The sequence below is a fragment of the Arctopsyche grandis genome, chromosome 9 (assembly GCF_051622035.1).
Source record: "Arctopsyche grandis isolate Sample6627 chromosome 9, ASM5162203v2, whole genome shotgun sequence".
NCBI classification, from domain to species: domain Eukaryota; kingdom Metazoa; phylum Arthropoda; class Insecta; order Trichoptera; family Hydropsychidae; genus Arctopsyche; species Arctopsyche grandis.
In genome coordinates, this window is record NC_135363.1 from 31150115 (window position 1) to 31222203 (window position 72089).

General features: G+C 32.1%; 3 protein-coding genes across 6 annotated transcripts in view; 1 reads left to right on the plus strand and 2 right to left on the minus strand.

The window, feature by feature from the left end:
- The window catches only part of LOC143916469 (phospholipase B1, membrane-associated-like), a 14503-nt gene extending 9042 nt beyond the window's left edge, over positions 1-5461 (minus strand). Inside the window, exons 1-2 of one of the 3 annotated variants that reach the window (XM_077437593.1) lie at positions 5327-5461; positions 4672-4861 (exon numbers count right to left, since the gene is read on the minus strand). In XM_077437593.1, the coding sequence (XP_077293719.1) occupies positions 4672-4677 (6 nt within the window). In that variant the 5' untranslated portion in view covers positions 4678-4861; positions 5327-5461. Of the gene's footprint in view, positions 1-4671; positions 4862-5174 lie in introns of all 3 variants that reach the window. The other 2 variants (XM_077437594.1, XM_077437592.1) reach the window with 2 other exon arrangements.
- An 11307-nt stretch (positions 5462-16768) lies between these two features.
- LOC143916470 (calcitonin gene-related peptide type 1 receptor-like) lies at positions 16769-41210 on the minus strand. Its single transcript, XM_077437595.1, has 11 exons — positions 41037-41210; positions 39135-39390; positions 37222-37353; positions 32067-32276; positions 31792-31963; positions 27644-27760; positions 24866-25134; positions 22117-22324; positions 19669-19876; positions 19414-19594; positions 16769-18004 (listed from the first exon to the last, which is right to left on the minus strand). Exons 2-11 carry the CDS (start codon positions 39186-39188, stop codon positions 17522-17524), a joined length of 2034 nt encoding a protein of 677 aa, XP_077293721.1. The 5' UTR covers positions 39189-39390; positions 41037-41210; the 3' UTR covers positions 16769-17521.
- A 15805-nt stretch (positions 41211-57015) lies between these two features.
- Sam-S (S-adenosylmethionine Synthetase) overlaps positions 57016-72089 on the plus strand; it is a 19151-nt gene continuing 4077 nt past the window's right edge. Inside the window, exons 1-6 of one of the 2 annotated variants that reach the window (XM_077438903.1) lie at positions 57016-57310; positions 64731-65048; positions 68198-68275; positions 68357-68479; positions 68585-68697; positions 70713-70856. In XM_077438903.1, the coding sequence (XP_077295029.1) occupies positions 64937-65048; positions 68198-68275; positions 68357-68479; positions 68585-68697; positions 70713-70856 (570 nt within the window). In that variant the 5' untranslated portion in view covers positions 57016-57310; positions 64731-64936. Of the gene's footprint in view, positions 57311-64730; positions 65049-68197; positions 68276-68356; positions 68480-68584; positions 68698-70431; positions 70545-70712; positions 70857-72089 lie in introns of both variants that reach the window. The other variant, XM_077438904.1, reaches the window with a different exon arrangement.

Consider the following 72089-nt stretch of genomic DNA (forward strand, 5'->3'; position numbering starts at 1 on the left):
TTTATTTCAAACGTGGTTGTAACAAAGTAGTGAGATTAGTTAATGAAAGGCTGGGATTTCAGCAGGGGTGGGTTTCAGATTCAGCAGCAGATGGTTGTGACGAGGAAGAAGAAGATTAAGGGCGAAAACACCAGCGATGAACGGCACATCGTGTGCTTGGCTCCCCGCTGTGGGGGATCTCCTACATTTCTACAAATATGGGATAAACCGTTATCGATCACTGTCAAGCAAGGATACAATTTTACTGAAAACAGTGCAGGGGGTCATTTTGGAGCGGGAAGTGCTGGCCGTTCCATGAATATGTGCAAGGCACGGCCCACGTGCCACGTGCATCGCTGTGTGTTTTCGCCCAAACTCTGTCAAAATTCTATTTTTGTAATAAAGAACAATTTGTTTTTTAAAAGAGTCTGGGAACTAATAAAGGAAAATATGTTATTACTACTCAAAATATTCGAAATACTACCCTTTTGATTAAAAAATGAATGTTTTTGAAAGTGGGGGGGACCTTCTACCGAGGAATTCAAAATATTTAGAGGTGATGCGATTTCAATACATATGTGTATGTATGTATGTATGTACATACATGCATATATAATCATAGCATCTCAGTGTCTACCTTTCATACTTAGTTAGTACTTATACATATGTCCTTCCCACTTTCATTTCAACTTGCATATATTTACTAACTGCATAATTAAGTCATACATTCGATACAAATGATTTTGTTCAAATCATCTCGTTAGATGTACATACATATGTGACATATCGTGTTCTTAGAGCACAAGGCATAATTGTTCAAGGCAGCATTTTAAATCAAGGGAACTGAATTAAAAAATGATGGTTTTTTCAATCAATTGTGAGTGCATTTGACTTTCATTTTTTACTAGTGTACAATCACGTTTGCGCTCAGATATTACATATATAATATCATATATGTCACAGTGAAATTATATTTCAAGTGAAAATATATAAAATCATAACCAGTGACATTTTCAGGGTTGGTTTTATTCATTTAAGATTAGATTGTTAGGGTTGGTATTATTTGTTTCCCGGAAAGGTGCACTAAATTGCAATGGATAGTAGCGCAGTTTCGAGAAGTCTTAATTTTAAAATGCGCTCAAAAAGAACTTACGCAATAGAATTTCACAAAAAAAGGTTAGCACCCTTGGATAACATACAACTACCCCTTGACGCTTTTTTGTGGAATTCTATTGCGTTAGTTCTCCTTTAGCATCTTTTAAAGTTTGGATGTCTCGAGAGTGATATCTATCTCGAGTGTATTTTTCCGGTCACCGTATTATTTAAGGGTTAGGATAGGTTAGGTTAAATAAGGGTTGGCCCTATTCACGATTGGGTTGTTAGGGTTAAATGTTGTAATTTCATTGTTTGATACATTTTCACTGTAACATATACACAACTATCTAAAACAGTGGTTCTCAGGCGAAATTTTACCGTGGCCGCACGGGTGATAATAGTGGTCCCATGGAAATGTCTGGTGGCCGCACCATATTTAATCAAATAAATTAAAGTTACAAAAAAAGTGGATCGATTTATTCATAAAATAAAATAAATTTTAACATTTTCGTATCTATTTATTTAATAATAATGCAAATGGAAATTGCTCAATACTCCTTTCTTCCAATGCAAGCCGCATTGCTGCTTCTAAGTTTGCGTCTATCAGCTGGTTTCTAAATTTGTTTTTAATACAGTGCATTACACTGAATGATCTTTCGCAATATACGGTAGTGGGAAAAATAGACAATATTAATAAACCAATTGTTGCCAAATCTTTGTATTGGTTTGTTTCATTGTCAACGTATATTTCCGACCAAAATTTTTGAACCGAAATATTATTAAAATGGTTATTAAGTACTTGATCATGACTAATTTCTAATAATAAATATTTTACGTTAGCCCAGTTAATTAATCTCAATACTGAAAATGATTTTAATCTATTTTGTAGTACTATGAAATTTTCATTTGTCATCATAGTAACGTTTGATAAAAGAATGAGATGGGCACCTCACATTGAGGCAGCGAAATGCAAGGCGATGCGGGGTATATCCTCAATATATCCAATATTTAATCGCCATAGTTCCTTATCAACGCTAAATAAAATAAAATTATATCGCGCGCTCATATTACCATTATTAACCTATGCTTCACCTGTATGGAATAACGCCTCGAATACTAACCTTTCCAAGCTCCAAGTAATACAAAATAAATCCCTAAAAATAATTTATAATACACCCATATATACTAACCTGAAAAAACTGCATGCCATATATAATATTCCGTTTGTTACAGACATTACTAACAAACTAACCAGTAGATTCTATGACAGAATCACTAATAACTAGAGGTCGGAATCTGAAGGGGCCGGAAACGTGCCGCCTATTGTTCCATTGTTGTAAATCCTTTGTAAAAAAGGTTCGGCAAACCTTTAACAATGCATTTACAATCTTTGAACAATAAACAGCCCCTTCAGATTCCGGTCTCTACTAATAACCATACTAACACATTTGTGAAGAGTCTCGGTGATTACAACAAAATGTCTATACCCTTCAGGTATAAACACAGATTACCTAAACACAATATGCTTTAGGTCATCGACTTTAGAGAGTCTTTAATTAATATTATGTATTAGATGTATTATGAACATTTATAAGGATTGTAAATAGGTTTTTGAGCTCTTTTTCCTATTATGCTTTAGATTAACATTAGAATAATATAATACTGTGATTAATAACCAAATTAAATTAAATTGTAAAATAGAAAATGATCAGTAGATTAGTAGCTATTAAAATAGATATAAGATGTATTGTGAACATAATTTCGTAATAATAAAAAGCATTTAAAAATCAAAATTTGTCATCATAATAAAAGGGGAAGATACAAAAGAAACAGTTTCAAAAAAATTCAATTCTTCGAACCCTTTATCAAGTTCCAGATTCAGAGATTTTAAACACTCTATTATTTTAAGTTTTAATTTTAATTTTGAAGTTGTGTCTGTCATCTTATCTATCAAATCACTAACAGAAGACAAAATTGAAAAATTGTCATTTTCAACTTCTGTCACAAGGCTTTTCGCTATATTTTTTAGTTTATTAATGATGAGCATGGTTTCTATTATTGTTAAGTTACTTTTTTGTAGTTTTAAAAATATATATATTTTTTTAAATATTAGTATTATTTACTATTAAGTCGCGGGTGGCCGCAGTAAAATCCACTAGTGTCCGCACTTGAGAACCACGGATCTAAAAGCTTCTGCATGCACTTTTATAGCGTTTTTTTTTTATAAATTTATAGTTCATGTTTCACTTCCAATCGTCAATATTAAAAAAAAACAACACATAATCTAATTCAAGAGTTGTATTAGGTATATTAATCGTATTGGCATATTAATCAAATAAAATTTGTCCTACGATGTCGCTTGGTATTTGCGGTTTTTTGATTTACTTTTTTCTTAGTATTATATGAAGTAAAAATTGATTTTCCGATGTAATTTTCATTTGTATTTTTTTTTAATAAATTCTTTTAACCGTTTAAGTACTAAACCAGTCTGTAGGAATCTGAGTGAGCCTTCACTTGACAATGTCAACGGTTAGTTATGACCAAATAGGTTACATACATATATCTCGAACCACCGTTTGAACGGCGCTGGCGTCCCAGTTTTTCAAGTTGACCAGTTGTTGCTCAAGGCGAACGTACATACGCACCACCGTTTGTTTATATTCAGGGACAATACCAAGGTTTCTCAAGGGCCGCTAATGATTTGTAATCGTATTCAAGTGACCGCATACTTGACGAACGAAAAAATGCACACTGCAAGTTGCAACTTCTGCATAAATGCATCGGTAGGCAAATGATGAATGTATGTACATATGTAGGTAAGTTGTTTTCGAACTGCTTGTGGTCTTAAATACTTGAATCCAATGATACCGTATTTTTCATGAAAATTTCCTTTAATTTTTATCTCAATATGATGTCGTTTTTAATTTAGGAGATACTTATTGAGTGAAGGCTTAAAAAAAAAGTAAAAAAGAAAAATTTTCCGTCAATTTCAGTCTCCAGTCCAAATTAAAGTACCCTGAGAAATGTGGTGTACGAAATTGAATGGCTCTCAACTGAAAACTGTAGATTTACAAACAAATAATGATATTTAAGTTCTTAAAAAAAGTAGGTATGTCTTGAAATAAAAAAACTTCAAAGAAGAAATTTTGCCGCCAATTCAACTACAATAGTATAATATAATTAAATATATTGATGAAAATTATGATAACAAATAATGACACTTATTTGTTATAATTTAATATAATATGTTCTATATATATATATATATATATATATATATATATATATATATATATATATATATATATATATATATATATATATATATATATATATATATATATATGTTAATTTTTACAATATATAGTAATGGATTTATGTACTGCATTTTAAGTTATAGCTTGACTTTGATCTCGTTTCAAAAGTTGATTATCCTTTTCAGTTAATTAGTTTAAATGTAAATTACAGCTTCAATACACCATTTGCATTTCAAATAAGTTTTCATTATGTATCGATGCCAAAGAAAGGCAAAAGGAAGTTTGCGATTACTAAATATAAAAATTATTACAGCTAATTAAACGCTAAACGGTGACTTACCTTCATACTTGAGCCAATCACTTAACAACTTGAAAACAACACACTATCACTCGAAATTAAACTATTCAGATAAGACTTATCACAGCTTCGATTTAAAAACGAGTCATATTTTATCTCGTTAATTTGGAAACCATCGTTAAAATTCACTTAAATGGGTGATACAATTTTTGTATGTAAACACACTTATTATCTGAAAAAATCACATATTTCTACCATTAATATAAAGACAAACAAACAGATCATTTTTGTTCCAGTATAGATCTATTATGCAAAACTACTACATTTTATAGTTAATTTATAGGAAGTAAAAGGATATTTAAAAAAAATAATAATTAAACAATTGAAAATGTATGAAATAGTTTGAATTTCCACCGATAGATCGCGCTAGTTCATTTATTAAATTCAAATAATAATTTTCACCTCACTTTAATTGTGCTTTATTTTTACTGTGTTTACATTTAAATTCAATTATATAATTGAATAAAAATAAATTGAAAACAAACAATTGATAAAATGAAGATTCGGTTGGCAACTTGACTCGACCGTTTTCCTTAGAATTTTCCAGCCAAATTAGTTTGAATCCTACTGCTATCGTTTAATATACACACAAGGGAACGTGTGCATTCGAAGTGCACCTCCTACTACTGATCTTGACCTATGCAATCGAGGTACTGATGTTGTCGCTCGGCTCGATCATATTATATTATGTATATGCGGAGAGAGATGGTCACCCTACTGTACACGACTCTTCTCTGGAGGTTCTATTCGTGTCGGATGACTGGTGATAACTGAAAAAATATCCATCGAAATAGCCATAAGGCTAGGTGGGGTAGACTGTGTGTGTGTACATTGGGTATACACACGTGTGTGCACCAACATCACGCACACACGTGTATGTATACCAAATACCGAATTTGAGATGAGACTGTAACTCAAATCAAGGATGTTGCGATTCTGCCAGCTTCTGAGGTCGAAGGAAGGAAGATTTTATTGACGTTGATTGACGTTTATGTAAAAAAAATAATCAAATTGGAAGTTAGCTGAGCTAGCTTTAGAAGCACTTAGCTTTATTGTTTTTTTTTAATAGACGTGTCTTTTGTTAGAATATACCATAATAATTTTTTTATGATTAAGGTAGTATAGTTAATACTAAATAATGAAAAATTAGCATTTTATTAAATTTAAAATTTATATTAAACTATCTGAACCTGGCATGCGTTACAATGCAACAATAACGCATGCAATTCCCGTTCCCGTTCCCATTTGTCGGAAAAACGCAGACATTTGAAATTATTGCGTTGCAATGACACTCATTCCCGTTTTTCCGGTTTCCGTTCCAGTTTTTGGGTGATTTTTTTTCACAGTAATCTTCCCGGATATGCATACAACAAATCCCGAAAGTTCCATTGTAATCGGTTCAGTGGTTTAGGAGCCTATACACACACACACACACACACACACACACACACACACACACACACACAGACATTCACTTCTTATTCATATATACGATTTTATTTATTTATTTTTTACATATATACCAGGAAAGCCTTTACAGGTAACCCTAATGTACCTTCCTGGCCAATTACAAACATTGCAGCATTTTTTTATTGTACAAGTCGTTGAATTACGAGACACTGAAAAACTCGCAAATCAACGAGACATCTATGAATCGTACATACATTTTATTGTACATTAATCAATCTCAAATAGTGGTGACATAGTAGGTAGGAAGGATATTTAGCCAATTTTACCGGGAACCGTTTCAACAATGAAATAAGAGAAAATTAGCAAACTCTGATCTGAGGAAACGATCGACCTGGAGTCACAAATATCCAGGTCTGACCAGCAGCACTACAGATATACTCAGAAAAATTCTTTTCAATCGAGGTCAGCTCATGGGATCGAACCCGGCGCCTCTTGAGGCTAATCAGAAGCTTAACGACCGAGCTATGCTGCTGGCTATCACTAGTTGAACCTGGCATGCGTTGCAATGTGTGAATAAGGCATGCAATTCCCGTTCCAGTTTCAAGTAATGGTTGGAGATCAAATAACGTCTCTTCAAAGCCGTATCATCATAAACCAACTTGTTAACGTGGTTACCAACAAACACATTTCCTTAACTACACAATGGCGTTTCAAACTTTCGCGTCGGTAAAATCGTAATTATGAATATAATTATTAAGAGGTTTTTTTTTCACAGAAATCTTCCCGGACATGCATACAACAAATCCTGAAAGTTCCATCGTAATCGGTTCAGTGGTTTAGGAGCCTAAACGAGAGACAGACATTCAATTTTATATAGATATATAGATATCTGAATTTACTTCGCCAAATTAACAGATAAATCGCCCAACTTTTTTTAAACAATCTTCTGTGGGTACATTAGAATATTTTAATCGAAAAACTAGACTACAATTAAGAAAAGGTTTAAGATAATTGTCGTCAGAAGATTTTAGCATAGCTAGTAGAGTGGCTCCCAACCTTTTTTGCTCTATTTCCCTTTTCACCATTGTTTAGAATTTAATTCCCTCTTCTTATATTTCTCTAATCCATTTCCCAACGAAATTTTCACCACTTAGAGAGCACAGGATTTGATAAAATTTTCTCAAATTGTATGTGTTTTTTTCTGATTTTCTATCGCTAGTGCTACGTAAAAAGCTTCAATAATTCTCACGACGTTTAAAAAATGTTTTTTTCTTGTCCTTGTGTTGTAGATGAACATTCAGCAAATGTTGCTTCAACTTTGCTGGTTTCATAGAATCGTTTAATTTATTTATTTATACAGGTTTACACTCATTTATTTTATTTTACACAACATCTATGTATGGTCAAACATTGTACATAAGTATTATTCAAGGCTAATTACGAACATCGATTAACAATCATAGAGACATCTATGGATAAATTTGCAGAATTTTTATAAATCCACGAATTAGAGATGCTGTGAATTGGAATTTTGTGAGAAATAGGACAGGGTTGCCAAGTTGTTGGAACCGTTTCAATGAAATCAGATAAATCGGCAACGATTGACCTTGGAGTCACATATCCAAGGTATGGTTAGTAGCACAGCCAGGGATTGATCTTGTGACCACACAATTGAAAGAATTACACGCTAACCATTGATCTATGCTGCTGGTTGACCAAAATTTGATGCAATTAGCACACTGAGGCCTTACTTCTCTATTAATAAAAGGTCATAGGCCAAAAGCCATAATATGTTGTGATTTTTGGCCTAAAACACATCAATAGTCGCGCCGTACGTTTCATCGATATTTTGCTTTATTTAATTTATCATTGAAGTAAAAATGTATATGAGAAAGTATGAAAGCTTGTAATATAAAGCTTTATGAGAAAAAAATAAGAATTAGAATCCCAACAATTCAGAAATTCACCACATCGGTTGAGTACCCCTGTGCTAGTAAATCAATCGAATTGACTTACAAAGTTTATGAGTGATAATCATTTCGATTAGTTATACAACAATTTAGAAGATAAATCGCATCGTTGGTGGGCTCTATCATTAATCAACGTAATTGGTATGGATCTAGTAGCATAATATTACTAGTATGCAACACATGCGTGATCGATTGAAGAAGGTTACTTAATATTTTTTCAACTTTGCTTTGCAAACATACTAAGCCCGCTTTAAATGTCAAGGAATTTGACCACTTAAGCCCTTAACATGAGGCCACCCCCCCCCCCAAGTAATACAGTCTAAGGGCCGGGCCGCACCGTGGGACTTGCATGCGACTTGGTTGAGGGCGAACAGACCAATGCATGCAGGCAGATGGGATATGCAACACCCGTCAACTTGTTTGTCGCACACATTTCCATACATTTTTTCGTGTCGCGCAACTAGTCGGCCGCCAAAGTTGCACGGTGTGGCCCGACCCTAAGAGACCCTTTCGTCGGAGAACGAGACGGTTGTTCATGAATATCGCACATGAACAACCGCACATCACTGTTCTAATAAAAAAGCCACACTGTACATAACCAAGTACAAAATAAACAACAACACATGAACACATAAAGCGCGCATGCGTTAGGAAAACATAAAGCAATAGTCAAAAAGTATCCTAAGGATTCTAAAGAACTATGCTTAACCCCTTGAATGCTGACCAACGCCGATCGTTTTGCCAAAAGCGTTTTGCCAACAAGTCCATCAGCCTGAAATACGCCGATGGATGCTGTATATTGAGCATGTAAAAAATAAACAAGAATACTACCCGCTAAGCCTTTCCAGGTATCATTGAAAATAAATTATTATTTTGAATAAAAATACCAATAATTTTATTTTACTACCGCCATCTATGTATAAAACTAAAGACTACATAGACGTCACCCAGATTTCAAATTTCCAAACTTCAAACGCGTCTTATGGTGCGTACGCACCAAGCCAACGAACGGCCCACAGGCCAACTTTTAAAACCAGTAGCGTACAAAATATCGAAATAAAAATTAAATTTAAAAATTGAAATTAAATATCAAAATTAAAACTATTATTATTATATTAAAATTAAATTCAAGTATCAAAATAAAATTATAATCATTATATTAAAATTAAAATTAAATATTGAAAGTTAAAACACAACATGCACAATTTAAATAAATTTTCGAGATTGACCTAAAATTAGATCATCAACAATCACATACAGGTAATCCTCGACTTTTGTTTGTCGAAGATGTTTTGACTTACGAAGATACGCACTAAGATCGAAAAAAAATCAAAGAATTATTATTTTTACTTCCCCGTAATGCGCAGTTACTGAGAATATATCATGTATTAGTATGGGTGATCCAACGATTTTTGCTAACCCGGGGTGTTATCGGTCACATCAAACGGATTTTTTTATTCTTCAATTGTTTCTCTCGTCGAAATAAATCAAGTAATTAAATCATTTCAGAGGTAAAATTTATCGGATAATGTGTGATTATTAATTTTATTTCGACGAAAGAAAAAAAACCCTTTGACAAATCACCGACATCCGACACCGCGTTTTTTTATGAATTGTTTTTTTTTATCGATCATCCACGTGGAAATACAGTAACATCTCGTGACGACTTTAACAATATTTTTTTTCGCTCTTAATCAGAGAAATTATAATATTTCTCTGGTTTTATATGCGGTATCGTCGTAATTCAAAACATTGTTGTAATTCAAAACATCAACGATGATCTAATTTTAGCTCAATCTCGCTCTTTAGCTTGATTTTGATATTTAATTTCCATTTTAAAATTTAATTTTTATTTCGATATTTTGTACGCTACTGCTGGTTAAAAAGTTGGCCCAAAATCGTCGTTGGTTTAGTCCGTAAGCACCATTAAACGATATTTTATCTCTATCGTAATGGCGGAGGATCCATTTACTTATATTGATGACCAAAATGAGCAATATGGCAAAGTATGAAAACGATCGGATAAGAGGCAAATTTTTTCCTGAATTGTTTGTAAAAAATGCATTGAACATGGGTTGTGTAATCCGTGTCGATGTTTATAAAGACTGATTTACACCGGAATTTCTGAATTTATAACCATACCAGAATTTCTCGATGGAAACCCCTAACTGCTGAGTAATTTAGATTGTGGCGTGGCATTTAGATTGTGAGCATTACATTTTAACAACAATGAAGAAGATGGAACTAGTTTTGGAAAAATACATTCATTAAAGGACTTCTTTTGTTTATTTTATATTGTTGCAAGATATATTATAGAGTCTAAACACACCTTTAAAAAACTCGAAATCCTCGGTGGTAGTTATCTAGGGCTCGTTTGAATTAGCTACAATTTTTATACTTGCTTTCTATTGAAATTCTAAATAATTCTAGTTGATATATTTATTATATATATTATATATATATATATATATATATATATATATATATATATATATATATATATATATATATATATATATATATATTTATTATATACATACAATCCAACATGATATATTTCCAATATCACTCATATCAATCAGTTCAAACACTAACTACATACACGTGTGTACACATACTGAGTATACCATACAAATTGTATTTACTCATATATAATATCACATTACAACGTTAATAGAACCGATCGAGTGCGTACTAATATTAAACCACAACGGCAAGTTAAATCGGAGAGGCCTTGATCTTGACTGATGATGAGGCCAACTGGTATATAATCGATTTTTAAAACAGAATCATTTGCGGCCAGCCAACGATTGGTGAACCTTTGTGAAATGAACGATAAAAGCGAGAAAGCGACTTTTCAGCCACTTATGTATGTACATATTTGAATATCAAAGAAGCTTTTTTTTCTTCAGCGAAATGAAGGTCTTTCCACTGCACTCGTGTGCAAGTTTGGTCAACGACTCTGGTTGCACTCCATGATTTATGATACCTCTACCAATTTACACACAGAATGTACATATGTATTATATACAATAGGCGAAGTGTAAATTTAAAAATTTGAGGTGGAATACGTCCGCTAATCAATACAGTAAAGATGCATCTAATGAAATTCTATGAATGGTGTTTGAATTTTTAATGTCAAGGATGAGAATAGACGAAAAAGAACGAGGAAGATCGAGTTTTAAAATAATATTTCGAGCGGCCTTATGAATGATATTGAAATTTTAAGCCCACCTGTGTATTTTGACTGTTTATGATAATTATTTTAGTGTATAAGCGGTTCCGGATATTTAGCACTGTGTGTAATGCCTTTTAAAAATCTATATATCGATGGCTTGATGCACAGATATTGTATGTCCATTTTTGAATTTGTATCGTATTTTAAGTTTGTAGATGATGGAATACTTCAGGTTTCTTCCTTTTAATGTACATAATTTATGTGGTATACATAAATCGATACAAATTCAAAAATCGGCATACAATATCTGTGCACCAAGTAATCGATGTATGTGTCAATTATTATATAGTACTAATATATGTATGTGTCAATTATTGCACAATATTGTAAAACAATTCAAATCTTTCTTTATACACAATATTTTAATTAAAATTCAATTCTTTCCTTAAAATTTATACGGGTTTGGTGCAAACGATCGAAAAGCGCCAGACAGATTGAACCACAGATTAACTGGATGGCTGCTTTAAATGCAATTCTCGACTTCACGAATGAAAAATTGCACATCAGATGACGAGTAACCTTTCGATGTGCACAGATGCAATTATTAAAATGGTAATTATTAAAATTGAGTTGGATCTTTCTGGCGAGTTTAATAAGGCAAAACTCGGAACTAAAGTATCAGAAGCACAGAACGAATACAGGGTAGGTATGTCGGGACTTCGGGTAGATTTCGCTTCGTGTAAGTGCGAGCAGTGCGCACGCATAAGGTACACGTGTCGTTAATCTGTGGTTCAGTCTGTCTGGCGCTTTTAGATCGTTTGCACCGCATCGAATTTATACATATGTCAATATGTGTATATGTATAAGTGAAGACATATGATTTTTTTTATAATATTTATTATAGTAAATTATATGCATACATATCAGAGCCGATACTAGACATTTTGTCAATTAAAAACTATCATGCGAATTTTTTTTTCGAGTGTTTGAGGAAGGCTGGTGTAGAATATAAGCTTAATGGGCCACTGTTCGAAGAAGAGTATCTTCAAAAGTTTTCACATACACATATGTACATATATTATATGTATTATATGTATTCATAATATATTGACATCTTTGTATGTGATCAGTCAGGGTTTCTCAAATGAATTATTAATAATTTATTTAATTTTATTTGATACCACTACCTCATGTAGGGTCGATTTCAGTTTTTAAACATCGCTAATTCAAGTGAGCAGTATCAATATGGTCAACGATTTGAATTTATATAATTTTTGATATTTTTAGTACAGGGATTTTAGGGGACTAGTCTAGTCCCTGTAGTCCGATGTGCGCACGCCACTGGTATATATAATATGTATGTTGTATCTGCTTAGGGACTGCACTGAATAAGTGTGTGTATATTATGTATATGTACATACATATATAATATGTAATATTGTACGATCGCGATCGAATTTTTTTTTTATTCGAACTCTACTTATAAAAATCGAACTGCAATAAATCCATCAACACTCAAAAAGGGTAGGAATGGCCCTGTTTTAAATTGGATATTTGACATACTTGAAATCCATTTTCTCACGTTTAAACGACATTTCGTAATTGTAAATACATTTTTATCGATGGAACGTGTTCTGTCGGCCAAATATACTCGAGCATTGTAGCTTTGCTTTATTTTTGCAGAATCTGTCTTTTGAATTTTAATGTTTCCACTTTTTCCGTGTTAACGTACATATATGTACATTTGCTGTTCGCCTTTGTTCATAATTTATGTGAATTTTGGATCGTTTTTGACATTCAGTAACGAAAATAACGCCCCCACACAACCAATCGTGTAGGGGTCACAATCAATCAGAAACTACATACAAATATATACCTAGAATAATTTGTTTATCAAATTCTATATTTATTGTGCATTGAAATCATAATGACTTGTTGATAATTTACATATTACAATGTATATATGTATATGTATGAAAATATTTCCATTATACAATTGTATGTAATAAAAACAACTAACCTGTTATTTAAAATAAGACTATTTGCACTAACAAATGTACATAAATGTTCCATAGTAACAGAGCTTTTAAACAGTGCTAATTTTTGCATAGTTGCCGACCAATTTAAAACAATTTTAATCGCAGCTATTTACAGTTATTATTCTAAGTTTAAAATTATTTAATGATTATAATACTAGTCGTAATAATTTAATTAGTTAACTTCAATTAAATATGATGAATAGCGATTTCAATATGAATTTTAAAATGCAGTTAGTGTGATTTTATATAGAGCCATATAAAATCATTTTAGCAAATTCAAAGATTTAAAAAGTTAAATCTATTGGGAAAATACATCATATTTAAACTTTTATAAAGCGAGGATTAAATGTTGATTAATTGATATGGGAACCAAGTAAATATATGCCATTTATCCAGTTGTCATTCGAATTTCGTAACAACGGGGTTTTTTTTATTAAATTTAAATACATACACATCATAGTTACAAAAACATGTATTGTATTTTTAAAATTAATTATATAAGGGATGGGAGTCAACAAAAATTTGGATTAAATATCGAAATTTCAACAGGAATACGTATGTATATGCAAAATTTCAAGAAAATCTGTTCCATATTTCAATAATTAAAAACCTAAAAGATTTGTCACAAATAAAATGAATTGTTTTGATTACATATTGCTGAGTGAAGTTCCACGAGTTACTTTACATTACGAATTCATTACATATTGTGAAGTAATTGTTTATGTGTCTATTTGTAGAATTTTAATCGTCTTTGAATCTGAAATGTTGAACACGTCCAATATCGGTTTTTTTGGTATTTGCATAATTCCAATATTGTAAACAATAGAAACTTAAACTTTTTCGTTTTGTTTCGTATTAATATGCCAAAACAGACATGGATCATACATATGTGAAAATCATGACACGTAGGCTAATTTTTTTGTAAATTTTTTTTGAAGGTTAAGGAGATGTGGAATATATAATTGCACGTTCAATATGCGTATTAGCACTTCGTCTCGAACGCAGAGCATTAGTTCAACTTCATTTTTATGTTATAAAATACATAAATACTTATTCCAAGTTAACGAATTGTTTGAATTTCAATCGACGAATTATTTAAATCGATACGTACATATGTGTAATTTATATCATTAATCGACTCCTTGTACTAATTATATAATGTGATAAAATGACATCCGACAAGGAACAGCAGTACGTATTTATTCGAGATTAAACAATTATTAAGATGATTTTCAATGTCTCCTTCAACATTATTAACATGAATAATTATCATGTGTGATAAATGCGCAATTAAATTTCCTTACGCATTATAAAAATTCTGAAAAATTATGCGACCTTTTGCGAAGCACAATAAAAATATCAAATATAATCTTATTAAAACACCAATTGCTATTACAAGCAATATACATAGATGATATTTAATATCTTTTCTAATGCATTGTTTTGTAGGCAGGGAAGATATGTTGACCGTGTAATAGAAGAGGATCTTTATTGTTGACACCAAGTGTAAATGTATGTACGGCGAAGTTGCTCGTTAGTTGCTCGGCTTTGGAGGAGTGAGCAGGCTGAACTCCTGAAGCTCACTGGCAACTGGGGATGATGCGCTGATTTATATTTTGGTTGATTGTGCAACGCGTAGCTTGGCTGGTGAGATAATGTCCTGGAAGATTCCTACAGGGTCGAGGTTATCCTTTGTGTAACTGTGTCTCAAAGCTTGGTTGGTTTGTAGCTATATGATGAGATCATCGTCTCGGGGGCTTCCGTGTACTCATGATTGCATATCTGGAGTGAATTGATGGTGTCTTTGCCCTAGTTTGAACAGTATTTCGGCCAAGGTTGATATTATGTATTCGTACGGGACGCGATGATGCAATTTTACAGCTTGAGTTTAATGGGGAAATGTGTGAGATCATCGACCTCGATTCGGGATAGTACAAGTTGTGCTATATTCCTACAGTTTTTATTACAAGCTTTTTATTAGCTTCATTCTGTTAGTTCAATGAAATTCCTGCCTGTCAAAAATTTGTGATCTGATTTTATACCACTTCAATTCTTCAGGAGACTTTGATATTTTACTGACATGCGGGGCTTAGCTAACATTGATGTAAGCTATTGCTTCCAACATGAAGTTAGATAAGTTTAATCATTAACTTTCTTTAAGGCTTTCTACCGCCCCGTTGCAACTCTATTAAACAATGCTAAAAGCTACTTTTTCACTCTCATTTTTTATATATGTTTTTAAATCAATTTTATTACAAACTTCAATTTAATACATATGCTATTTAGATAAGTAATGCTTTGAATAAATGAATAATAAAATATGAACGTTAAAAAAACGCGTTTCAAATATACCGAACCGGATGCATAATCTGATCAATGAGAGATTGTTTTGATTATTTTACTATGAATAATTGATGATTTTACTATTATTTAAAACTACATATAATATTTTCATTTACAAAAATTAAATTCATCTCATTTTTACAAGGTTTTTATTAGTTTTTATTGATTAAAGAGAATTCAAAGTTAGCACTTTGTCACAATATACTATAGGTATGTAGGTGCGTGTAAATCGTTAAAGTTCTACCCAAGAAATTTATCAATGAATCCAAGATCAAGATACTTTTTAAATTTCTAACTTTAAAACTTTTTAAAGTTAGAATTTAATTGAAATAAAATTTTCGAAGTAAAGTGCCAATATTTTATTTGTATATTATATTTAAAATAAATAAGTTTAATCGATTAAATACTCGTACAGTGTACATACATACCTCAAGTAGTTGAAATTCTTATCACTTCCTGCTTCGGTCGTTGAACTGTGCTAATAAATATTACGTAAAATATATATAACCACTCATCGACGTTTCCTTGACAATGCAAATTTTATGGAAGAGTGAAAGGATTACTCCTTACGTATAAAAATGTCATAAATACATATGCATGTGCTTTAAATTTTTATTTTATTTTATTTTACGACGTTGACCTTCACACAGAGTTGACTGACTGAAATGAGAATCCAGTTTATAATGTGAATCGTTAACCCGTTGCGGCCAAGTGGGCAGAAGTCATTCGGAAGCCCACAGCAAGTTATTTCGATTTTCAATTATTTATTTATTTTTGTCTCCCATCGGCCTCGCCTGTGAAGACGTTTCAATATAATTACTGATTAACATTTTTTTATTTTATTTTTGCAATAAAATTAGTCGTACATCAAAGTATTATACCGTAGTAATGAATTAATGTTTGTTTAACAATATGCAAAATTAAAAAAAATATATTTTAACGATTCGATGACTATGGGTTAACTCATTAAATGGCATTGAAATTGCAAGGCGAAGCCTTGATTTATAGTTAAATATTTGTTTTAATTTTACTCGATGTTTAAATTTATATACGCAAACTTGAAATTCCTTTGAAAATATTATTGTATAATTTCTATTGATTTTGCATAATTTTAACTGTGCATATAAAATTCTAGAACTGTCTACTTATTAATATAATTTATTTTCAATCTTTGTATACATTAAATAAATAATTAAATATATAAAACATATACATATGTACATATAATAGGTACTAATAAATACATGGATATGTAATATTTTTCTATACAATAAAGTATGTATTGCTTTCATTAAAAATATAATACAAAAACAATATTTTTATCAAGAATTAAAAACGAAAACGAAATAAAAATATTAACCGATTATTTTTGGAAGATTAAAATATTTTTCGTTCTAGGATTAAAAAGGAAATAAATAATATTTGTTAAAAACTGTAATTATGTATATTTACTGATTTTATTTAGAATATTAATACTTAAATCCTCAATAATTTGACATTTTTAAATATTAAAAATATATTATGTTTATTTTTCAAAAGGATTTTATCATTTTTTAAAACCAGTTAATATATATTATTTATTTCGCTTTACGATAGTGAAAACGAAAACGATATATAACGTTTTCGTTTTCGTTTCCGATCAGAATCAAACGAACTATTTTTCATTTGAAGTACCTAATTTAAATTATACACGATCAACTGTCAAATAAAGTTGCAATATTTACAGTAAATATGTTAAATTTAGAGGTTAGGTTAGGTTTTATATCACTCAATGTTAAATTACTGCTTTGGACGGATTTACTATTAAAAATATTGTAAAATATGAATAAATATTACTTAGGGTCAATCACAGAGAAACTAATGGATAAGCAACTGCTAAATCAGCTGAGTGATCATAGGTGAGTTTGTATAATGTTATTATTAGTATCTTGAGAGTCATGATCGAACGATGCATTTGTTTCCGATTTATCTTTTATCCACAGATCCACGTGATGTCCATAGCCAGACATCTCCTCAATCTCATGCTCGAATGTCCTGGAGTTGTAGGAATAGTCTTGTTGAGGAGGATACGAATCGTGCTCGAAGTGCATCTCGATGAGTCCGTCATTGGAAGCAGAGTAGAAGGAGCTACCGAAGATTTGAGCTGCTGGTTCCTCGTCGGCAGGTAGATTTGATGGAGTTGCTTGATGATCCCTGTTGGAAGTATCGGTGATGTAGATCGATGGTCGACTATCGGTGTCCACCATGGTTGAGTATGTGTCTCGTCTGTTGGACATGTTGGCTTGGGTTGCTCTCCTTCGTTGAGCCCCCTTGGTGAAGTGTGTTGAGACTACGTTTTCTGTCTTTTTGTAGGTGACCTTAATCAGGTTGTGGACCTGAAATTATAAGGATGTGTTTATGTTGTTGCAGGACTTGTTTGCGACTTTTCTTCAAGGACCTGATGCAAATCTAAGAGCGTGGTTATGAGAGGAGATGCATTGGAATCTTGACCTTTGAACAATGTGATTCACAAAAGATTTTTGTTTTATTTTCAAGGAAGGAAGTTCTTTAGACGCCTTTTCGAACTTTTGAATATATAAATAAATTGTATCAAATGTTTTTTTTTTTTTGTATCAAATGTTCTGTGATAGAAAAAAGTAAATGTAATTAATTATAAGTATTTTTAAGTAATAAAAATCACAATCAATAGAAAAAACATGGGATTATTGATTTCAAAAATCATTTTTGGCACAGCAATACTAAATTTTGAGTTAAATACTTAAACGCTTATATCTCATAAACGAGAAGAAGCCAACAAAAATCATTGTTATATTCGAATTAATTGGGTCAAACTTAGTAAAGATTGATTAGTTTTTGCTCCTGTAATTTTTTTTGTTGCTCAGTGTTATTTTTCTGGATCTTTTAATATCCATTTTGTCTTGGGATGATATACAGTGTGCTACGAAGCTAAGTGCAAAGCCTTAAAGGGTTCCAATTTATCTTATTACATCTGGGGAAGAGCCAAGGAACTTCTTGAGCTCTTTTACGCAAAAAAAATAATTACAAAACAACACCTAATCAGAAAAGTATAAAAATCTTTTCAAACCATGAAGAAGAGATAAAACTGAAATTCTAATAATTGGCAAGACATCTGCATGAGTGATATATTAAAAGAAAGGGCAATAATCAGGCATTTTTTTAAAAAGGTTTAACCTCTTAAAGAAAATTAAGCTATTTTTTTTAATACAAAAAGTATATCAGATTTTTCCTACTTTTGAAAACATTTTGAAAACTTATTGTGCCTCTCATATTTTTTTATGTTGACGCTGATGGTTGTATTTATTTTTATTTGATTGAATAAATATAATATTAGAAAATTAAAAAAATAATAATTGACTAACATACCACTTTTAACTTGGGCAGTATTAGCAATTAACTGTGAGATTTACTAAAAATCATTAAAAATTAAATTAAAAAAAAACCGTATGACTTTGGACTGAGGTAGGTATGTGTGGCTAAAATGTTATAAATAACATGAGCTATCAACCATTTAAGTCTTTGCACTTAGCTTCATAACAACCTGTATATTTGAACTGAGATATTAAAATTCATCAATTGATTTGCAAGACTTCTTGTTTGAAATTTAGATAACAGTTTCATTCATATGCATGCCTGCACAATGTAATTGTGTACATATTTTGTCTTTGATGCGTTTATCATCAAACCATATTTTGAGTGATTTTTGATGCTCAGTGTAATAGACGAAGAACATAATCGGAAGGATTTTACGATTAAATGGACCAACCTCTGTGTTCCAGTAGCAATATAGCACAGAAACCATAATTCCTTGTAAACTGTCCATAACGTATGTGAATACATAATAAGTCTGCTCCCAAGGACACGAACCAGTTTGAGGTCTCCAAGCTGTCAACAAGAACTGAACTCCAAACAAAGGCATCAGGAACAAAGTAGCCCTTGCCGTACTCCTACAAACACAAGCTCAACTTTAGTATGATACTGTAAGTCAAAACTTTCAACTACCAACACTCTGCACACTTACAGTTGATTCGCATTCTCCTGTTTGTTCAACTTGGTCATTATCACCCTCAGGATGTCGACGAGGAGGACCGTGTTGGCGAGGAGTATGCAGATTCTGGGCACGTCTAAGATCCACTGGATTCCTTGTGTGTCGTAGACTATCCAACAATTTGAGTCGTTGTAGACGGCCATCAGTGCGATCCAAATGACCACGGGAATGATCGTAATGGCTGAAAATTAGCATTTGGAATGTGACATGTGAAATGGAACCAACAGACATGGTAATTAAACTTTGATCGAGCACGAGTTGGGTCACCCAGGCACGCCACCACATTCGATTTGAATCTTAATTAGAAGTTGTTAAACACACAACTTCACTCAACAATGTGGAAATGTGGAAATAGTTGTCAAGCTGTCGTTTTTTTTATCGTATCTAGGAAATTGGTCGGAAGCAATTGTTCGATTGCTATTTTTCAGAATGTTTCAGTTTTAAGTTACCATAACTATGTATGTATAATATATGTTACAGTCGAGGTGTAATTTCAGTTGTAATATATTTCAACCAGCGTTTTTGGTCATTCATATTCGAATACAATTCAACTAGTAAATTATATCTCTACATACAAGCGTAAATACACTTTCAACAATGTGCGCCAGTTGTAATATAGCAATTGAGTTTAGACAGCTCAGATGTTTTTGCGAATGCTTTAGAATTCAATAATGCGTCAATTTGTAAATTTCAATTTCTTCTTATATTCTATTTTATAACCTTTTCCAAATATTTTAATACTATAGTTTAATTGTGCAATGTTCTACATATTTTGTCATGCCTTTATTCTTTACTTTTTAATTTGTTTTCCTTATATTTATCTTTTTCATTTTTGTAAAAATCTATTATTGGACTCGGATGTTACATATATTATTTATTTACTATTTGTTTTTTTATACATATCTATGTACATCCTGTCTGTTGATTTTTCAATTAATAAAATAAAAAATAAATACAAAATAAATAAATAAAAATACTAGCTAAGTATTAAAAATAAAAGTAATGAGTACCGTATTACGATAACTCTAAGAATGTGTTCAAAACAAAAATGTGACTTTTCAACTCAATTAGTCGAGTGTCGTTTTCAAGAAAACCTAACCTCTCCATAGAACTTGGTACCAACTTATAGTTGAACTGTATTTTCAGTTGATATATACATATGTTGACCAGTTTGAATGTAATTCGCCATATGAATCAACTTACGTGGGTTAGACGGAATATATTTCAAGTATTCAAAATATGTATCCTACAACTGAAAATAAACTTCAACTATGTGTAACGGTAGTTAGTACTAGTTTAGATGGAGTACATATATTCCAACTAGTTAAAATATTGTAACGTGGGAACAAGGAAGAAGAGGATTCGCCGGCTAAGTGCATTTATTGAATGATTCAGGACGTCCACACACAGCCAGCGCTCGATCCAGAATAATCCTGATATGGCGTGTGAACCCCCTTATAAAGGACAAGTTGCTCACCACAGCTTCCCCGATCTATTTATTTATCCGTTGTCTAGGCACGTACAGTTTTAAGTGTCTCATGCTCTTGTCCGGGTTCTGAGAATTTTATCAGGTACTTACCGAGTACCGTTCGGCCTAATCCGGGGGTCTCTATTGTCCACCCCTGTATGCACTTAGCTGGCGGATCCTCTTATCTCGTGTTCCCACGTTATTATTATATATATTTCAACTGGAAGATACACTTCGACTATAACATATTGTTACGTACGCTGCGGATTGAGCGAATTGCACTTAGACCAACGGATATCTGTTATCGGATTTACTAAGTGCATGCACTTACTTCCAAGGATTATAGCTGGACTCTAAGTGCATTTAGGCTAAACAATGACCGTTATTAGTTATTTCTCAGAATCGGTACGGGGAGACCCAATGTCGTGGAAATACATATCCGAATACGTGACTATACAACAGGTAAACAGATTAGGCGTCCTGAGAGATCTACCCTTTATAAGGCGGTACGTAGGCGATATCAGGTCATTCTGTACTGAGCAGTGACAGTGCGTGTATCTCCTTAATCATCAATAAATGCTGTGATACGACTGTTGGCCTTTTACTTGGATCCTCCACCCACCCCTACGCAACAATATGTATATGCCTATCTGGTTAGTTAATTTATCAGTTTGATCTGTAAGTACTTTGAATAGATACATCAAAATGTCGATCCTGTAAAATTAGAAAATCATTCACGTGTTTCAAATAAGTACAAATTTCATTATGAAGATTTGTATATTATCAATTGTATATCGTTCCCCAAAATCATTCATATTTTATAATCATTTTTTGTCGATATTTCGACCTGCTCTTATATGCTTTTCATATATTAAATAAATAATAAAATATATATTCGAATAACCGTTTTCGATCAATTCCTCTATGGCTGCTTATCTTTCAATCATTTTTACCTGCAGCTGTCGAGTACACGATGATCAGGTTGAAAGACTTCTTAAATACGTTCACAATTCTTCGATGTAGGAAGATTCCATCAACCAGCATGCACATAAAGGTACTGCTGGCTGCCAACTTCTCCATAATGGTCAGAAATTTGCACCAGAAGCCATTTTGGGTCATGATAGTCATTCCCTCGGCTGTTGTCAGCTCGTCTTCGATTATCTGCGTCGAAAAAATTATAAGTGAGATAGAGTTTTATGTACACGTGGGAAGAGTGCCATTTAATTATTATATACAAATTGAATGCATTTATCTTTTACTGATCACTTGAATCGAGTTTTAATTGCATCGATGTGTTGTTTATGAGTTTATGAGGTATTGCATATACCAATCAATGGATTTATATTTTTTATTTATTATTTTTTTAGAATAGGTTTTATAGAACCGTTAATGCTAAAGCGATTATTTTGGATCTTCAAAACGGGTTTCAATTATGAGTATGATATGTAAATTCCTTCAAATTGATAGAGACGTCAATAAAGTTACTTCAAAATATTAATTGGATAAGAAACTGAGAAAATTTAGTACCCAATATTGTATGTACGTATATAAAATACAGGGTCTACAACTAATAAAGAAATCTTGGGCTGAAACAAAAAACATCGAAACTGTCTGGACTTTTATCCTGAACAGGGCCGTGCCGTGCATCAGGCGGCACCTTAAGGGGGGCGGCATAAGCAGCGAAATCAAAATATAATTTGAACCAATTCAATGATTAAAAATCAATTTGATCAATTTGAATATGAAGAAGCTGTCGATGAACTCTTAACAGGGGAGAACAAATTAAAAAAATATTTTTCAATTATATTCTGGACATTAAACTTTATTCTCTGAATGAACGATTCACGCTTGTGGCATATTTTCTCCCATAGCAACATTTTTTAGTTTTTAGATGACATTTTAGAACTCAAAGATATACATATGTAGATGATAAAACGCTAGAAAATTATTTTAGCAGTCTCCAATCAATACTTTCAGTCGAAAATGCATCAGATATAAATGTAAATGATCTTCAAGAAGATTTACGTGACGTATCCCAATTGCTAACATATTCTATGAAACCTTTGGATGTTTTGAATTATTTGTGCCAAAATAATTTAATTTCTTTGTATCTGTATACTGTTCTAGCTCTGAGAATTTTATTGACACTCTCTGTCTCAGTATCTCTGTAGTGGGGAAATAAGTTTTTCAAAATTAAAATTTAGAAATTCAATAAGCAATCTGACATTAATGACGACACATCCCTAATTAACGAATTTGCTAAGGTTAAAGTTAGAAGCTTAAAACTGTAGTAAATTGTCATACTTGATATCATTATTTTAACGTAGTTTATATTTTAAAAATAATAGATTTGGTACATTTTGTGCAGTTTTTTAAAATCACAATCGAAGGTAAGAAAAAACATTATGGGGGCGGCAATTCGAAGACTTGCATCATACTGAGACAATCTAACGCACGGCCCTGATCTTAAAGTATATAAATCTATGTATGTCTAAATGAAGACATTCGGAAACACAAGGCGTTCACGAAGACATAATAATATGTACGCTTTGTGTCCCGACTATCGAGCAGAGACAAGACGCCCACGAAAACACAATGTGCGCATGAATATACAACACGCGCAGGGAGACACAAAGCGCAATCCTGTGTTTAAGAGGGCTGTACACCTGAAACCTTAATTTTGTTACCGTTCCTTTCTTCGATATATATATTGAGTGTACGTATATATTGAGTGAATGCGACAATATATATCAATATATATATATTGAGTGAATGCGACAGTTGCGCTTCGACCAGATAAAACGTATTTCAAATTGACAAAATCGAGGTTTCGTATTTTACTATTTTCTCCTCCAAAACTGGACCAATTTTTAAAAAAAATTCATCATCGCTATAAGAAAGATACTTTCTGTGCATCTATCGGCGTATTTTTTTTTAAATCGACCGTTAAATAAGCACGCTGGACTCGTTTCGTGGGTGTAAAAAAGAGGCGATTATATGGATGTTTGGCGGCTCCTAGCTCATATAAAAAATAATTAATCAAAAAAAAAAAAAACGATAGATGCACCTCAATGGTGGATATCCACAGCATATTAAAAAATAATTTCTCTAGTGCCATAATTGAGGAAGGGAGAAGTATAGTACGTTTGTATGGACAAGGCGCTGCTGTCCAGCCCTCTTAAGGGTGATGAAGAGAAATAGAAGAAATAATTAAGTTAATAATGACTTTATTTAAAAGTACTGTCCAGTCACATCGCAGATTAACCACAAGTTTATTGGGTCAGCAACCGCAACACCACTGTGGCGGTCATATATGTATATATTTCATAAACATTGATAGAAAATATATATATATATATATATATATATATATATATATATATATATATATATATATATATATATATATATATATATATTTCGTGATAATAATATAGCGGTTTCAATCCGATTATGTTTCCAGAGCGGTCTGGTATCAAAAACATTTAAGCAAATCCCGTCTGAAGTGTTTTATGTATGTATGTAGCAGCTATGCAAATAGTTCAAGGCATGTGTAATTGCATCATTAGCCAGGTCATCGGTTGTATTCTGGTGGAATGAGTCCAACTTAACATATGCTTTTCATTTACAATTGATCAAAATATGCGTTACCATCATTGCGACGGCCTTATTAATTACATACATATATAGTAATGTACTCACTACTGTTTTGATTATGATGATCAGAACGTTCCTGATGATGATGAAGATGAGGAGGTTTCGATGCATGGCTAATCTCTCAGTACGAAGGCGCTTATAGGCCAACATTATGATGACAGCTGGGGTGCAAATTCCAACAGAAATGGCCAAAAGGGTAACGTGGATTTCGTTCCTCAGGAGAAGTCTGGGTGTGACCGTGCACGTGGAATAATCTGTTTTATCAATCCAAGCTGTTCCGGTTGGTGTTATATTGCAGAACTTGTAGCTGTAATCTGAAAAACATCGTATATACATATGTATAATCTTCCCTAAATAATTCCAATATATAATTTCGAAAGAGACTTTGTATGTAAGTATTGTAAGGGCGCTACTTTAGTATGCGATCTACCTTCACGTTTTTACTTTAATATGCGGTCTCACTGTCTCAGTTCTCGCGTGGGACACTGAGACTGAATAATACCGACCCGAACAACCTAATCTTGAATGAATAGGTTGACTTATTCATTCAAGCCAACCTTAACTTAATCTAACCTATCCTGACCCTTAAATAAATGGATGTTGGCTGTTAAGATATCTTTTTTTTTAAGTTTTATTTCATCAATATTTTCACAAAAAAAAAACATATCTTAGCAGCCAAAACCTATTTATTTAAGGGTTAGGATAGGTTAGGTTAAGTTAAGGTTGGCCATATTCATTTGGTGATTTGGTTAACCGCTTAGACGCCCAGCCGACGCGCTGAGCGTATAATAGATACGGCTGTTTGCGTCTTAAGGCGCTTTGGGCAGCTAAGCGGTTAAGAGATATGTATCTGCTGACGATATTTTGATAGAAATGCTTCGACAACGTTATGGGGTGGCAGGAGAAAACAATAATTGTAATAAACATTTAGTTGCTACTGCAGCGTAGGCTAAAAGGAGCCGCCGTTATAATTGGTTTCGAGGATTATCTCCAGGCTTAAGTGCAAGTCGGCTAACCCGACCCCCGAATGCACTTAGCGGTCGCATTCCCGTGGAGTTCTTAGAACTGACAACGCCAAAGTGTGGGACTGCATATCCGAGTACGTGACTAAACAATGGGGAAGTAACCGGACGTCGAAGATGCCCTGAGCGACCTGTCCCTTTATAAGGAGGTACTAAGACCCTATCAAGACATTCTGGACGGAGCACTTCCAGTGTTTGTATCTCCTTAATCGCCAATAAATGCTGTGAAAGGACTTTGGCCTTTCACTTGGATCCTCCACCCACCCCTATGCAACACTACTATACAATTTATTTACATGATATTGATACTTAGATTACATATATAGAGCAATAAACTAAAAGATTTCTGAGAAAAACATAAAAAACCTCGATTCTCTGGAATAAAAGTACTACTTCCGGTTGAGGAAAAAATATTTTAAAAATACTTATGTAGTTTTTTATACCTATTACATGCAAAAAGTTTTGATCATATTTGTCGAGTGGTTTATAATTGAATCCAAAATCTTAAAACAGGGGACAGCTATAAGGGTACCACTTCCAATCAACGACAAAATTTACATTGTGTCGATAAGCATTTCAGTAACTGATATTAAGTTTCAGTTTGTTAAGATTATTGTTGTTTATAATGTGTGTTCCTAAATCAGGCAAAATCTGGAAGTCAAATTGTCGCATGGTCACAAAACTTCATATAGTTATTACCCCTAAAAATAATTTATAATACACCCATATATACTAACTTGAAAAAACTGCATGCCATATATAATATTCCGTTTGTTACAGACATTACTAACAAACTAACCAGTAGATTCTATGACAGAATCACTAATAACCATACTAACACACTTGTGAAGAGTCTCGGTGATAACAACAAAATGTCTATACCCTTCAAGTATAAACACAGATGACCTAAACACAATCTGCTTTAGATCATCGACTTTAATTTTAAGAGAGGTTTTAATTAATATTATGTATTAGATGTATTATGAGCATTTATTAGAATTGTAAATAGGTTTTTGAGCTCTTTTTCCTATAATGCTGTACATTAACATTAGAATAATATAATACTATGATTACTAACCAAATTAAATTAAATTGTAAAATAGAAAATGATCAGTAGATCAGTAGCTATTAAAATAGACATAAGATGTATTGTGAACATAATTTCGTAATAATAAAAAGCATTTAAAAATCAAAAATATAGTTATTACGAACATATAGATAAAGTAAAACAATACAAAAGTTTATTTAAAAAAAAAAAGCTTTATAACGATTGCCCGTTTATATGGCCCGCTAATCGTTTTCCGTACAATTAAGTAAACAGCCATTATTCGAAGGTTTTCTTTTTGAATGGCCATATTAAAATTTAATTGAATTCGTGTACAGAATATTTCAGTTCTGAAAACAAATAAGTACATGTGAAATTACGACTAGAAAATGCGTAAACACGGTGACGTTAGTTTCGTAAATATATCTGCAAACAAGGTCAAAGAGGATGAGAACGTTATATTGTAATATATATATATATATATATTTTTATTTTCAAAACGATGACCTTAACCCTGACGTGTCATTGTTAACACATTGACGGCCGTACACATATAAACTCGGATAAATTTTCGACGTAAATTAGCGCTTCTGAAAAGGTGCGTGCTTAAACCGTGATAATTTACAATGGGTAACATCTTCGCGACATTGTGGAATATTTCACACGCTATTATGTGCAGCTTTGTTGTTAATTACGAAACGGTGTATCTTCGTGACGCATTGCTTGTTTCCGTGTGTGACTTTTGACGTAACTTACGATTGCAAACCGGTCCTTGGTTCGAGTATGCGAATTCGGGACACACTTGAGTTGAATTCTTGCCTCCTATTCCTTGAGACCAGCATCCCCAAGCGTCCCAAATAGTGGAGCAAGTGTCTGAAATTTAATACTAAAGTTATGTAGGTATTTTCAGTCAGTTGGTGAACGGTCAGTATATAGGAATATTATAAAGATTTAATTATCAAATAAATTTTGAAATAAAATGTCAATTAATAGTGTTTGAGCATCTTAATTTTATCTTAGTTTAAAAAATTTAAACCAGGAAGGCCTATCAGGTAAACCTAGGGTTGCCAGATTTCTTCCAAGTCAAACCGGGATAAAATCAACAATATTAGACCACTTAGTTTTTTCAAATAATTACATTTGGCAATAATTGAAATAATTACATCTATAGAAAGTCTATTTATTTCATTAATCTGCATTAACGAGAGTATTCGAGAATATAATTTAACTACCCATTTTTCTACAGCAATTTTTCCATTCCAATTTGTAAATTGTAATTCTCTTTTTGATTTAATTTTTAATACAACAAATTGTATTATAATATTTTTCGTATTTAACTGTTTTTTCAATATCTAGCCATTCTGGTATTTTTTCCAAGCTCATCCAGAAAAACACTTTTTTTAATGGTATTGTCTATTGTTTCAAATAATCTTTCAATGTTTCATAAAACTTTGCTACTTCTTTATTAAATCCATCAATTTGTCCCTTTGAAAATGTTTTAAAAGTATGCATAATAGACAAATGTGAAAACTGGGACTTTTGGGCGTGCCGAAAGGTTCGTTCGGGACACAGGGACACGAGGCTTAAAATCAGTGACAATCCCGATTAATCGGGACGCCTGGCAAAAAGATTAATGACTATTGAATAAATGAGAAAAAAAACATGTAAACACATACACATACCCACATACATATATACACATACATACATATAACAATGGAGACTTCCGAATTGGCCTAGCGGGACTCTAAGTGGTCGGTAGAATTGCTAGAACCCTGAGAGCGTGAGAGCGTGAGATCGTGAGATTGCGAGACTCATTTAAAACTGTACGTGCTTAGCCAATGGAGAAACAAACGGAGCGGGGAAGCTGTATTGAGCAACTTTCCCTTTATACGCTTATACATATGTATGTTCATAGTGTTTTAAGTAAAGTAGATATAGGTAGCGATCACAGATTAGTCCGTGCCAAGATGGCCATTAATATAAATTGCGAACGTAGGAAATTAATAAAAGGATGCAGTAACTCTCCAGATTTCGCTCAACTAAGGTCTAGGAAAAAGGAATTCGAACTCGAACTTGGAAATCGATACGGGAAATTAAACCCAGAAGCAGACATCGAGGAATTGAACACTGTAATTAGTTCGGTTCTAACCTCAACAGGTAAGAAATTAGGTGGATTCAGGAAACAGATTAAATTAAGCAAAATTTCAGCGGAAACAAAAAACCTAATTAAGCATAAAAGGAATTTAGATAGGGATAATAATAAGCAAGAATACAATCTAGTAAATAAGGAAATTAAAAAGAGAATAGTCAGGGATGTCAGGGATTTTAACAGCAAGCTAATAGAAAATACCATTAAGAATAACCGTAGCCTGAAAAAGTGCAAACAGGATCTTTTCTTAGGCAAAAACCAAATGATCGCAATCAGATCAGAGAGCGGAGTAATAACTAGGAATAGAGAAGAAATCATAGACAGAGTTTACACGTTCTATGCAAAACTATACGAGAACGACAACGGCCAATTCCCCGCTCTGGAATCGACACACGGCCAAAGGGTTCCTGCAGTATTGCCTAGCGAAGTAGAGGCCGCGCTAAAAACTGCAAAGAACGGTAAATCCCCAGGGGAAGATAATATTCCCATTGACTTACTAAAATGTGGCGGCCCCCCCCTAATTAATATCTTAGCTAGGCTTTTCAGCAAATGCATCCAGAACCAAGCTATACCAGAAGGATGGAATAACGCAACTATCATTTTAATACACAAAAAAGGCGACAAAAGCGATATCAAGAACTACCGACCCATTAGTCTACTTTCAGCGGTCTACAAGCTCTTCACGAAGGTTATTACAGAAAGGCTGAAGAATATCCTCGACGAGAACCAACCTGTAGAGCAGGCAGGGTTTAGGGCAAATTTCAGCACAATGGACCACCTCCAAGTAGTTGGCGAACTAATCGAGCGCGCCAACGAATATCAACGGCCATTGTGCCTAGGTTTCGTCGATTATGAGAAAGCCTTCGATACAGTTAGTCATAATGCAGTACTTAACGCTCTAAAAACACAGGGAGTGCCGGAACCCTATGTGGGACTGTTAGCTGCAATATATAAGAATGCCACAGCTTCGGTTAAAATTTTTTCAGGTACAGATAGATTTAGCATAGGAAAAGGAGTAAGACAAGGAGATACAATCTCGCCCAAGTTATTCAATGCGGTGCTTGAGGGAGTTTTCAGGAAATTGGATTGGGATACAGCCGGAGTAAGCATCAATGGTCGCTTTTTGAGTCACCTTCGGTTCGCAGACGATATAGTTTTAGTAGCTCGTGATTCAGCTGACCCACTTATCAGACTAACACAGCTGGACAGGGAAAGTAGAAAAGTAGGATTAAAAATTAACGTAGATAAGACTAAACTAATGTTCAATAGTTATTGCATGCCTGATAGCATCCCCTTAGATGATAAACCAGTAGAAGTAGTAAATAATTATTTATATTTAGGTCAAATAATTGACATGTCTGGTAGTAAAAATGAAGAGATAAAGAGACGTATGAAATTAGGGTGGAGTGCATTTGGACGGATGAATGCTGTTTTTAAATCAAAAATGCCACTCTGCCTGAAGAAAAGGATCTTTGATCAATGCGTTTTGCCAGTGATGACGTATGGATGTGAAACTTGGACACTGAACGCCAAGATGCAAAATAAAATCCAATGCACTCAAAGAAGTATGGAACGCTGTATGCTTGGCATAACGAGGAAAGACAGGAAGCGGAACACGTGGGTGAGAAATATGACAAGGGTAGTGGACATAGTGGATAGAGTGAAGAGATTGAAATGGCAATGGGCGGGTCACGTAGCTAGGAGGATGGACGAAAGGTGGACAAAAGAAGTGCTTGAATGGTACCCGAGAGAAGGCAAAAGAGTAAAAGGAAGACCGCAAGGAAGATGGGTGAACGAAATTAGGAAAATGTGCGGAATGAGATGGATGAGTGTTGCGCAAAACAGAGACGAGTGGAAGCGTGTTGGAGAGGCCTTCATCCAGCAGTGGATGGCGAATGGCTGTAAATGATGATGATGATGATGACATATGTATGTATATATGTAGGTATGCAGGTTATATAGTCGAATGGCCCTTGAAAAGGGCAAGTCATTGAGAACATTAGTTCTGGTCTGAATTGGCAGAGTTCTGGAGCGAGATTCTCCCAGCTTCCCAGGTATCCAAAGTTTGAGATTAAGCAGAACTTCTGGAAGGTGGCATTCATCCCTTGGAATTTTTAGAAAAAGCTTACTGAATTGAGCGTTTCTACGCGAGGTTAAGGAGTCAAAGCCCAAAGAGAAAACTTATCAGACTCTCATAATAGAGATTACATAATTACAGTACAGATTAGAGATCATTCACGTGAATATTTAAGTATGTATCTTGCAATTTTTCTATTGTAGCAGTTTCTCGGGGACCAGCAGTTTGTCTACCAACAGATAAAGATATTGTTGCAATATAAGATGGTAACTCAATTAGATTAGACTCAATGGTTTGATAACTTCTTGTTATTAGTTTTTTTTTAATCTAAAAGACATAGATTGAAATAATACATTTAGGAGAAACATTTGATTCAATCATAAATACTCTTGATATGATGTCACCAACTTACAAATTAATACATGTAGTTTGGAACTTTAAATATTGAAATATACCATCAGTAAGTTGACTCTTTCGTTTTGGAGGATCCGTTCGAATATATGAGTATTATTGAAATAAAATAATTAAAAATAAATAAATTATTTTGGAACTTGTTAATATATAATATATATGTATGTATGTATGTACATATGTATACGCATATGTATGACACTACATTAGAAATTTGCATATTCGATATATTGATGGTAGCTGAATTTTAAGTTTAAAACTAACTTTGATCTGGAGTATCTTCCGAGTTATCACAACACTCCATGGCAGCTTTCGCACATCGTCTCCATTTATCAACCGCTTGCTTATTAGCCATAGTTCGTTCTATTTCCCGAATGACTTCCGGTGTATCTGAATCGATGGGATAACACAACGATATCGACTCATTAAATACGGGCTGTGTAAAATAAATTTATGTATAGTAGAAAAATTTAGATTATATGTATTAAAAAAAAGCGTTTTCTTGTCATAGAGATTGCATAAAATCAGGCGTTACTCACAATGTAAAAGCATGGCGCGTATCCGATATCTTTGTACTTGCAAGTTCCAATTTGAGGTTTGTTTACTGGATCACAACTAGCTGGTTGGGCGAAATAGAAACATTGTTGTCCGGTTATAAATTTGTATAATATATCCGCATAGTTTCTTCCTCGATAGTTGCAATTTTTAAACTTTAAAGTTAACTTAGTGTTGGCTGACTTTTTTGGAACCTGTACAACAAGAAAGTTTATATTTGCTATAAAAATGTCTACATTAGATTATTTAAAATATGTATATGTATATATATATATATATATATATATATATATATATATATATATATATATATATATATATATATATATATATATATATATATATATATATATATATATTTGAAGACAGATCTTCATTTAGACTCATTTAGAAAAAATAATTCTATAAGCATAGAAGTAGAATGCAGTAGAGGCTGAGAGCGATTCTATGCATTCTACTTCTATGTCTATAAGTCATAAGTGACCCATAAAAGTGTTTATATGTCATTTGCTTTATATTTTTGAACTAAATTTAAAAAGCTAAAAACATATTGAATCAAATTTTGTTTTTAATTTGTAATAATATCAACAAACCCATAAAACATTTCATGAAAAAAAAATATGAGCCGATTACACTGTATATGTACATACATATGTATGTATTACATATGCACTTAATATGTAATATGGGTCAACTATTTGTTCGTGAATTATTATTTTAATAATCGATTTAAATTGTGTGCATCTGAAAATAAGATTTTTTATTCAGTTTGCATTAAGAATAGTCTCCTTAAATGTAACGTGTATGTATTATACTAATAATCATTGAATAATTTATTCAATTAAACGATGACCCGTGTATTGTTATTTTTATAACAATGAAAACAATATTATATTTAAGATTAATGCATAATGGGATATGAGATATGTATCAATCATATGTACTATATTATTTCAGGTGAATCAATGTTTACTATTGCAATAAATTAACCCATGACTTTATAGTCCTTAGAGTAATTGACGTACATACATACGTATTGTAATCATTTAATGGGTAAAAAATGTTTTTAAATCGCTCTATTTATTATTATATTGATTACGGAAACATTATCAAATTATAATACCGAGGAGAAAATGGGAATCGCACTCGATGTTTGTATAACAATGTTATCATAATGCATTAAAGCCGAGTATAATCGCACTATCTCTTTTTGTTTTTATATGTTGTTATTATCATTAAGTTATAATATTGAAGTAATAGCCTTTTTTTTTTTTAATCTCAAAAATTTAAAAATCGACTTATCAAAAATAAATCAAAAATATCTATAAATCAAAATTTTTACATTTATACACTAACTTTAATCAGCTTGTGTGTATTATGATATAATATTGTATTGCATTGTGAACAAAAGTCAAAGTCAAAAGTAGAGATTGCAAAACCGTTATACCGGTAAATCGACAAAATTTCGCAATCGGTAAGTACCGGTAAATTTTAAAATTTACCGGAATTTACCGGAAACTATTTTATCGTGAATGAAGTATATAAACGCGCATTAAATTTTCAAATTATTACTATAAAAATCGATGTAAATGGCGAATTGTAGATAAGGTTGTCTGGAATATGTTTATTTTCAGTATTAATTGTGGCAATATTAAATTGATAAATTCACTGGCAACGCAAAACAACCAAATCGTGATAAATGCGATGAGACGATTGTTTCAATTATGATCGAAACTTTTAAATGATCCAAACTTTAAATAAATTAATATGATCGGTTGAAAATAAAAAGTTAAATTTATTTATTATTACGAATTTACTTTTTTATGCATTTATTTGATATTATTCACCTGAGATTTATTTTTAATTACATACATATTTAAGATTCAATCTAGACTAACGTTTTTGAGCAAAGTAACCACATACAGTTATCTAATCCAGGATTTTTTCATTTACCGGTAAAAACCGGTATACCTACCGTTAGTAGGAAAAGTCATTTAACGTTTACCGGTTTATGAAATTTGACGGCAAATTGCAATCCCTAGACTTAAGCTAATTGAAACTTATCTAAACCTTGCTCGTTGCTATAAAAAGTTAGGTTAAATTCCTGATCTAGAGTAATTTTCATTCGAAATATTTTTCCGTCGCAATCATTCGTCAACGTTCAGATAAGATTATCAGATGGGCTTTTAACCCGTAATGTAGCGTCGAAAACAAGCGATAAAAAATAAATAATTTTCGCATTCAGGTTGTTCGGGGTCGAGCTTGTTTTGTGCTGTTCAAAATCGGTATAACGTCATAGCGGGCCTTGGCCGCTGATATTGTTCTGCCAAAATAATATAATATAATACAATATAATATAATAATAAGTCGCTATCATCACGCCATTTTAATTATTGCCCAACCGTGGCACTATCGCCTTTCAGCTTGTCGTCGACTTTCAGTAAAGGCACTTTCAGAATCGTTACCATTTAAATCCCAACAATGTCGAAATGGCAATGATTTATTGGTGAAATGCGCGTAAATATCGTAATGGGGTCAGTTCGTTGGAATCGTTCACACTTACTACGGCGATAAGCGAAGATAACCTTTTCTTTGCCATGTATTATATTTTCGATGTGCGCTCATATCGATTGCCGTTTATTATTATTATAAAACGGAAGTAGACAACAGTGGCGACAAACACTCGATATTCTCCATACAATTCGGCTTTGGAAATAATCAATGGCGATTCGCATCACTTTCAAGTTTATACCTATGTAATACATAAGTAGATATATTATATATTTTTTTACATTGCGATAGTTTTCAATTTTCATATGTTTTTACATATTAGGGAGTTCAATTTACCGTTAATCCGGTATTTTTTTACCGGTAAAGTACCCGATTTTTAAAAAATTACTTTTTGTTATTATTATTAGTATTAAAAGCCTCTTCTAAGCTTGCCTTAGCTCATTCGTCTGCAGAGAGATGTAATAAGAATAGAGGGGCCCTAGGAATAAATAATTGTTGTCAATTTTATGCGGCACGTCTCTATAAATACGCTACATCGCACGGAATACAATCGGATCAATTTACTTGTTGTTTATTGTGTGTTTTTGAATGTATTCTGCAATTTTTACCGACGCTTGCCCATCTTGCGAGTAATATAAACGAACAGAGAAGTTTTTATCGGACATACGTCGAGCACCAAGCGTCAAATACGACTGATGCTAAAATTATTTAAATCTGTCCGTGGACAGAATGTTACTTGACAACAATATAACACCTAAAGCCACTTCTATTAATATTACATTTATGTGTTCGTCTGACAATGTTTGGATTTGATATCCTACATTCATTCAATCGTTTTGAAACTTTGCCATTTTGCGCGGTTTGGTCAACAATATATTCAAATCAAATCCGCCAGTACGATGGTGAAAAATAATCGTAATAGACAAGTTTAAAAAATGTTACAATTTTGACCATCTTGACGTTTAATGGTAAGTTGCCGTATCTATCTGCCTTTCTGCCACCCTTTCGTTTTGTCAGATTTTAATTGTTTAAACGCCTATAACTTTATATTTTTCACACTATATGTATCTTATAATTTACTTAATATGTTTAACCAAACGGCAATAAACATTGAAGTGATAATGAACTAAAAAAAAAAATTCGTTGTTAGCAACTAAAAAAAAAAAATATATTCACATTATCGTTCGATTGCTACTTACCGAGCTATTTTTTAATAAATTAATAATAATAAATAATAAATTACAAGCTGTTTTTCGGGGCTGTTATCGGTAAACCGGTTTACCGGTTATGGACTCCCTAATATGTATGTATGTAATTATTGGATGATTAGTAATCTGAATATTAATACTATTTGTAAAACAAATAATCACTAACTAAATAAAACCAAACTTTTTTTTCTATTTTGCGCATGCGCTCGTTGTCTCTTATTATTAATAAATGGTTGCATATTTTATTTATATTTTGCACGTATATTATGTATGTATGTATAGCCAAACACATTATTCAATGTATGTATGTATGTACATAGATAAAAACAGGGCTTTTTTTTGAAAAAAAGGTGCCGGAACTCAAATGTTGTCAAGTTTTTTTATTAGAAAAACTTATTTTCAAATAAAAAGCATAAAAAATGCCGAGAAAAAAGGAACTGGAACGCTGTTCCACCGTGTTACATAGGGAAAAAAACCCTGGGTAGACATATGTATATTAATTACAAACCACAAACATGCATATTTTTGCGAAAAACCAACAAATCCAGGCTAGCAGAAAAGGGATGCCGATTTTATTGGAACTGAGACAATAATTGAATTAGATAAATTGAAAAACTCTAACAGGAGACGGTCGATCTGGATTTAATGACACATTAATTTGATGATCAAATGTTCATGCTGTTCTTTGAAACGTTTTTTTTTTAATTTTCTCGATTGTTTCATTATTATTATTATTTGGAATATTAAAAAAAAGTTAGTTGTGAGTTTTCAAAATTCACATAATGCTACTTATTTATGTACATATTTACATACCTACATTAATATATAATATCTAGATTTGAAAATCTACATATAATATACACACTTATTTACGTATGTAATATGTTTGTAAGTTTAGGCATAAATTAATTAATATTATTTATCAAATATGAATTTGTTGCTTTGTTAAATGGATTTCAAATGAAAGAAAAAAATATAAAATGATAGCAATAATCAGATAATAATTGACATCCATTTGTTAATTAATTTAATTAATCTAATACGCAAGAAAATTCGAAAAATTTGATTGTTCGTTTTTAGAAACATGAATGTTTGATTTTATCTATTTGTAATAACTCATAGACATCGATTCAAAGTCTATTTTGATACTAATTATGTATATATATTTTATTTTTAATTTATTACATCACAAGTAGTCTGTAATATGTTTTAAATTTATAAAGCAAATTAAATACAACACACATTAATTATTGATAAATAACTATAATATGTATTACATGTTATTATCGTCAACATTTTTAAAGGTTATTAAAAATAATACATGATAATACATAATGATTATTCAATAAGATAAGAGTGCCTCGTGCTGTAGTCTTCAGTTGGCTTTGATTTAATTTTAATTAATAATTATAATAATCACCTCACATGCTGGATAATCATCTTTCATATCCTTGGAAAATGGTTGCAAGAATGGAAAATCCTGGTCTAATTCTCGATCCAGAAGAAAAGGATCGAATTTGTTCATCCAATCTTCTTCAACTATCATAGGAGTCTGAAGAAAAAGAAAAAAAGAAATAGCAATTCATAGTTATTGGTTATTTTGATCGCATTGATACTTATAAGAGAATATATTTTTAAGATAAAATTTCGAAAGTTTAATTTGATTCGATTTACAATCGCTGTATTTGTTTGTAATAATATTATTTTGTGTGATTCGTTCAAGACCTATTTATTCAGTATCGAACTACATATTTTAATTATGACACACCTCTCATAGAGATCAAGTTGTTTTCTAACGAAATGAGTTGCCATGGCACTTAAAAAATTGTAATATCTGTTCGAAAAAGCTGATTCGATAACAAATTCGATTTATATGATTTAAGTACGGGTCAAATTTGAATAACCCACTTGATTAATTAGCGTATGAATAACAGTTTTCCATCTCATATATCGATTGTGTAATAATATTTCTACATATGTATTTGTTGATAAATTCATTTCATTTATTCAATAATAAGACGGAATCTGAATGGATCATCTTGCGAGAATGACCAATCAATTAGAAATTAACGCAATAAGTCCAATGTGCAATTAGTTTTTAAAAAAAGGACATTAACCCTTTGAGTGCTGAAGTATTGTCTGTTGAAAACCCGCCACGTGGAAAATTAGAATTATTTAGAAATCCAATAGAAAGGAGGTATAAAAATTGTAGCTAATTCAAACAAACCCTAGATAACTACCGACGAGGATTTCGGGTTTTGTAAAGGTGTGTTTAGACTTTCTAATAAATCTTGCAACAATATAAAATAAACAAAAAAGTTTATTAATGAATGTATTTTTCCAAAACTAGTTCCATCTTCTTCATTATTGTTAAAGTGTAATGCTCACAATCTAAATGCCAATCCTCAATCTAAAATACTCAATATTTAGGGATTTCCATCGGGAAATTCTGCTATGGTTATAAATTCAGAAATTATAGCATATAAACAGTAAACATATAGAAATTCCATCTTGAATATGACTATACATCAACTAATTGGTGTATTATGTAAATTCATTTTATTTACTAATTTTTAAATTTTAATTGTATGAAAAGCAAAGTTCAAAATCTCGGAACTATATAATACATATTTATATAAACTAAAAATGCGAGAATTTGCAACAGTTTCAAATTCAAATGTAATAAAAAAAAAATTCTAACTTGTGAGCTTATTCTTAACTTAAAAAGATCAGAATTCTGAAAGTTGATGGTTCTGAATTTAAAGTTGTTGATTTGAAAAATAAATATTCATTTTTATAAATCATTAGTCGAACTACCCGGCGTTGAAAAGTTGCAAAAAAAAATAGATCATGAAACTTTTTCAGAAAATATCATCAGCATGCTGAAACCCCTGCCAAAAAGCATCAACAGCTTAAGTTAGAGCACCATAAGACATAATTTATGTCAAATTTAGGAAATATCACCATCTTCATATTAAGGTACATACATATATTTATCTTGCCAAACATTTTCATATGTATGTATTTAAATATACATATCAAACAATTGTGTACATATGTACACGTGTTATATACAAAAGAATAAAATCCTTGATTCAAAGACACAAAAAAAATCAACAAATCCTTAAAGATTTTGAAAATGGCATATATGTACCTACATATGTATTATATATGTATATGTATTGTACTACATTTACGCTTCCGCGAGTCTTCACATTTAATGCCAAGCGTACTTTTTAGCACACTATCACTCAATTCCGGTTATATCTGGTGGAGTAATTAATTTATTGTAATCAAGTGGTGTTTGGGGCCACGACTTAAGGGTTATCTTACCGTCAGGACGACTAATGTCGTCAACACGACAACTTCCAATGTCCATTTGATCATAGCCAAAAAACACTATAGCTTCACTGGTGACAGATCTTGCATCATAGCCAACTCGATTGTTGAGCTCACAACATTTCACACAACAATGTCTTTTCGTCGAACTGTCCACAATGTCACTTAAGATTAGTAATCGTTGAGATGTCGATCGAATTTTGTGTTAATTATAGTCTTTTTGCCCGTCGGCTACCGTCGCAGATACGATCTAAAATGCGATACAGAGTTAGAAAAAAAATAATTGTGGCAGACGGACAATCATTAAGATCTGTTTTTTTTTTATGTTGATAATAAGTGTTTAGATAGTATGATGGTATTTAGTAATTTGCTTCTGAAATCTATTATGTGTGGTTTTGAGATAGCACCGCTTCAGGTGAAAGCTATTGGTAATTGTTTAGGAATTTATTTTATTAAGCAAATCAAATCTACAAAGTGCTTTTAACGATGCAACTTATATATAATTTATTTCATTGTTACAATAATTTAAGTTTTATTCGTCCAACCATCAAGAATCAATCATCTGTTGTTGAGTATGAATGAGTTATGGGAATATATTTTTAAATTATTTTATACTCAGATTCCCAACTCATGGGATTTCAACCCTCAAGAAATTTTATAAATATTTCTTAAAAAAAAAACTAATCAATTTTGCTTTCTAAGAACAACATTGAATACGATCCATATTAGTATTCAATCTGATATCCGAATGAAAGTATTTTGAATCCATTGAAAGATGATTTCAAATGTGCTTTTTTCAGTTTTCTGCAGAAGAAATTGCATTTGTGCAAAAGACTATTTTTTGTGGGACTGGATTTTTAACACTTTTACATATCAAAATAAAATCAAGAAGTAGATTGAATGTTAAAAAGGATATGATGTCGATTTCAACATGGACAGGAAATTGAAAGATGATTTCAAATGTGCTTTTTTCAGTTTTCTGCAGAAGAAATTGCATTTGTGCAAAAGACTATCATTTGTGGGACTGGATTTTTAACACTTTTACATATCAAAATAAAAACAAGAAGTAGATTGAATGTTGAAAATGATATGATGTTGATTTCAACATGGACAGGAAAGTTTTTGAAGATTATTGTCCAGATGCAAGATAAATCATAAATACTGATGTATGTATGTATATTATTAATGGGTTTTCTCTTATACAGATTTTTTGGTTTTTAGAAAAAGGGGTATCGAATTTAATATATCTGGGAATCATTGTGAATATATTAAAAAAAAAACATTTATTAGTTCAAAAGCTAAAAATACATAACGGTAATTTCCCGATTCACTCTATTGTGAATGTTATTTAATTAATAAATAGTATTTTTACTTTTAAATTGAATTTAATGAAGAAAAACTTCAAAATAATATGTCAAAGCAGATATTTAAAAAAAATAAAACAAAACCCACAATGATTATTTCAAAACTTCTAAAAAGGCTTTTAAGTGAGTGCATTATATTAAAAAGATTTGTTTATAAAATTACATCTATATAGCATACTAAATGTGTGAAAAGCTGATTTTATATGCAACTAACGCCATCTATCGTAATTCGATAACGTTTCTGACAATATTTATGATGACTCAATTGAATTATGACATGACAAAATAATCGAAACTACGATCCACACGCATACAAACACATTCAAAACGTTTTTTTTTTAAATATTTATGCACATATTATATATGTATTATTAAATATATTAACATTCACTGGTTGAAACTTTAGTGTATCGTTTCGATACGAATGTCGAACTTAAAAATGCACTTTTATTGTTGTCTAGTGCAATAAAAACGATAGCACTTCATGTGTGTATGCATATTGTTCAATAATATTATGCACACATGCGATTACCGTGTTATTGAAGAACCGGCCCTCGTAATTTAAATATTTTATTATATCCACAAATTGTCTCTATTTAACACTTGTAAATATGTACAAACACTGTCACTGGTGAAATAGAATTATAACCGACTAAAATTGCTAATCAAACGATTGACATATTTGACTATTGTTCTGTTCGATACTGACTGAGGATATCTCTTATTGTTGAACGAGTATCATCGACGAGATATCGATTGATAAATCATCATTTGAATTCTAAGAAAAAAATTTCGATCTCCGAACAATCGCTACATTTATAAATAGTAGATATAGAATTATAATTCAATGAAAATTAAGAAAAAATATGTATGTATGTGCGATTTCATCTCATAAATATAAATATAATTTCAAAAATGGACAACAAAGGTGATTTTTGTATTATGTCTCTTTTCGATGATTAATTTAAGATGTTCTCAATTTTGGAATTAAATTTCCCGCTCGCACTATCTGCAGAGTTTAAGGGTTAAATTTAGCACTTAATCTGCAGGTTGGCAACAGTTTCAGACGTTGAAAAATACGCTTTCAGCAGGGAATGGGGAAATCTAACATATTATCTCTAGTTGCTGTTGCTCTTAATGTGTTTATAATGATTTACTTCTTCATCGTCTATTTAATATCTGTTTCTGCCCCCTGACAAAGTTCAATGAAAATTTTGATTGATTGCACAAATTCAATAATATGTGCTGGAATAGTTTTATGATCAACGTGTTTTATCAGTAAAAATTTCTAGTATGTAATGATGTATTATTGCTATAACGGAGAGAGAGAGAGAGAGATGATGTAGACATACATATGTACATATTTATTTATTTAATTAACATTTTGGACCATTGTGGCATTACAGGAAAAACCTAATGCGCCACAATGACCTTTATAATAAAATAAAATAAGAGGGAGAAAACAAAAAATAAAATTGAAAATAAATTAATAACAAAAAGCAAAAGCAAAAAATTAAGATATAAAAAATTACAAAAACAAAAAAAAGTAAAACAAAATACAGCATATAACACAATCATAAAAAACATTATAGTAATAAATAAAATAAAAATACAAAGAAGGGAATGTCTTGCACCTGCAGCCTGTTCCGATAAATAAAAAACAAGCTACAAATACAAAACATCCCTGCGAGGCCCAAATGGAAAAGAGTGGATTAAGATTCCACACATACATAAAATTCAAATTAAGAAAATAATGATGAGCGTAGGTTACCAGATAAATATGTTAAAATAATATCCGATAATCTACGCTCACTTGGGTGGAAAATATCGCATATGAAATATGTATACAGTAGTTGACATATTGGAGCGACTTAAGATGTTGAAATGGCATATGACATACATATGTAGATGGTTCATGTGGCTCGAAAAATGCTCGAATAGTACCCAAGAGATTGCGTTGAAGAGTTGGGTTGAGTTGGAGAGATGGGGTAGACATACATATATACATACATATGACATATGTACATACATATACATATGTTGCAGTGAAACTGTTATTGTCAGTGAAATTATAATTTAACTGACTCAATCAGTGAGTACGGATATAACAATAGAATTACAAATTCACGTCCCAATGTCAGTGATTTTATAATTCGAATTACAACGCACTACCAACACCAACAACTTAATCTTAAATAAATAAAACCAACCCTAACTTAACCTAACCTAACCTAACCTTAAAAAACATGCTAAGAAAGTGTTGGCTGCTAAGATATTGTTGCGTAGGGGTGGGTGGAGGATCCAAATAAAAGGCCAACAGTCGTTTCACAGCATTTATTGATGATTAAGGAGATACACGCACTGTCAGTGCTAAGTCCAGAATGACCTGATATCGCCTAAGTATCGCCTTATAAGGGATAGATCTCTCAGGACATCTTCGACGTCTAATTTGTTTACCTATTGTTATGGTCACGTACGGATATGTCTTCCTACGACACGGTACAGTTCAATTCTGCGAAAGGACCAATACCAGCCAACTCGGTCGCCATTGTTTAGCCTACATGCACTTAGCTTATCGCTAATCCTTAAAACCACTTACACCGGTCTCACGGTCTCTCAGGACGCTACCCGGCCTAATCCGATCGCAATTACTCGGCGGCTCTGTTTAGTATACGTAACAATATTATGACGTGTTTGCCAAATCGAAACAGATAGTACACCATGAGGAGAATGGAAATGGACAGGAGCGGAGCTGTGACGTGGGGTGGCGCGATTCGTACCGGTGACGCACTATCGTTCAACTTTCAAAAATTATCTCACTAATAGGGGCCAGTGAAAATGTAATTGGATATGATTTCACTGAAACGTCAGTGAAATTATAATTTCACTGTGACGTATACATTAGTTCAGAGCATCGTAACCTCTGGATATTCGCGGCACACGTTGTTTACGACTTAGAGTTTGTCAGCTACGTACATACATAGTACATATGTACTTCATCGACAGTCGCTAGTTATTCCGTATATGCATAGGGCCAAAACACTAACTAACATCGGTTTTCTCCCTCACACGCGATCTCACTCGCACGCATTAGGCCAAAGTGCTGTTCGGGGAACACATATTACCGCGGTGCACAGGTTACGATGCTGACATAGTGGATCAACTTAAGATGTTGAAATTGAAGTAAAGTTCATGGGGATCTCGAAGAATGTTCGAATAGTACCCAAGACATTGAAAAATGCCAAAAATGAGATAAGTGGACGATAAATATGTAGATGAATGAAGAATATACATAAGTGTATTGAAGAAGTCTTCATTCACCAGTCGATTGTTGCAAATGATAATAATGATGATTGGCCAAGCAACGTTTCTGTTTAATTTAAATATAGCTTTCTGGAATTATAAATTCAAAAAAAAAAGGGAATAAACAGCGTTGCTTGGGATGACAAAAGTTGGATAAGACCTATGTACATATAAGTTAAAAATTGGTATACTAAAGTATACTAAATTTGGTTGCACGTTAAATCTATATTTGCATAGTAGACATACATATGTACATACAAACACATACATATGTGCAGTGGCGGACTGGGACTGAAATTAGTGCATGCCAGGAGTCAAAGGGGGGCCCCCTTTGACTTTGACCCAGGGTTAAAAAAATTTGTCCCCCCCCCCCCCCAAATATCAAAATTTTCTTCTTTCCATCACGCTAAAAATCAAGGGTAAAAAATAAATTAAATTTTCAAAAATGAGAATAAACAAATTTAGGTACAAGAAAAATGGTAAAAGCAAAATAGATCCATAAATTTATATTTCAACATTGAAACATTGTATATTTCGTTTTAACCCTTGGCCTAGGTAAATAGAATGCATCATAAAAGAATGCGGCATAAAAGCGGCTTTTAATTTCGGTAGAAAACAATCAGAGACGTCATTTCAGCTTTTTCTTGGGGGGGCAGGCAAAGATTGGTCAAATTGAGTTTTTTTTCAAAAAATCTTTTTTATATCGTAATAAAAATGGAAAATATTCTTTGTACACTTTATTGAGTTATAAAAAAAAAAATAAGCTTATTTTTAAAAATATATTATGTAAAAAGTCAAAAAAGCGCCGCAGGCGAAAATTTTTTTCCAAAAATCTTCACATGGTCAACAAAAATCGACCATTAAACTGTGTCACTAAAAAACTATCAATTAACTTAATTTCTACCGACTATCTATGTACATAATGTACGTTATAAGTTATAACGTATAACAATAAATAAAGTTTTTGGGATCATGCGATAATTCTAACTCGGAATCGACCACTGATCACGTGTACATAATATAGAAAAATGTGTGTGGCTTTGTGTGCCTGAGTGTGTGTTTCTGTGTGTTTTTTTATTATTTTATATATGTATATTAGTGCTTCCAATCCTGGAAGGTTACTTCAGCACCGGAATTGCGGTGCTGGGAATTTCCGATCCAGGGATCCCAGTGCTATCACCGGGATTTCAAATGTATAAGAAAAAAAAGTTCAATTTGCATGTTTTCATATTTCAAAAACGTTCTATTGCATTTTGCAAACTTTCCCGATGTTTCACGCAAAAAATACTCCCATATTGGCGTACTAATTTTGGGAGTTTGGCTACATTCTTTAAATTTTCGGTTCGCATCCACACCCATCCACACCCCAGAACGTATCAAGCTGAAAATTTATATTTGTATTCTTTATGTACTAAATTTGATAAGGTTTTGGTCAGAAAGCAATTTTATTAAATAACTAAAACTTTTTTTGGACCGAATTCGTTACACATGAAGTTTAAATCCATCTCATTCGTTGTTTAGGGAGAGAATGGACGTCTGCAAATAAAATAAAAATACGAGAAATAAAATCATTTGTTATTGAACCGATAAAGTAAAATATTAATTTAAAACCTTTCCTGAAAAAAAAAAAATTTATATTTGTATTCTTTATGTACTAAATTTGATAAGGTTTTGGTCAGAAAGCAATTTTATTAAATAACTAAAACTTTTTTTGGACCGAATTCGTTACACATGAAGTTTAAATCCATCTCATTCGTTGTTTAGGGAGAGAATGGACGTCTGCAAATAAAATAAAAATACGAGAAATAAAATCATTTGTTATTGAACCGATAAAGTAAAATATTAATTTAAAACCTTTCCTGAAAAAAAAAATATAGTTTCGGAAAAATAAACGTTATACATCTGTTTTTGAGACAAAATAAAGTAAAGGGGACCTTTCTAACGATTCGCTCCATAGGATGAACAATTTCTAAGAATTTTACCCGAGGCATACCACTTAAAAACCAAAATATACTTGCTTCGAAATAATAAAATCTTTTTTTTTTCAAAGCACATAGCAGCGATTATTTTATTAGTTTACCCAAAAGTAACATACATAAGAAATAAACGTAGCATTCATAGATTCGTAGTATATAATTAATCATTAAATTCATAATATTTTCTAAATTCACACTATTCCTTAATTTAGGAATTCCCCCCCCCCAAATTACGTCCCTGAAAACAATGCATAATATTTTCAATTAATGTTAATCGAAAATCTGGATTTTGGGGAGGGGGCCCCTATCGTATATTTCTTTATACATGGATGTGTCTACATAGATTAGGAATAGATTTTATATTCGGAAACTGCTTAAAATTGTGTATTTAAATCTTACTATATCGTCGAAGTATAATCAAATGTTATTTTGAAAGTATGTAGTAAATTTAAATCGAAGGTTGATGATGAATCGTCCTATCAAAATTGTTTTAAGCAATTCAGTTTATACTATTCACGGAAATTTGTTTATTCCCATTTTAATTTCAGTAGGTACTTGTTACATAGGTAATATATACATAATCTTGAGGTTGAAAATGGGCCCAGCAAAAGGGCCCACGCAAATATTGAAACTTACATTTCGAGCCTAATAAAAAAAGTTAACCGATCCTTGGTATGTTAAAGCATGTATTAGTTGTTTGTGTATATCGTAAGAAATTTGTTTTGTTGAATTACCCAAACTTTAGGTCCCAAAGTGCAATATCCTATAAATTTTTACACACATGAAATAGTTACAAAGTTATTTAATTTTACTGAGGGCCCGATGGCATGTGGGGCCCACATGCCATCGGGCATGTTCGCTTGTATGGCCAGTCCGCCACTGCATATGTGCTAGTTCTAATATTGTTTGAAGTTGTATTATGATAACAAAATGATTCAGATTAAAATTAATTAAGTGTGATATATATGTATATATTTATTTGTATATTTCAAAATCGAAATTAAATATGAAGACATCAGGTGATGTTTAAATTTTTAAATCAGTTGACCTTTAACTGATGCGGAATTCGGCGGTTTTTTAAAGATTGTAAATTATAAATAAAAATCAAATTCGATTCACACTTTTGAGATTCAACAAGCTAAATTTTATTAATTATAGAAAATTTCAACAACAAAATAAACCAAATTGACGTCAAATTATCGATCGGTATAGCTTTATCTACCTATGTATGTATAGGTATATGGTATAGCAACGTGTTTCGCGAAATTCCATGAATCATACGACATTGTTGATTTTTAAAGTCATAACTGATAATGTACTATAATATAAAGAACACTGTCATTCATTTTAATTATTATTTTAACGCAGATATCTATTCCGGAAGTTTCCGCAAGCATTCAAATACATTTTATCAAATAAACGTCAGATTAATTGAACAGCAAAAATTTTTTTTTTGTTTATAGGCGAATTCCTCGAAAATCAATACGAAATTGCCATATTGAAGTTTTTAGAATGTAAATTGCTCGAAATACAATTATTATTAATGTTAATATGAATTATTACATGTAAATTATTTAATATATATTATTTATGTAAATGTATTTATTATATAATTTCATATTACTCAAAGAAATGCTTACACGTGTCAAGAAAAAAAGGACGTTAACAAAATATGTAGAAAAATAAAGAGCAAGTTTCATAGCTTTGTTTTACTTTATCTACATATGTATATATGTACGTTTATGGATACAATATATGGAGTTTTATGATCATGCGAAAATTCAAACTCGGTTTTTCGAGCGACATGACATTCGAGCAATTGCATTCTAGTAATTTACCGAATACCGTTTCAATTTGTGTAGAAAATACGGTTCCCGGAAAAATGCACTAAATTGCATTGAATAGTAGCGCAGTTTCGAGAAGTCCTAATTTTTAAAGAGAACTTAGGCAATAGAATTCCAAAAAAAAGGTTAGCACCCTCGGATAACATACAAATACCCCTTGACGTTTTTTTGTGGGATTCTATTGCGTTAGTTCTCCTTGAGCGTCTTTGAAAGTCTGGATGTCTCGAGAGTGCATCTATCTCGAGTGCATTTTTCCGGTCACCGTAAAATACATATACATACATATATTATGTTCTTAAGTATTTTTTTTATTTTGTTTTACTTGTAAAGAATTTTCGTTATATGTATTTCAAATATAATCGTCGTAAGTAATAACTTCACTCTATTATTTATATTTTATTTAACACAGCTATTATTTATATTTTAAGATAAAAGACGGACATACTAAAATATTAATAATATATTTAATTTAGATTTTTTTTATGTAAAGATCAAAATAATTGTATTGCGAAAACTAACATAAATATGTACATACATTTTTTTCGCATAATAATATTATATATATGTAACTCGCTTGGAATTCACAAACGGTTATCTATCAAGAATCACCAATAATCAATTGAACTAGAAGCAAAAGTCATCGCATATAACCTCTTAACCCTTTAAGTGCTGACGTATTTTCTGTTGAAAGCCCGCCACGCTGAAAATTTCACATTTCCAACTAGAATTATTTAGAAATCCAAAATAGTAAGAAGGTATAAAAATTGTAGCTAGTCCAAACAAACGCTAGATCACTACTCTACATAGTTACCGCCGAGGATTTCGAGTTTTGTAAATGTGTGTTTAGACTCTCTAATATATTTGCAACAATATAAAATAAATATAAGAAGTCTATTAATGAATGTATTTTTACAAAATTAGTTCCAGATTCTTCATTGCTGCTAAAATGTAATGCTCACAATCTAAATGTCAAGCCACAATCTGAAAACCCCAGCAGTTAGGGATTTCCATTGAGAAATGCTGCTATGGTTATAAATTCAGAAATTCCGGTGTAAACCAGTCTTTATAGACGTTGACAAATGAATGACATGGATTACACGACCCATGTTCAATGCATTTTTTTTTCAATGCTACGTGGAAAGGCTCAGTTTAAATTCATTAAATTCTTGTTTATTTTCTGCATGCTCTAAATACAACGCTCATCGGCGTTTTTCAGGCCCATGGACTTGTTGGCAAAACGCCAAAGGATTAAAATGTAATCGTGTAAGATGAAAGGAATGACTGAAAACATATATAAATTCCATCTTGAATATGACTACATATACACAGAGCCGTAGAGAGAAAATCCGCCCCCCCCCGTTAACCCATTTAAAAAAAAATTCAAATTATGTTAAAAAATAAAAGTGATGTGGATATTTCAATTAATATCGTTGCTTATTAATAAAAATATATTTCGTATTAATTTATATATGTACATAAATTCAATAAATTGAAAGAAATGAAATTAATTAAATACAATAATAAGCTATAACAACTTTAATTAATTAAATTTAATTAATTAAAACATATGTATACGCACTTTAAAAAATATTTTCATTAAAAAAATAATGCTGTCATACATGAAATAAAAATTAAACATATAACATAAAAAACCGTAAAATATCAACTTATAATATTTATGGAAAAGCAGTTAATAATGTATTGAATTTGAGATGATTTTTTTATTCTGTGACAGCTTTTTAAAATGTCTCTATATACATATCATATGCACTTTAGATTGATACATGTTCATAATGGGTTAAAATAATCAACATAGAAAACAGCTAAATAATAAAAATGAATTTGTAAACGACAAATATTATTAATTTAAAAACTAACTTTTATTTGACATATTCTAAATCCAGTCTAACGTTCGCAATTGTACAGTAAAATTTGAATAACGTATTTTCCTAAAGTCGACAGACAAAAGAAATACTGTTAACGATTAAAATCAATCATTTATTAGTATATTTCTGTTGAATTATTCTAGGAATAACACGTGCATCACATTTGCAATTTTAAGTCAAAAGTTTCATTGCAAATTTGCAAATAGGTAAACGTGAAAGATTTTATCTCTATTGTCGATGTAAAAATGCACTAATCTCGTACTTGTAACTGTCCGCCTGTTACCTGCTTGAATCCGGCTATTTTACTAATTTGTTTTGGATATTGTGACGAGGAACTGACCATTCTGAACATCAGAACGGATCTTTCCCTAAATTTTATTATGCCATAAAAAGTAAGTAAAGTCCGTCACTCGAAAACAGTTATACCATTTTGAGTATAATGGCCAAATATTGCTTTTATACCTTTGCTAAAAACGTACATATTATTTGCGGGGGCCCCGGGCCACCTTCGAAAGCCGGGCCCCGGTTTATTTGCATACCCTTTCCCCCCCCCCCCTCGTCAGCCATGAATATACATCAACTAATTGTTGTATTATGTAAATTCATTTTATTGACTAAATTTGATCTCGCAAAGATGACTTGCTAAAAACGGCATGCGATAACTCCACGCATTTTGCATGATGAAATTCGTCAAGTCGCAAGGTCTTAATTTTCAATAAATAAATAACATTGATTATACTCCGTATGATGATTTTGTTTAGTTATGTTTTCAGATTGAAGCATGTGCCTAAACGACCCAAGACAATGATTGTGCAAAAAAATGAACGCGTGCAAATTGGGCCCATCTCGGATCAAAGTTTAGTATCAGTCGAAGTTCACGTGTCCGTTTGGGTCATCATTTGATGATTTCGATAAAGAATTTGGAATGGTTTTATATCAGAGAATGCTTCGCAAGGTCTTCTTATCGCTTTACAAGCAATATGAAGACAAAGTGAATCGCAGTCGATAGCCTCTTTTTAGTTATCATTGAAATAAGGTGGTTGAACTTTCGTCAAAAAATTCTTTACCATTTTGAACGACCATAAATGTTCAATAAATTTGATTTAAAAATAAATGACATCTACAAGGACTTTTCCGATGCACTTGTTTACGAATTGTATGCGATAATTCGTTAATTGGCTCAAAATTAAATAAAAACATGTCAAATATTTAATACAACCCACGCATGTTTTGTCTTGGATGATGACGATTGATAACCGGAAGCTTAAAAGACGTCATCAGTTATCGCCGAATCTTTATAGAGTATACATAGGTCATTTGTTGGTGATGATTTGCATGTATCCTTTGTTGATTTGAGTGTACGTATAATAATGTGCGTATTTTTGTAAGCACATTCAGCTTGACACAATTGTCAGTTATGATTTAGATAAGATTGAGTTCACTATGCTAATTACATTCTATTCAAATGTATATACAATATATTATCAATAAAGCGAACGTGTAGTTTTATATTGAGAATATATGTATGCATGTATGTATGACCCGAGGGTGCAAGGATGCATTTTCCCTCCCCTTAATTTGAACCGTTAAGAATTACATTTTTCATAAAAATATACAGGTTTATAAAATGCACGGCTTAACATACCGCAATTTAAATACTTCACCTGTATATGATACCTGTATATTTGTATATGATCCAAGTTTCATTAATAATTTTGACTTGTGTTTATCTTTTAATATGATTGAGTATGTAATTACGTCGCTTTTACATTAAATCTGATATGTTTATGGTATCGTAAAAATATTTACTTAAAAGTAGTTAGGTACGTACGTAAATACGAGTATGTCTTTATTCAAACTGTAGAAAAAAATAGCCATGCTCAAGCAAACAAATCATCTTTAAAGCAACAATAACATATTCATTTTCCGGAAATGTTATTGCTCTATATCGCCCAATGTCGTAATTCAAAATTTGGTAAAAAACGTCAAGTTGTTTGGGGGAGGTCACGGTTATCCATAGACTGGTTTGGTTTTGGTTTTTTACTTTATCTATGTACATAGTAACAATAGACGAAGTTTTGTGATCATGCGAAATCAGAATCTATCACTGATCACATTTTAATATTTTAACTTTGGAAAAAGAATGATAGAAGGTATATACATAGAATTGAAAAACTTATGATTTCAGCCCGAGGGTATATGGCGCCCCTAAGCAAATTGGTTTCAGCGCCCCCCCCCTTAAAATTTTAAACAATAAATCTCATGGAAGTTGTCGAAGTTTTTTATTCAAAAACGGCACGTTTTATGTATAAAAAAGACCGCAAAAACCAAAAAACTGTAAAAATCGAGCATTTTTTTAAACGCTCATATCTCGTAAACGATCACCAACCAACAAAAATCATTATCATATTTGAACTCAGTGGGTCAAAATTAGTAAAGATTGGTTAGTCTCCGCTCTGGTAACTCAAAAACGTGATTTTTTGTTGCTCAGTGTTGTTAAAGTAATTTTTTGTTTTTCTAATTTTTATCATATCAAATAAAAATTACAATTATATAAATTTTTTTAAAAACATACCTCTTCTATAATTTGTATATAAAATTATTATTTTGAATAAAAATACCAATAATTTTATTTTACTACCGCCATCTATGTATAAAATTAATGATTACGAGACGTCACCGAGATAAGAAATTTTCGATCTTGAAACGCTTCTTAAACGATATTTTATCTCTATCGTAATGGCGGAGGATCCATTTACTTATATTGATGACCAAAATGAGCAATATGGCAAAGTATGAAAACGATCGGATAATGGTGCGTACGCACCAAGCCAACGAACGGCCCACAGGCCAACTTTAAAAACCAGTAGCGTACAAAATATCGAAATAAAAATTAAATTTAAAAATTGAAATTAAATATCAAAATTAAAACTATTATTATTATATTCAAATTAAATTCAAGTATCAAAATAAAATTATAATCATTATATTAAAATTAAAATTAAATATTGAAAGTTAAAACAGAACATGCACAATTTAAATAAATTTTCGAGATTGACCTAAAATTAGATCATCAACAATCACATACAGGTAATCCTCGACTTTTGTTTGTCGAAGATGTTTTTACTTACGAAGATACGCACTAAGATCGAAAAAAAATCAAAGAATTATTATTTTTACTTCCCCGTAATGCACAGTTACTGAGAATATATCATGTATTAGTATGGGTGATCCAACGATTTTTGCTAACCCGGGGTGTTGTCGGTCACATCAAACGGATTTTTTTATTCTTCAATTGTTTCTCTCGTCGAAATAAATCAAGTAATTAAATCATTTCAGAGGTAAAATTTATCGGATAATGTGTGATTATTAATTTTATTTCGACGAAAGAAAAAAAACCCTTTGACAAATCACCGACATCCGACACCGCGTTTTTTTATGAATTGTTTTTTTTTTATCGATCATCCAAGTGGAAATACAGTAACATCTCGTGACGACTTTAACAATATTTTTTTTCGCTCGTACGCAGAGAAATTATAATATTTCTCTGGTTTTAAATGCGCTATCGTCGTAATTCAAAACATTGTTGTAATTCAAAACATCAACGATGATCTAATTTTAGCTCAATCTCGCTCTTTAGCTTGATTTTGATATTTAATTTCAATTTTAAAATTTAAGTTTTATTTCGATATTTTGTACGCTACTGCTGGTTAAAAAGTTGGCCCAAAATCGTCGTTGGTTTAGTCCGTCGGAGGATCCATTTACTTATATTGATGACCAAAATGAGCAATATGGCAAAGTATGAAAACGATCGGATAAGAGGCAAACTTTTTCCTGAATTGAAATCGTATGTGAAACGTAAAGGAGGTATGTAAAAATGAATAAAATAAAATAAAATACGGATAACTATGAATAAATTTGGTATTTTTATTTTTCAATTTTTTATATATATACCAGGAAAGCTAAACCCCAATGCGCCTTCCTGGCCAATTACAAACAATGTAGCATTTTTATTACATAAGTCACTGAATTACGAGACACTGAAAACTCTAAATTAACGAGACATCTATGAGTTGTACATACATATTTATTGTACATTAATCATACTCAAATAGTGATGACATAGAAGGTCGGAAGGTTTTTAGCTAATTTAATCGGGAACCGTTTCAACAATGAAATCAGAAAAATTGGCAAACTCTGATAGGAAACGAACGACCTGGAGTCACAAATATCCAAGTCTGACCAGTAGCACTACAGATATAGTCAGAAAAAATATTTTCAATCGAGGTCAGCTCATGGGAAATGGGGGCGCCTCGCAGCGCCCCTTGTCTATGGCGCCCTAGGCATCTGCCTAGTCTGCTGTACCATTGAGCCGGCCCTGATTTCAATTAAAATCCACAAACTTGCAGTTTTTTTTTCAATATTCTTGGCTTGCGATCTACATATTTGGACTAAACTATGGGAGCGCTTTTTGAATTTTAATTTTGGTATCATATCATCAAGATTATGGACAAAGGGAATGCTGGAATGGTAACCGAGAATATGTAAAAGGGTGAAAGGGATGTCGCAAATAAGATGGGTGGACAAAATTATAAAAATGTGTGAGGAGAGATGGATGTATGAGCAAATGTATGGTGACGATTTTGGCACCCCCAGATTTTGAAGCCCGGGACCGTCGCACACTGGTTGAAATTGATAATCTATGTGTGCAAAAGTCCAAAACGAAGTACATGTCAATCCCAATAACCGTTGCAATTATAAGTATAAAATAAACAAGTGATTCCTGAGAAAGCATCACTATTTTTGTCTGCTCAATAAATAAAATACATATCGCTCACAACAAACGTTTTTGTGACGGTAATATTTGTCACCTGAATTAGTCTCGTTTTAAATGTTAAAGTGTACGCATTGCTTTCAAAGTTGTATATTTTTTTTTGTTTTAAAACTATGGAGTTTTCATCTACAGGTATGTACTATTTTTTTGCATAACTTTAGTTTAATATTAATAAATATTTAGTAGTAATATTTTTAATTCAAAGTTAGAGAGTAATTTTATCAATAATTTTAGATATTTTGTATTTTATTGGGCCAAAACTTTCCATATCCGCATATGTCCGAACTGGCACATTTTTTATATATTAATTACTAGTGGTTTTACCCGGCTTCGCTCGGTATTTGTAATATAAACCGCTTAAACATGACTAATCTAATAGTAAACATTTTCTTAAATTTATTTCAATAGTTTTATTTTATATAAATTTATTTGAGTACTCATTTGTTTTTTTTATTAAATTGACTGTCGCAAACGAACAAACAAACATATATACTAAGTCTCTTTCGAAATTATATGTATACCAGAATCCGGCGGCCCCCCCCCCAGGCGCCTTCGATTTCGAATCCTTTGAATCGAAAAAAAAAATCGAATGTGTTGTCAACGAACCAACGAACGAAGATTAAATACATATAAAGAAAGATTCGAAAGAAACAAAGTATCTTTCGAAATTATGGGTCTACGTGACGAGACAGAATGTTAAATGACATAAAACGCAAATATCGGAAGGCAAAGATCGAAAATCGAAAGATCTTAAGTCGAAAGATCAAAAAAACATAGATAAAGTAAAAAATGGTGCATGGTAAACGGTACATACTCACTTAATTTGCGCGAGCAGGATACAACAGGAACAAGAGGAACATGCTTTTCATCCCGTATTCTGCGCGCGCTAATTAATACGGGAGGAAAAGCCTGTTCCTCTTGTTCCTGTTGTATCCTGCTCGCGCAAATTAAGTGTGCATGTACCGTTTACCATGCGCCATTTTTTTTTTGATCTTTCGACTTAAGATCTTTTGATTTTCGATCTTTGCCTTCCGATATTTGCGTTTTCTGTCATTTAACATTCTGTCTCGTCACGGAGACCGTGAAATTATATATTAGATACATTAAAGTATACAACCCATACAAAATTATTTAAAAATAATCGCAGCTTTGTAACATATTGAATTATTTCAGGTGCTGTATCTTTATCTCGGAAAGAGCTGTGTAATGTTTGGCGTGAAGAAAAGACGTAAGATATAACTGAAATGATGAAAGCTGACTCCGAGCTTATCATAAAAAAATAAGAAATTGGTTAAGGTGCTGCAGTACCGTAGTCTGTATGAAGGTTGTGATTTCTCGACTTTTTTTGATTCTCGAGATTCGAGAATCTCCTTTTCTCGGAATATTTGAATCTCGAGATTTGAGAATCTTATTTTCTCGAAATATTTGAATCTCGAGAAGAATTCGAGATTTTCTTTTTTTGTTTCTCGAGATTCTCGAGAATTCTCGAGAAAGTATAATTTTTTATTTAATATAGTGAATTGATTTTTTTAGCATATAAACTTGACAACATACAAAAATCAAAATTACACAAACACTACATATGTATATTATATCAGGGGGTTACAACTTTATTAAAGACATGATGAAAGAAAGATATATAGAGAGATACAATAGAACATTGAATAGAAAAAAAGTAAAATTATATAAAAAAAATATTATAAAAGAAGGCATGAAAAGAAAATAAAAATATACAAAAGTAATTTAAAATAGTAAAAATAATATGTAAAAAAGAATTTTATAAAATTCCCAGTGTTGCTACCCGACTTTGCCCGTGCTTTTTTGACCGGACAAATAATAAAATACTGACCATCTATGCATATTAAAATACTGACTATAAATTGATAAATATCTAAGGAACAAATACTCAAATAAATAAATAATAAATCAAAAATCTTTGTTTTATGTATGTTAAGTGGGGTAATATTGTCAGTGAAAATATATCTTCAGTAGCGTTTTAGTGATATCATAACCGAATTCTTTCGCACTAGTGAATAGTACCTATGTACATGCACATACATATATGTTACTTAAAAATGGTGCGATTTCGTTGTAACATGTGTATATGTACTTATATGATGACCGAATAATAACTTACCGGACAAATAATAAAAATACTGATCATCTATACATATTACTTCACAAAATTATTTACGAGTTATCAAGTATACAAATCAGTCAGTTTATTGAGCAAAAAAATGTAGTGATAAATATTAAGAATATTCTCGATATTTTCGAGATTCTAATAAACGATTTCTCGAGATAATTTTCATAATAAAATATTCTAGAGAAATGAAAATATCGAAATTTTACAATAAAATATTCTCGAGAAACGAGAATCAAAATTTCTCGGGAATTCTCGAGAAATCTCGAGACGAGATTTCTCCGCGCTTGGAAAATACCCACATATTTCACTGAGCGTAAAATTGAAATTACGAATTAGTATCAAACTTGACTGACTTTCCAGAACTGAACTGAATCTAGTGGACGATACATGTAACTAATTGTTCGTGCCGTTAACCTTTTGCACTCGCACGATGCTTATCGTCGAAATACACATGCATATACATACGTACGCACGAACAAAGAATACTTTCGCTCTGGAATATTTTTTGCCAAATATTTTCGTGGCACATTTACATCATAGCTTCGTCGGTGATAAGCGGAGTATTTTTTTTCGCCTTCGATTTTTTTTTTCTTATTATTTTCATTCTATTATTTTTCTCCCGTTATCGATGACGCTTTGGTTAGCTGAGGGGTGAAAAGGTCGTCAATATATAAAGTTACAACACGCCGTCTGACATGAGTGCCATTTGCGAATTGCTCGTGTCCACATTAAGTCGCGAAAAGGATATTGGGTGTATCACTTGCCTGCCCAAGTTCGAGGATATTACTCAGCCGTTACCTCGACTAGTTATAAACCTGTATGTTTCTCGCATTACTTAATCGATTCGATACCTATGTACATATATATATATATATATATATATATATATATATATATATATATATATATATATATATATACATATATATATATATATATATATATATATATATATATATATATATATATATATATATATATATATATATATATATATATATATATATAACATTGCGAATTTATTTCGTTTCGTATGAATGTGTTAATTTTATTTATATGCTAAATTGGAGGCAGGTAAGTTCGTAATTTGTATAATAGCATTAGTGTTGTGAGTGAAGGTTATACATACATACATATATAATGTACTATTGCATAATATTTCGAGAGGGAAGCTTTCGAGGTATGTTTTGGTGTTAAATATTTTCAATGGAATTTTCATGAAGAATTCATAAATAAAAAATTAAAGACCAAGTGTTTAATTTTTTATTATTTGAAAGGTGAAAATTAATTCGTGTTCAAATTCAAATTTAAATATAAATTCATATTAAAATTTATAATATTTATTTGTACTTTTTTTCTATTAAATTTTTGATATTAAATTTAATTAAATTTTTGAACATGCAATCAATTGATTAGGTTGTCTGCAATTTTATTTCAAACGTACATATATTTTATTATAAACAAAGGGAATTTCTATTGTATTGTGTAAATTATTATCATATAAATTGACTTTGAATTATTGAATGCATTCAAATTACATTAAATTTAATTTTTATGACTTTTTCAAAAATTTGTGGTATTATATTTTTAATTCGAAGAGGATCAAATAATCGTTTTATATTAAATTGCCGATGTAGGATTTTTTTTATTCACATTTAATCACCAATGTTTCTATTTGTTTGAAATAAAATTAAAACGTTTATTTATTTAGTCTGTAAAAATAAATGAAAAAATTCAATGAAATTCAAATGAAATAAAGTGTTGCTTTATTTATTTAAAAAAAATAATATCAATTCAGATAATTCATAATAAATTAATTATATAATATGATTGTTAATATAAATAAGTAATTTTTATCGAAGGAAATTAAACTGAAATTTCTAAATTATGACTATGAAGAATAATTATGGAAAATATCTCAAAAGTGAAATATTTATTATTTAACACGAATTCAAGCAAGTGATTATTTTAAGTTTGAAATTTACAATTGAAAAAAAAAATTCTTTACTTTACATACTTTTGAAAATATACAGCGAAGTTCCAAATATTGTGTGCAGAATTACTTTATATCTACGAAAAACATAAACACGGCTATTATTTATTGAGTTTATATAAATATTTTTAAGAAGATTATATAAATACAAAAGAAAATGAAAATCGCACGTCATAATTGCATTTGTCCAGATGCACACTTATGTATGTGCTTACATATGTATGTACACACATATGTACATATGTGCTAAATGTCGCAATCGCTCGCAAAATTCCGATAAGGATATTATTGTTTTATTATTATTATTATCATAACACAATAACATGTTGGATTAGCTACAGATATATTTATATTTTTTTTCACTTTTTTTGTTTCTAAATTGTTCTATTATTTGAATTTATTATCATGGGTCTGAGAGAGGAGAGAGTTCGGGTTTTGGCAAACCGTTTGCTAGTAGTAATGGGTCAAGATCGGTTGCCATGGTATATTTTTGGAGTAAGCTAACGCATTTCTAGCTCACTTGCCGGTTACGATGTACGTTACGATGTGAAGTCTTGAAATTCCAACAATCACACGAAACTTGATCGTATTACACTAATTTATTGTTATCGTGTGCATACACATGTATCGGTGAGCTAATCATCATGTTATTTGAATATTTTTAATTATGAGAGGGAAAAATATTAGAACGAGAATCATTCATGTTAATAATGTAAAATCACTTCCGTATTTGAATTGATAAATTCTAATTGACACGCTTGGAGTTCGGACTTCTTGTAACGAGCGAACCACAAACGGATTGTACAATATTTCATTTGTGTAATATCGATGCTATCGTTTAAATGTGTTTGTGATTATAAATAATACAACATTAGAAAATTCCACAAGACTACTAAGTTACTGAGTTACTTTTTCATAGACAATTGTGAAATACCACTTACCACTTTACTAGTTAACGATAGTGAAAAAATTAATAAAAAAAAATATAGCTTAGTTAGTAATTATAACGTTTTTTTTATAGCTCCCCCATTTCTTAATCCACATTTCTGTATACATATATAGTTATACATAAACATTACATTATATAAGACTATAGATAAATGATTATTTTTTATATAAATTCGTTTATTTTATCGAGGTAAGCCAGTTATCAATATAATTTTTGTTATTAATCCACAAGAATAGTCGAAATATAATTTTCCTAAGTGGAATTTTATTTAATTCTCATATAAAGACAATTTTATATATTATCCCTATTAATTCAATTCAGATTCGTGTAAATACGAGTAAATACTACTACGAGCTTTTTGCTCGCAATTTTATCGATTTAAAATTCAGCACACTTCCAATTATCCCTTTTAAACGAAAACAAAAAATAGTATGGCCAGAACACTATCTCAATAAACATGTTTCAATAGAAAATACTCAATATAAAATAGTATTAACCGTGGGAAAAAATCCCAAGTGAAAATACGTACTTTTGACTTTTGATTTGAACTGGACGACTACTTAGAGAGATTTGAAAGCTGAAAAGTACTACAAATGAAAGATAAAATACCCGACTATAGATTCCAATATTCATTTTGAACAGGCAATTGACAGATTTTGAGACATCGAACGAACAACACCAAGATATAGAAAAATCGCGCGATTTAAAAAACACACATATCTCCGAATCTCGAGCCTTATTAACATTTTTTATTACCACATTCGTGTTCACTGGGCATAGATATATAAGAAAAGTCATATTTCGTCTCTGAAACAAAAAAAGTCGTCATTTGTCGAACAGTGTACGTAATTCAAAGTTTTTTGTAATTACCATTCCGTCAATTTATTTCTCGTAATAGAAAAAATTCTTTCCATGTTATGCATTACTTACGGGTATCTATTGAATGCTTACCAAGTTTTGGTAGTTCAGTGATAATGTTACACTCTAACAGTTAGAGGAAAGTATTTTTATAGACAGGCAAATCGAGAGATTTGATGGAAAGAACGATATTTTTAAGAAGGTAGATATCACCATAAAATTTATCGGCACTTAATTCTACATTGATGTATTTTGCATCATCTTGGTATTCGTTCTTAAGACTTATTACTTATTTCGTTCTTAAGATTTATTACTAGGGATTGCAATGCTGGTAAATCGACAAAACTTCGCCACCGGTAAGTACCGGTAAGTTTTTAAATTTACCGGTGATTACCGAAAACTATCTTATCGCAAATTTAAGTACATAATATACAGGCATTTTGCACAATCTTACATTAAAAATCGATGCAAATGGCGTATCGTCGACTAGTTTGTATGGAATTTGTTTGTTTTCAGTTTTAAATGTGGCTATTTCAAATTGAGAAATTCACTGCCAACTCAGACCAACCAAACCGTATTAAACGTGATCAGATGTTTGTTTCAATTTCGATTGAAACTTTCAAATGGTCCAAAATATAAATAAATAAATATGATAGGTTAAAAATAAAAATAAAAATTTATTTATTATTACAAATCTACTTAATTGTGACCTGTATGTGATAATATGACATTATTAACCTGAGATTTATTTTTAATTATTTATGATTCAATCTAGGAAAGATACTGTATGTGGTTACTTTTTAGGAAAAGTAACGACATACAGGTATCTAAATCCACGAAAGAAAACTTTTTTCATTTACTAGTAAATACCGGTATACCAGTAGTAGGACTATTATGACTAGACTCCGGACCCAAAGCGCGCCGTTTATTGTTAAATTGCTGTAAGTGCTTTGTTAAAGGTTCGCCGAACCTGTTTTTTTGCACTTGGAAAAAGCACTGTCTCTATCCCCAGTCTAATTATGACACGGTGGTAGGACTATTATGACTAGAGATAGGACCGGAAGCGTGCCGTTCTTTGTTTATTGTTCACCGTGCATTGTTAATTTTTATGTTGAACCATTTTATTGCACTCTAGCTTTGTAGTTTGCTCTATTTCCTGGAAAACAGACCCAAAATGCCTTGTTTCCTGGAAAAAGCACGCTTCCGGTCCTACCTCTAATTATGACTTTTACCATTTCCCGTTTTCCGGTTTATTAAATTTAACGGTAAATTGCAATTCCTATTTATTACTGAAAAATATTTGAATGGCCTGCTTTCAAAATTTTAAAATTTTACCAAGTAAACAATAGCCTTTATGTATAGTATACATACTTTCGCTTCAGTAACACAATTTTGTAAACGAGATATCGTCAGACATTTCGTACACGAGATATGCGCCACAGGCCTATTTATTCTTTTATACGCTTTGCATACAATGAATTTATAATGTACATTTCTATAATTTTGTGCGGAATTTAATACAAATCCGGAGAAATAACACTCAAACCCGGATCCCGGGTACGACTAGCCGAAACCCGGAGATTCCGTGTCAAAACTGTAGGGGTGGCAACCCTACCGATGAACGACAATTTCAAACATAACGCCTAAACTACATACATTAGCCAGGAATATGACTCGTTGGTTGCTTTTATGTTTAGCACCGATAGATAACTGGGTTCGATCCCATGCTAATCTTTAAACTGCTGGTTAGACTTGGATATTTGTAACCAACTCTAAGTAGATCGTTTCTTATCAGAGTTTGGGAATTTATCTGATTTTCATTGTTGAAACGGTTCCTCAAATTGGCAAAAATCACTCTACCTGCTGTTACAAATATCTGAATTTGATTTATGTACAATATGTAAAAAATTATGTACAAGTCTATATCCATAGATGTCTCAATGGATTAATTAATTAATTAAACCTTTGGGTTCTGACGTCTTTTGTTGTTGAAAGCCCGCCACGCTGAAAATTTCGCCAACATTTCTAATTAGAATTATTTAGAAATCCAATAGAAAGCAGTTATAAAAATTGTAGCTAATCCAAACAAAACCTAGTTAACTACCGCCGAGGATTTCGAGTTTTGTAAAGGTGTGTTTAGACTCTCTAATGTATCTTGAAACAATATAAAAAAAAACAAAAGAAGTCTATTAATGAATGTATTTTTCCAAAAGTAGTTCCACCTTCTTTATTGTTGTTAAAATGTAATGCTCACAATCTAAAATACTTAGCAGTTAGGGATTTCTATCGGGTAATACTGCTATGGTTATAAATTCGGAAATTCCGGTGTAAGCGAGTCTTTATAAACGTTGACAAATTAATTACATGGATTATACGACCCATGTTCAATGCATTTGTTTTTCAATTCTATTTTTAAAGCCTTATTCTTGTAGTATTCGTAGTATTCTTGTTTACGTTATATGGCTGATGGGCTCTTCAACAAAACGCCGATCGGCGTTGGTCAGCATTCAAAGGGTTAAGGTCTGACCGCACTATGCGACTGCGACGCGACATGGCAGTGCGCGGCCAAATATTGTTTGTATGGGGCTGTCAACACCAACAATATTACTTACAATATTTTCCATATCCAGTTCCCATATTGCAACCTGTGGTTACTATTTAGGAACTGTATATGGAAAATATTGTGAGTAATATTGTTGGTTTCGACGGCCTCGACGAAATTGTGTGAGATAGAACGTACTACGAGTCACGCGACAGAGTTTGCCGTGTCAACTTTACCGTATCGTGTCGCGTCGCAGCAGTGCAATGTCGCTTAGTGCGTTCGGACCTTTAGTTGTTAATTAATTCATTTAGTTGTGTTCTTTTGTCTCTATAGTGATTTATGTAATAAAAAAATGCTGCAATATTTGTAATTAATTATCTAGGAACTGCGCATTGGGGTCTAACTGTCAGGCCTTCCTCGTATATATCTACATATGTAAAAATAAAATAAAAATATGTCAGTATCTACCTTTCATAGTTAGTATTTATGTTATTTATTTCCCACTTTAATTTCAACTTGCATAAATATATCAACTGCATAATCAAGTTATACATTCGATACAAATGATTTTATTCAAATCATCTCGTTATATGTATATACATATGTGACGGGTCTACGTGACGAGACAGAATGTTAAATTACAGAAAACACAAATATCGGAAGGCAAAGATCGAAAATCGAAAGATCTTAAGTTGAAAGATCAAAAAAAAAATGGTGCATGGTAAACGGTACATACTCACTTAATTTGCACGAGCAGGATACAACAGGAACAAGAGGAACATGCTTTTCCTCCCGTATTCTGCGTGCGCACATTAATACGGGAGGAAAAGCCTGTTCCTCGTGTTCCTATTGTATCCTGCTCGCGCAAATTAAGTGAGTATGTACCGTTTACCATTCACCATTTTTTTTTGATCTTTCGACTTTAGATCTTTCGATTTTCGATCTTTGCCTTTGGATATTTGCGTTTTCTGTAATTTAACATTCTGTCTCGTCACGTAGACCCGTCACATATGTATATACATATAACGAGATGATTTGAATAAAATCATTTGTATCGAATGTATAACTTGATTATGCAGTTGATATATTTATGCAAGTTGAAATTAAAGATCACAAATCCAGGTCTGACCAGCAGCATTACAGATATACTCAGAAAAATTCTTTTCAATCGAGGTCAGCTCAAGGGATCGAACCCGGCGCCTCTCAGTGTTAAGCAGAAGCTTAACGACCGAGCCACGCTGCTGGCTCATATAAAAGCTTCTGCATGAACTTTTATATGTAGGCCTTCTTCATATATTAAATAAATTTTGATTAACTCTCTTCCATTTGGGCCTTACAGGGATGTTTTGTATTTGTAGTTGTTTCTTACATATTTATTGAAACTGGCTGTAGGTGCAAGGCATTCCTCATGCTATATTTTTTTATTTGATATTTTTACTCTATCTGTTATTATTGAATGCTATTTTTTATGTTTATGTATGGATGTATTTATGTTTATGTTCAAATGTATTTTTTTTATGTATAATTGATGAGTATATTATTTTCGTTATGTATTAATTGTTATTTTGTTTTATATTTGTTGACCATTGTGGCGCTTTAGGAATTCCTGTTATGCCACAATGGTCTGTTTAGAATAAAAATAAATAAATATAGATCTATGTAAAATAAAATATTTGCACAATTTGCAACCCGACGTAAATTTAACCAACGATATCTTTATTGTACGAACACTCGGCTGGATGAAACGGTCGTTCATCGAAGGGGTGATCGCGGGGGTGATTGCACCACCCATTCCCTGTATAGTGTATGGTGTACATTGTATAGGTGTTAGGATAAGAAAAAGCGGTTTGTTATTGTTTGCGCATTTTAAAGTTGGCGGTTTTGTGCGTTCGCAGCGACACCTAGCGGGCCACCGGACCTGGAGTATAAATAGCGAGTGCGCCTTGGTTTGCGCCTCTTTTCCCAGTGGTCAGCGGTGGGACACGCTGTGACGTACCTCTCGCTGCTCAACCCCAGCTGCTCCTCGGCCTTCGCCCCTCGCCCTGCGCCCCCAACGACACCGACACCGACACCAACACACCAACCCACACCCACACCGAAGATGCCGGAGCACCTCGTCAACGGCTTCGGCCGCTCCAACGGATACAACTACGAGACCCAGAACGACTCCACCTTCCTCTTCACCTCGGAGTCGGTCGGCGAAGGACACCCTGGTAATTATCACCACCCCTATCATCCAAACCCCACCCCCACCCTTACCCCTACTCCCACTCCCACTCCTCACTCTTCACTCGCCACCTGCCCACGTGCTCTCCCCTCTCCCCCCGCTGGCGCTGAACCGCTCTTCGGCCCTTCCTCTCCCCACTCCGAGCACGTGGTGTGGAAGCGCGCCATAATATCACCTAACCTCAAAGTGCACGTTTCATGCATCTTCGCCTCATGTCTCATCGTTATGCTTTCAGAATGTGTCAAGTCTCCTGATCCCATGTATCGTTTTACCCTCTGGATGTGTTTATTTTTTTCGTTTAGATTTGCATCCCGACTAGGACTGACAGGCGTCCCGGTATTCCGGGTTCAAGCTTCACGTCCCGGCGTACCGAAGGGACCTCTCGGCACGGCCAAATATCCCAGTTTTCGATAGCTGCTTGCTTATTGACCTTTCATTGTTCAGAAATACTGAAATACACGAATCTCAATCTTACCGTAAATCCACATCCATGGTTAAAAAAGGAAGAAATGAAATTTTCAATCTTTGACAATATGTTTGATTTTTAAATGCTTTTTATTATTTCGAAATTATGTTCACAATACATCTTATATCTATTTTAATAGCTACTGATCTACTGATCATTTTCTATTTTACAATTTAATTTAATTTGGTTAGTAATTACAGTATTATATTATTCTAATGTTAATCTAAAGCATAATAGGAAAAAGAGCTCAAAAACCTATTTACAATCCTTATAAATGTTCATAATACATCTAATACATAGTAATAATTAAAGACTCTCTTAAGTCGATGATCTAAAGCAGATTGTGTTTAGGTAATCTGTGTGTTATACTTGAAGGGTATAGACATTTTGTTGTAATCACCGAGACTGTTCACAAGTGTGTTAGTATGGTTATTAGTGATTCTGTCATAGAATCTACTGGTTAGTTTGTTAGTAATGTCTGTAACAAACGGAATTTTATATATGGTATGCAGTTTTTTCAGGTTAGTATATATGGGTGTATTATAAATTATTTTTAGGGATTTTGACAATATATAATTAATTTTGTCTAATATTAAAGTAACTAAATATACGGGGGAAAATGAAAGGAAATGCTAGTTTATAAAAGGAAGGATCTTTTATATACGCTTTTTACAGTTTTTTTTTATCATTGTAATATCTAGAGGTAGGATAGTCACAGTGCTATCAATTGTTCCATTGTTGTAAATCCTTTGTAAAAAAGGTTCCGCAAACCTTTAACAATGCATTTACAACCTTTGAACAATACACGGCCCCCTCAGGCTCCAGTGACTAGTAATATCTAGAGGTCGGAATCTGAAGGGGCCGGAAACGTGTAGCCTATTGTTCAATTGTTGTAAATCCTTTGTAAAAAAGGTTCGGGAAACCTTTAACAATGCATTTACAATCTTTGAACAATAAACAGCCCCCTCAGATTCCGGGCTCTAGTAATATCTATGTCTATGTACCTTCTTTAATTTTTGTATTATTTTATATTTATTTCAAAGACAAAAGCATTCAAATTTTTGGGCGCTTGAAATGTAAAAAAGATTCATACAAGCAAATGAACAAATACGATTTCGGTTGATACATGGTGGGGTTCAATTAAAGTGTCCCAGTTTGAATATCATTAAATTTTATGCACCTTTCGAGAACCGTCACTCACATACATGGGTAGAGATTAGGGCTGCCAGATTTATTAATATCCCAACCGGGACACTTTAATTGTTTCTTGTTCTCCGGGACATTCTTGTAAAATCTGTGCCTGGAGGGGGGTGGGGATACCATTAAAATGTCCTGGTTTGGATATCAATAAATCTGGCAGCCCCAATCTCAACCCATGTATGTGAGTGACGGTTCTCGAAAGGTGCATTAAATTTATTGATATTCAAACTGGGACACTTTAATTGAACCCCACCATGTATCAACCGAAATCGTATTTGTTTATTTGCTTGTATGAATCTTTTTATTTACATTTCAGGCGCCCAAAAGATTTGGGTGGTTTGGCCTTTTAGTCTATTTAAATAAATATAAAATAATACAAAAATTAAAAATGGTATGTACATAGACACAGATATTACCTATACAAGAATGATAAAAAAAAACCTTAAATTAACAAATTGCATTTAAGATCCTTCTTTTTTATCAACTAGCATTTCCTTTGTTTATTGAGTTATTATTTTAAAATTAAATATATATTGCCAAAGAAGATTGAGAAAACCTTGATATTTGCAAGACCAGAGGAAATCAGTATCGATTGCTCGATGATTCGATCATCAACTGTACATATTGACATCGACTTAAATTATATAAAAATATTTCTATTTTCCAGCATTACTGATTTTTTTTCGCATACCACCAGTCAGAAACTGCTGGTCTAATGTATTCAAATTTAATCATCTCATCTTCTCAATGCTCTGTCCGCATCCGGATGTCACCTCATTGGATAACCATCTCATCGATTATTTGAAGATATCCGCATCGGTCTTCAACAGCTCGGAACAGATTTTCGGCGCTCATATCAGTCCACATGCGCATGTTTCGAAGCCAAAACAACTTTTTCCTGCCAATCTGTTTATTAATGACATCTCTACGGCATACTAATAAGCAAATTTCTGATATCCTTGAAATTTTACAAAAATTTACTAATACAAAATTAAACATTCAACATACATAGTTTATGGTTATTAAATTTAAATTTTTTTTTTTTGCACAATATTTTAATAGTAATACACAAATTGACTATTTAGATTTAAAAAAAAAACTCAAGGCCCCGATAATTATAGTTTTGCAGAAAAATTACATATCATTTTATTTTGTATCCATTTCATGGTATTCAAATTATGCAAGTACATACATACATATACGATTAATAAATTCCAAATCTTTGTATCAAATTGAAAGACCGCTTTTATAAAAACTATTAACAGCGCTGGAAATTAGTAACCCTATCATATTTCGAAATATATCTTGGACTCTGTACGTCTGACTCCTCATTTTTTGTGCTAAAAATAGTATCAATATCTCTTTTACCATACACGGCAGTGTTTAAAATAATTGAACCAAAGTTCAATTCCGTCACTCATCATTTGATATCGTTGCGCAATACTTATAATTTCACTTTATGTTTTCAGATAAAATGTGCGATCAGATCAGCGACGCAATCCTCGACGCTCATTTGGCTCAAGATCCAAACGCAAAAGTAGCATGCGGTAAGTTCATCTTGCACAATGGTAACGAACGGCCTTCGGGAAGGGCTCATTCAATATAACTTTTCGATATTGATCTTTCAGAAACGGTCACAAAGACCGGCATGATATTGCTCTGCGGCGAGATCACATCCAAGGCTGTCGTGGACTACCAGAAAGTGGTGCGCGAAACCGTCAAACACATCGGCTACGACGATTCGTCGAAAGGTATAATGGCTCGTTATTTACATTCGATAATCAGGCCTTAAGTGTAATCGGGGATTGAATTTGCGAAGAGGAAACGGGAGACTGATAATTTTAATGCGTGCTTAGGGTTCGACTGGAGGACTTTAAATCTGCTGGTAGCGCTAGAACAGCAGAGCCCCAATATTGCAGACGGTGTCCATACCGATAGGGAAGATAATGATATCGGTGCCGGAGATCAGGTATTGGCATGTGTATAAATACGGACATTGCGGGACTATATATATGGTTTTGTTATGATTGCGCCATTGGAATTTTCGAATTACATCACCATTGACAGCATCAGGATTGGGGTTTTTCATTCATCGTGGATATTTTCTATAATAGGTTCAAGCTTCGAATATGCATTTTTGAAAGAAATATTTAAACAACACTTTACAATTGGATGCATGTCTCATCGGGTTACTGTTTCTTTGCCGATTTTCAGGTTTTACTTTGTGCGATTTCAGATACGCCAATAATCTTCATTTAGAAGTAATAAGTCTTCAATATAATTCAAGGCTGTGGAGTCGTATCAAAAATTCGACTTCCGCTCCTACTCTAACTTATTTTAGTAAGATGGAATTTTCTTGCCAACGTATAAAATTATGGCCCCTCTCTAAAATAGACAGATTCGGCTTTCGCCCGTCAAATGGGTTGCCAGTAACAAAAAAAATTGACAAAAATAAATACTGACTCTTACAACCTAATCTTAGATGAATAGGGCCAACCCTAACTTAACCTAACCTAACCGAACCCTTCAATAAATAAATGTTGGCTGCTAAGAATTATTGGTAATAAAATAGGTATAAATAAAAAGTAAGTACATTCATTGTACATGTGTATGAATTTCATTACACAAATAAGGGCGAAAACACACTGAGTGGTATGTGGTATGTGCTTTTTTTTTTAGATACTTTTAAACATGCGAAAAAAACGCAACACCTAGCCCATATAAGTCCCAAAAATCACCCCCTGGAGTGTTTTCGGTGATATTTCATCCTTGTATTTGTCCTCGCTTTGACAGTGATCGATAACGGTGAATATCATATTTGAAGAAATGTAGGAGAAACTTGTCAGTTGCATATGGATATGCATACACATGCAACCTCCCAAACATATGCATTCTGCACGTGCAACTATACACGAATCTGGTTTGGCGAAGACCCACTGTTTACAAGCCAGGGACGTGACGTCCCATACCACTCAGTGTTTTCGCCGTAAATCAAATTAAAAAAAAAATTGAGATGGAGTATGGATAAAATTAGATGGAAAATATGTGCAATTCAACGATTTCATCCATAATGTAATTTTAAGTCATGATTTTTATAAAGAAATTATTAAATTTCAATTCATTAGTCGATTTACTTGAAAAAAAAAATAGTTGACGCATACTTTAATACTATTCATTAAAAAAAAAGGAGTCAAAGTCGGTTGATTTTTTACAGCTCTGACTCCACAGCCCTGATATAATGTTAAGTTTATTAAATACAATAGCTGATCATTCGTTTGTTTTTTTTTTATGAATTTTGCTATAAAGTTATTATTTGGATTACCACAGATTAGCGACAATTCATTTAAGTTTTTATCATATAATCAATTCAGATATTTTTGTATTGGAAAACTTTGCAGAATTGCAGAATTGCAAACCTTATAGTTGAAGATGTTATTTCGTATTAAAATATGCATTTTAAAATTTAAATTGGGTTTTTCAACTGTGCGAAATATCAGCGGGACATTACATGTGAATTATGCTTTGTAACTTACAAGTGTTACGTTGAAATTTCGCACCGAATTACATATCTGCATCTTTAGGTATGAATTCCAGCACGAGTTGCATTTGAGGGCTTTAATTTATACATATATATATAATATATACATAAATATATATATATGATTAATGCATGCCGCTTATAAATAACGATGCCTGATAACAGGGTTTGATTACAAGACGTGCAACGTTCTCCTTGCCCTGGACCAACAGTCACCGAACATTGCGGCAGGGGTACACGAGAACAGAAATGAGGAGGAAGTTGGGGCAGGCGATCAGGTCTTTTGAATTTTTCCATTCACCCATTTCCATTTGCTAATATATTTCGCATCTAATAACGCTTTCTTTTTAATAATAATAATAAGTTAAATGGTGTTACATATTTTATATATGAAGTATTATTATTTAATATATAGAATGCATTGCTAATGTATTTTTTTACGGTAGGGTCTAATGTTTGGATATGCTACCAATGAAACTGAGGAATGTATGCCGTTGACTGTAGCCTTGGCTCACAAACTCAACTACCGTATTGCCGAACTTCGCAGAAGCGGCGAATTCTGGTGGGCCAGACCCGATTCTAAGACGCAGGTAATTATCGATTTTTTTGTATTGAAAGTTGAACAGTTGCAGGTATTTTTTCATTTCGAAGATCATTTTTAATACTCTTCAAGTAACTAGGCAATACAATAGTTTGTCCAACAATTTGTCACAGCTGACTCAAGTTTTATTTATTTATTTAAAAAAAAAAATCAACAGAAAACAGATGTAGAAATGCATAAAAATTAATAATAAATGTTACAAAATAACACCTGAGCCCAATTATAGATTTTTACAAATTACATAAAATGGTACGTAGAGACACAAACAAATGAAAAAGAAAAGAATAAAAACTAAAATAGGACAGTGCATAACTAAACATAAGATAAAGATTATATAATGGAAATGGAAAGGATCAATCAATCAAGACTCCTGATGGCAGTCCTGAATTGATGCAAGGAAATACTGAATAGATCAACGTCATTCAGCTCCCCGTTAAACATACGATAAACACGCTGTAGATAGGAATGGTTTAGGGAATTGGTTTTGAAAGGATTAAGTGAAAAGAGTGCAACGTGTTTAGAATACCTAACTGGGATCCTGAAACCAACCTTACTCGGTAAATCGGGACAGTCAAGGAAACCATTTAGGAGCTTAAAAAGGAATGTAGCATCAGTGAGACGTCGCCTGATAGAAAGATTGTTAAAGGATAGGCATTTTAAAATATCGGGAACAGTAGTATGGGCGTAGAAAGGAAAATGGTAGCGTAAGGATTTGCTAAATTTTAGTTAGACTTTTCAATACAATTAATATGGGATATATAAAAAGGTGACCAGATAATTGAGGCAAATTCAAGGTGAGACCTTACAAGGGAATAAAGAAGTAATTAAGAACATGAGGATCATTAAAGGGTTTCGTTGAGCGGAGTAGGAATCCAAGTGATTTATATGCTTTATTAGTAATGAAGGAAATATGTTCAAAGTAATCGAGTTTATTATTAAGTATTACACCAAGATCCTTAATAGAAGAGGATGCATTTAGAATTGAATGTTTTAAATGATGATAATAGATTTATTTCTGGTAAAATTTAAGATGGAACATTTTTCAGGATTTAGTAAAAGGTCGTTATTTAACCTTTTGAGTAGTGAGTTAATTTGAACACCAGAAACGTCTCAGGAGTGAGTTTTTTTTTCGGAATCAACTGACTTGAAAAATCCGAGCGAACACTCTTATTTTGTGGGAAGTTTTAAAGTTGATATATTTCGCTCGATTATATGATTGATT

Excerpts from the sequence above, each read along its gene's own strand:
- LOC143916470 (XM_077437595.1), bottom strand. The coding sequence starts at position 39,188 with ATGATCAAATGGACATTGGAAGTTGTCGTGTTGACGACATTAGTCGTC. Across the intron at positions 37,354-39,134 it reads CGACATTAGTCGTCCTGACG|ACTCCTATGATAGTTGAAGA; the intron begins GTAAGATAACCC and ends CTTTTTCTTCAG. Across the intron at positions 31,964-32,066 it reads ACGCGCCATGCTTTTACATT|CCCGTATTTAATGAGTCGAT; the intron begins GTGAGTAACGCC and ends TATTTTACACAG.